Source organism: Hippopotamus amphibius, chromosome 15, assembly GCF_030028045.1.
Source record: "Hippopotamus amphibius kiboko isolate mHipAmp2 chromosome 15, mHipAmp2.hap2, whole genome shotgun sequence".
Taxonomy (NCBI): domain Eukaryota; kingdom Metazoa; phylum Chordata; class Mammalia; order Artiodactyla; family Hippopotamidae; genus Hippopotamus; species Hippopotamus amphibius.
The window spans coordinates 43,860,204-43,932,292 of NC_080200.1; the positions used below are offsets into that span (position 1 = coordinate 43,860,204).

General features: G+C 41.6%; 1 protein-coding gene and 1 pseudogene across 1 annotated transcript; one reads left to right on the plus strand and one right to left on the minus strand.

Annotated features, from left to right (window-relative positions):
• Positions 1-23,394: 23,394 nt before the first annotated feature.
• On the minus strand, positions 23,395-44,389 carry SUB1 (SUB1 regulator of transcription). Its single transcript, XM_057709233.1, has 5 exons — positions 44,309-44,389; positions 41,683-41,755; positions 39,704-39,826; positions 28,124-28,232; positions 23,395-26,452 (listed from the first exon to the last, which is right to left on the minus strand). Exons 2-5 carry the CDS (start codon positions 41,752-41,754, stop codon positions 26,373-26,375), a joined length of 384 nt encoding a protein of 127 aa, XP_057565216.1. The 5' UTR covers position 41,755; positions 44,309-44,389; the 3' UTR covers positions 23,395-26,372.
• LOC130836737 (ADP-ribosylation factor-like protein 2-binding protein) lies at positions 32,811-33,523 on the plus strand (annotated as a pseudogene).
• Positions 44,390-72,089: the final 27,700 nt, after the last annotated feature.

Consider the following 72,089-nt stretch of genomic DNA (forward strand, 5'->3'; position numbering starts at 1 on the left):
AAACAACAGGGCTATGGGATCCAGCTGTTCCTCCTCTCCAGGAAATTCTCTTTCCAGGGTTCATCTTGAATGATCTGGTTATCGGTTTTTTGTTTTTTGGTTTTTAACAAAATTGGGGGTGGAGGACAATTACTTACAGACACCATTTCCTAGGTGAAATGATCTGATATGTAAAATGAAAGAAATTGTTATAGACTGAACTGAACCCAAAACTCATACGTTGGAACCCTAACCCCCACTATGACTGTATTTGGAGATAGAGCCTTTAAACAGGTGATTAAAATCAAATGAGGTCATAAGGGTGGGGCCCTAATCCTATAGGACTGGTGTCTTTATAAGAAAGGGAAAGACACCAGAGATCTCTCTCCCGCGGGACCACAGGGAAGAGGCCATGTGAGGGGAAAGCCAGAGGGCACCTTCTACGTGCCAGGAAGAGCAGACTCACCAGAAACCAAGCCCAACGGCACCTCAGTCTCAGACTTCTAGACTCCAAAACTATAAAGAAAAGTAAATTTCTGTTGTTTAAGCCACCTGGCCTGGAGTATTTTGCCAAGGCAACCCAAGCAGACTAATCCAGAAGGCAAGGCCCCTGGCTCCTGGAACAAGTCTCGCCCTTTGCTAAGGTGCCTGTTAAAACTTGACGTCTTCACAGGATAATGTAAGTTCTCCGAGGACTGACCACCTGGGGAAAGAGGCACCTAATGAACTTGCTATTTGTTTGAACAAAATACAGTACATGCGCCAAGGCTCCCGGGGAAAGGCACTTTATGATGGAAAGATGAGAGCATTTTTGTGGTTTAACAGCATTTCCTTCTCCAGAAAACATCCGCATTTTGAGCGAGAATCAATCCGTATATCTATAAACACCTTGGTGTCTTTTTACAGTATTAGTAAGCTATGTACTCCTGTCTGCATCTTGTAGGGACTTCCAAATGCCTAGCGTGTTGCCTGGAACACACTACACTAGACCTTCAGTCATTATTTGTCAACTTCAAGTGAACTTCAGAAGAAAATATCAATGACTGCATTTCTGAATTTTGAACTTGCTGAGGGCAGGAAGGAGAGGGTTGCATTTATCCCTACGTCCCTCCCCAGGGCCCTTAATAGAGGATATGTAATTGTCACTCAAAAAATGTTGGCTTACACATTGACGAAACAAACTGATACTTGAACTATCTGGTGAAAACTGCTAGTTCTTTTCACATTTGGATGAGGTTGCTCATGTTTGCCTCAGTTTGACTCAAGTTTCTCAATCTGGGTTTTTTTTGGGGGGAGGTCGGAGGGGGTTGCAGCATTCCTGGCATTGTGTCAGGAAAACATCATACACCAGCAGTCTTAAGACAATCAGCAGAACATCTGAGTCATAACTAAGACATAACCCAGGAATTTAAAATGCAAATAAACCATTGTTTTCTTAAATGTTCTGAACCAGAAACACATAGCAAGTACAGTCTAGTAATACAGATGGTTAAAGAGACTAGAATTCTAACATACAGCTATTTTTTTTTTTTGCAGCATTGAATTCATCAAACAGACATTCTCTATATGATGCTCTTTACATTTGACAACCTGAAGACTGTCTCCAACCTTTTAAGTCAGAACAAAGGGCTGAATTGGAAATGCAGTAACTTTCACCACATAACAGCACAATGATCATGCGTTAAGATAAGTGATGTCTCTATAACCAAACGAAACTGTTCCCCTCATCCATTCCTTCTGTTGAAATGTTTGTATTGTTATTTTGAGACGCTTTCCTGTACTGTGATTTTGAAGCTGTGCAATGAAGATTTGCGGGGGGCAACTCAAACTGTCTGCACTGGGGCATGGAAAGTGTTGACACGTAAAACTTATGATCACTGGGGAAAGTCATTGCCTCTAATTCGGGCTCCTTCATGTTTGGAGGGCAACCCCCATTGTTCTTCAGCTTGTGCACACACTGGAAACTTCTCTGACTTTTGACTCTTAAAAAAAAAAGAGCAGCTTGTGTTTTTGTTTGGGGGGATTGTGCTTTTCTCCTGCCACAATCTCCTTTATTTAGTCTGCCCGTTTCTAGACGCTCACACCCAAGTTCTGGTGTCTTACAGACAACATTCCTACAACCTCCTCTCTCCACACAGAGGCTGATTCCACAGAAGCTGTTTCAGGTGCAGTGGTTTGGTCCATCTGCAGAATTTGAAATCTGGGAGCTTGTGGGCTCATCTAATGCTGAATTTTTAAACATTCATTATCAATGTCAAAAAAGAAAAGAAAAGAAAGGGAAAGATCTGGCACCCCTAGGCCTACATTTTCAAATGGCAACATCTGGCCAAAGCCAAGTAGCAGCTGCTCTTTGGACCAGGCATCCACTCTTCAATTTGACTGTCCCCACCGCTCCCCTCGCACAGCCGCCCCCCCAAGCCCATTTTCTCTCCTTCTCTGGCTCCTGAAGGCCTTTGAGTCTGTGGCCTTTTATCTGCATCCAACGTCAATTAGCAAACCAAGTGAGAACAGTAACACCCTCCCACATTCATAGCTGCTGATCTACACCTGCGCTGTCCAGGATGACAGCCAGTAGCCTCTCTGAGCACTTGAAACATGGTGAATGTGACCACAAAGAGATTTTAATTTTTATTTAATTTTTCGTAACTGTTTAAAATAATAGCATATTGGACAGTGCAGGTCTAGACCAAGAGAGATTATAAGACTGAAAGACTTTGTTACCCCCACGCGAATGTTGGTCTGTTGTCACTTCCCTCCGGATCAGAGCAGGCATCTTCATGGCAGGTGCTCATTCGTTAGTGCATCTCCATCACAAGGATATCACCTCCATTGAGCAGAGAAGTTGCTCAGGCCCAGTGATTCAGAGTCCTGAGGCTCTTGTCCTCTCTTCTATTCCCGATGGTCAGTGCACAGAAATTCACCAGGATGTCACATACGTATGGAAATTTAAGAGAAGGCAGAAGTGACCAGTCTTCAGAGCCTTCCTTCTCTACCTCTGCCATCTTGCCTTCAAATCGCTCAGGCTGTGGGAAGCATCGTTCCCAGCAGGGAACGGGGAGGCAGAGGTGTTGGCCCCTCCTCAATTGCTGTGCTGAACTGTGGGAACACATGCTCTACAAACCAGCTTAGAAAACAAAGTAAACCCTTGAGAGCAAGGGTTTCTGTGAATGGGTGACGGGTTGATCTTAGGACTTTTCCAGTGGGAGCCCACAGCCTCCTTAGGATACCAGAGGAAGACAGAGACCCTCAAGGAGCAACAGCAGTGGAGGGGAGAGCCCCCAAGGCATAGCGAGATCAAAGGCAGAACTGCTTTATGACTCCGTCTGGACAGGCTGCCACGGTTTCCTAAAGCTGGCGGTGCTTGGGCTTCTGTCAAAATGCTTGGAACAGAAGCTCTTTCGCTACTGTCCCCTTCTGCTTCTAAAACATGACCCAAACCTCTCCTCTTAAGCCCTTTTGGGTGGTAATAAAACAAATTCCAACCAATTTTGAGGTTGGCAGACAAGCTCGTGCACACTGGCACGTGAGGGCGTATGGCTGCTTTCAGCCCATAACCAGCTAGTGTGATCAGCCGCTTGCATGATTCTATTGTCCTAAGCGCCCAGAAGGAGAAAAGCAAGAATAATCCCTTATACAGTGTTTACTGTACCTGCTCACATATGGTAAGACATTCATTTCTCTTCCACAAAACTGTTACTAACTTCATTCCCTTTCCACAGATCAGAACACTGAGGCTCTGAGGGGTTAAGCAGCTTGATAAAGGCCCCACAGCTCGTGAGTGGCAGATCTAAGACTGAAATCCAGGTATCCTGGCTCCAAATTCTGTGTTGATGTCACGGTGAGGACGTTGTAAGAAGACAACACTGTATAAGCAAACAAAGTCACACGCAGCCATTTCTGAAAGCAAACACCACTGACACTCTTCGGCTGGAAGGCATTTGGTACGAGTGTGTGAGGCAGGCCTGGTCCCCACGGTGCGCTGAGGTCAACATGTGGCTTCTGCCCTCACCACGGGGCCCTGGTACCGCCTCCTCAGTCCCTAGAGATGATTTCTCCCTGCTGCAGACTTCAGGGAGGCCTGCGACTCTGAAGCAAAGCATGTGCGGCTCCCTGAGTTTTATTTTTCATATTTTCAGAGTTTTATTTTCCTCCTTCCCTTGCAACCTTCCAACCGCTGGGCTAAGAATTCACATTTAATGAGTTCCTAGACACAGAGAAGCATCCTTTCATTCTCAGTTCTCCTCACAGCCCACATCCCCACACACTGAAGAAACCACCTGTGCACACGCTCGGAAGGATGCCATGGACTATAACTTACTTTCTGAGGATTTCCACGAAGTTTCCTGACCCTAAGACTTGGGAGACATTGGAAATTGAAGCTCTGTTGCCAGAGGCGTCTGTGGAATTTTGTCCAGTGGAAATAGAAGGACAGAATTTGAAGGCTAGAAGAAACCTTCTGAGTCCTCTCCCACCGAAGACAGGCCCAAATTTAAGCCTCTACTGACAGCTCCTAACACGCTGCCCCTTCCGGATCTTTCACTCCCCAGACAGATATGTGTAAGAAGAAAATACATAAATATTTTCTTTACTTCAATTTTCTTCTTCAACTTTTCATTTTATTATTTATTTTCCTTTTGGAATCAGCAACTAGGCTGTGATAGTTTTTTTTTCTTTTTCTTTCCTTTTTTTTTTTTTGGCTGTGTTGGATCTTTGTTGTTGCACACAGGCTTTCTCTAGTTGTTGTGAGTGGGACCTACTCTTCGTTGTGGAGCACAGGCTCTAGGTGCACAGGCTTCAGTAGTTGCAGTGGTGGGCTCAGTAGTTGTGGCACACGGGCTTAGTTGCTCTGAGGCATATGGGATCTTCTGGGCCCAGGGATTGAACCTGTGTCCCCAGCATTGGCAGGCGGATTCTTCACCACTGCGCCACCAGGGAAGTCCCCTGTGATAGGATTTATAAGTAGATTTCACCTTGTCGTTGACAAATCAAGAGAAGGTGTAAAGGAAACAGCAACTGAGATATGACCAAGAAGGGTGGGCCGTGGGAGCACGGGTGAGGACTCAGCCACAGGCCTGCTGTTGGCCTCCACGCCTCCCGCTGCATCTCCCTGAACCTGGGTACTCAGAGCACCTCCCTGCCAGCCGGAGGGGAACCCACGGTCTGGGTCGACCTAACTGCCTTTGCCTTTGGGTGGACGGCTCACAGTGGGCCTCGGCCAGAAGCGGTGGGGGCGGGGGGTAGGAACAAGACAGAATTTGGAAGAGAACCGGGTCTGAAATATAATCTTTAAGCACACCCTCTTTCCTCCGCCTCCTGGGAGCAAACACAGGAGATTGTTGCCAATCTTGGTATTTACCAAAAACATACCAACAGCGGGAGGGAGTTGCTCTCGGTCTCGGCTGTACTGGGGGGACTGAGGGCCGGGGCAGGAGCACTGGCGTGTTGAGGGGGACACAGCCCCCTCGTAAGTGGGGGACAAACCCCCCACACAGCCCCTGCGGTAGCGATGCTGTAGTTAGTAAGGGGGTCTCCAGGGAGAGGTGCACGGGCAGTGGAGCCAACATCCTGGGGAGAATCACACCACACAGCCTCTGGGGACCCCTGGGTGGAATTTACCTGGGTGTTGATGGGTTTCCCCATGTCACATGAAGCATAGATTCTTCCTTTTTAGCTCTCAAAGCGTAAAACTAGGTGAGCCCATCAGGCGAGAAACGGCAGCTTGATATGTGGAGAGTTACTTAAACTTACCCACTTCCAAAAAGAGAATGATTTGTCTCATGGCATCACAGGGGCCCCCATTGCTTCAAATGTTCCAGCGCAAAGCAGATCTGACAGGCAGGTAAGAGAAGGGGCCCCTGGGCTGGGTGTGAGCTTTGGCTGGTTGGCCTGTAAGTGTCGTACATAAATTGGAGAATATTGGAGCTTGAAAAGTACATCTTGAAAAGCAATCCTTTGAGACAGACTGTTCTAAAACTTTGGCCCACTTCTTTTCTTGACAACTAGGCTTCTCTGTTTCTCTTTACAGAGCTGAAAGGCATTTCTCATCCCAGTGTCTGCCCCACAGATGCCTCTGGCAACAGAGCTTCAGTTGCCAATGTCTCACAAGTTTTAGAGTCAGGAAATTTGGTGGAAATCCTCAGAAAGCATGTTACAGTCCGTGGCACACTTCCGAGCGTGTGCACAGGGCAAGGTTTCTTCAGCATGGGGGGGTGTGGGCTGTGAGGAGAACCGAGAATGAAAGGATGCTTTTCTGAGTGACCCCGTGACTGATGGGTCAGCTCTGAAGAAAAGCCACAAAGAGAAAAGGAAAGAATGACCCCCTGCAGAACAGATTCTTGCATTCGTGTCTACAGCACAGAGGAATCCAATCATGCCTTCAAACGGAGGTTGTTTGTTGACTGACAGCAAAAAGAGACGAGATTTCACAAAATTCTAAAGGTCTACTTACACAAGGTTTTAGGTGATAGGCTTCTCCTCTGAAAATATTAGATTTACATTTTTCTGTTTTAGTCTTTGTTAAAAACTAGTAATACACTAAGATGACTATAATCAAAAAGATAGATGATTAGTGTTGGTGAGGATGTGGAAAGGTTGGAATCCACATACATTGCTAACGTGAACATAAAATGACTCAGCCACTTTGGAAAACAGCTTGGCATTTCCTGGAAATGTTCAACACTCAGTCATCATATGACCCAACGATTCCACTCCTAGGTAAATACCCAAGAGAACTGAAAATGTATTGTATGCAGAAACCTACACACAAATGTCCATAACAGCATTATTCAAATAGCCAAAAAGTGGAAACAAACCAAATGCCCATCAACTTATAAATGAATAAACAAAATGTGGCATCTATCCATACAATGGAATATTATTTGGCAATAAAAATGAGTAAAGTACTGATAAATGCTACAACATGAACGAACCTTGAAAACTTTGTTAAGTAAAAAAAGCCAGACACAAAAGTTTTACATCTTGTGGGATTCCACTTACATGAAATGCCCAAGATAAACAAACCCGGAGAGACAACCAACAAACATAAATGCTGCTGATGGCTGCGGGGGGGGGGGCGGCTCCTATTGGGCACAAGATTATCCCTCCATCCAGCACTTTTGCACCAACTACAACACTTCTTCTCTCCACTTATCTCGTGACTGGCTTCTCCATGAGGTCTCACCTCACTGGAACTAACATCGCCTTCCTCTGCACGTTTCCATCCCGTTATCCAGTTTAATTTTTTGTACTGCTTATCATTTCCCAGAATTCTCCAGTATATTTGTTCATTAGCTTGCCGTCCATCTTGCCCACTAGAACTTATCTGTCCGATACAGAGGCCACATTTCAAGCATTCGGGGCCCACATGTGACAGGGGGCTGCCGTGCTGAACGCACAGAGAACGTTCCCCGCACCTCAGGAAGCTCTCTTGGGCAGTGCTGCATGAGACCGCAAGAGCCCTCAAAGCGAGGTCCTTATTTTCTTTGTCTCTGTTACTTCTCTAGCATCTAGAACAGTGCCTACCACATAGTAGACTCAGTAAAGAATAAGCAGTGGCTGATTGATTTGAATGAATGAATGAATGAATGAATGAATGATTCATCAGATGAGCAGCAGTGGAAAAGGAGATGAGAGAACACTGAAAATGGCCTGAACAGGACAGAAAATAGGTGCAAGGAAACAACGTATTTGTTTAGGTTCTCCTCATCATTCTCTACTCCAGTATTTCATAAATTATGATTGTCTCCATAGAGGACATTTTAATTACTAGATCTTAATATTTTTCCCAACATTTTCCTGTTGCAGAACATGTTCAATATTATAATTTGACACCAAATTGTGAAAATGTATAGAATGCAGTGAATTTTATGAGTTTACTATTAATTTCATTTTCATACCCAGGCTCTTAATTCAGTGGAGAGTACTACTGACAAGGTAGAAATTTAGTTCGAGGGAATTCCCTGGCCATCCAGGGCTTAGGACTCGGTGCTTTCACTGTGGTGGCCCAGGGTTCAGTCTCTGGTTGGGGAATGAAGATGCCGAAAGCCCCATGGCATGACCGAGAAAAAAAAAAGAAACTGACTTTGATAAAGAGCCTCTGACTCTTGAAGAATATTTAAATAATTATTCCTTTCATCAAACTTACAATATAAGAATTGTATTTATTTTATAGCTTTTTCTCTTTTAATAATGCTGAGTTCTAATAACAGGATTATTAGATAAAAATCAAATATTAAATAAGTAGGTGACATTTCATTGTTTTCCCAGTTTGTTCCTGTTTTTTGTTTTCATTTGGTTTGGTTTGGTTTTTGTTGAGTGTTAACACTTTGAAAATTTTTACCCAAGGTCTGATTGTAACTTTGCTACCACCTTCTGGCAAAATAATGAACATCTTATGATCTTGGATTAGAACGAGTTTCCACAATTTTGTTTATTTCACATTGTCTGTTTCACCCACATCTATCCTAGCTAACAAAATTAAAAAGCTGTTAATAGGCAAAGGTAGAAGAGGAAAGCAAGATCTCCGATATCTAAAGAAATGAATTTTTAAAAATGCCTGTAACACCCAATATTCAACAGTGGCAATAAAAGAACAAAATGGTAGCCAAGAAAATAAGCAGAAAATCCGGGAGGAATAATTTTACGTGAGAATGTGATACCCCCTGAGGACAATGACCTTGCAGCCTTCCTCACTGATGCTGGCGTTTTCCCTCACTTGCCAGCTTGGAGGCAAGAGGCTGGGTAGAGGTCCTCCTTCCTCCTTCCAAAGTATGCTCCTTGTCACACCACATTTTCCTTCCTTCCCCCTTGAAAAACTAAACTGGCAGGATCCAGCAGACACCACCGTAACCAAGCTGTCAAATTTGGCACCAGTAACGGGACAAATAAACATGATGTACCTCCTGATAAAAGGTACCAAGAAAGCTACATCTCTACTGCAGTATCCTTGCCAAAAATGAAGAACTTGAATTTATCATCAGCATACATCAGACAACCCAAATTGAGAGACATTCTACAAAATAACTGGCCAGTACGTTTCAAAATGTTAAGGTGGTCCAGTGGGTAGGACTCCACGCTCCCAATGCAGGGGGCCCGGAGTTCGGTCCCTGGTTGGGGAACTAGATCCCATATACATGCCGCAACTAGGAGTCTGCATGCCGTGGTGAAGATTCCCCGTGCAGCAGCTGGGACCCAGTGCAGCCAAAGTGAATAAATGAATAAATTTTTTTTTTTTTTAGTGTCAAGGTCAAGAAGGACTGAGTAGGTGTTTCAAATTAGAGGAGACCAAGAAGGCATGAAGAAAAATACAATGTGTGATCATGGGTTGGATCCTGGACCAAAAATAAGGACATTGGTGGGACAATGGGGCAATTTGAATACTGTCTGTAAGATTACATAATTGTATTGTACCAGCGCTATTTTCCTGATTTTTATAGTTATATGGTTGTTATATCAGATATTAACACTGTAAGGATCTTAGTGGAGTGCTTACAGAAATCCTTAGTGCTGTTTTTGTACCTTTCTAAAGTCTGAAATTATTTCAAAAAGAATTAAAAGGTTTTTAAACTACAGATTCAAGTCTGCAGAGCCCTCACCAAGCCTCCATGTCACTGTCACTTACAGACTTCCTGGTCACTCTCTCCTCATCCGCTCAATATCCTAGTCTCTCCTTTCCCTGACCTACTCATCTAAGGCAAATTTTCTGCCTTTCCTCAGCCACCTCTGAAAGCTTGAATTCAAGTACCCAAATTATAGCTTATTTACCCAACGTCCCAGCCCAAACACTCTTTGAGTCCATTGAGACATCCAACCCACTAATATTACCATTTTTCCAGTATCTATCACCTACCCCCTCCCCACACCATATACCACCCTCCTTCTTTACCCACCTTATATTCCAGGTCCCACACTTTTGATATTCTCATGTAAACACTCAACTCCCTTGGCCATCTCACCCTCTGTTCCACTCACCTGCAAGACTCGCTTAAACCCACTACCTACATGAACAGCTAACTGTTGCTAGGGGAAAAAAAATCATACAAACATGCTCACAGGTCCCATTTAAAATCACAGACACAAACGGACATTGCTGTTCAAGTGGGCACTAACACTGCCAGGAAACCCTTCTTCAACGTCTCAAGCCCACCACTGAAGACAAGTGTTGAGGAAACCAAGTTTGGGCTGTGTCGGGATCAGGACTTTTGGAGATACTTCATTGCTGGCATTCCAATAATTGTTTGGAAAGGAAGACAGTGTGACACAGAATGTCTTTGTGATTTATTTTCTTTTTCATCTAGTTAATTATATTGTATTGTCATGATGCAAACAGAAAAAAAAAATTCATCTGGACTTTATAAAGTAAATTCCAAATCTTTCAGGTCACACTTTTTTTTATTCTCAGGCTCCAACCAGTCTTCTTAGCAATTCTCTCTAATATTGCTCTGCTCCAAGATCAAGTCCGCAATTCAGAAAGGACACTTGGAAATGATATGTGTCTGTGATATAAGAAATACATATTTGGTCTCCATCCTGTTTCCTGGTACCTGGAATCTCTGAAGTGCTAAGTGTTTTGCTGTATGCTAATGAGATGACTGGAAGCTGGGGGCTCTTGGACAGCCTCGGGGTGGGCGCTGGTTGCTAAGGGAACCAAGCTTACGATTAGAGGGTTGGAACTTTCAGCTCCACCCCCTAACCTCTGGGGAAGGGAGAGGAGCTGGAGATCAATTTAATCATGGATGGCCAAGGATTTCATCAACTGTGCCTACAGAAATGAAGTCTTCATAAAAAAAAAACCGACTAAAGGGGTTTGGAGAGCTTCTGGTTGATGAACATGTGAAGGTGCTGGGAGGCCGGCACAGCTGGAGAGGGCATGGGAGCTCCTCTCCCCATACTGCACCCTGTGCATCTCTTCCATCTGGCTGCTCCTGAGTTGTAGCCTTATACAGTGCACTGGTAATCTAGTGAGTCAACTGTTATCTTCAGTTCTGTTAGCCGCTCTAACAAATTCTGGAACCTCTAATTTATGGCGGGTCCATCAGAAGCACGGGTGTCAGTCTGGACTTGTCAGCACCTGAAGGCGGGGGAAGGCAGTCTCGCGGGAGGGAGCTCTTAACCTGTAGGATCTAAGACTAACTCCAGGTAGTGTCAGAATTGATTTAATTGTAGGACCCCTAGTTGGTATCCATAAAGAATTGGAGAATTGCTTGGTGTCGGGGGTGAAAAACACATATTTCGAGACCAGAAGTGTGAGTGTTGTGTATAGAGAAGAAAAACAGAAGCATTTTTCCACAGTGTCTTTAACACCAGTGCCAATCAAAGCGTGGGACTGGTCTAAAATGAATTAAGCACAGAAATTGAGAGTCGGTACCCAGTAACACTTACAGACACTTGACACCGGCGCAACATCCAAGCATGGGGTCTGCAGCAAAGGGAGAGACCACTCGGGTGTCACACGGGGAGCTGCATGCCTGAGCCAAGTAGAAGTCACAAACAGCAGGACCGTGTACTATTTTAACCTAAAGCATATACAATTCTAGAAAACATAAGCATTTCTTTTTATCACTTGTAATTCTACAATGTTAATTTTTAATCAAGTTAATTTTTTGCAATTTATGGGTTTACACTACCACCTAAATTGGGGAAGCAATTTACATTGTTTATTAAGTTGTTTGTTCATTTTTCCCATTTTAAAGGATTCAGGAATGTTTACAATCATGATAGCAGACAAAGAATTTTGGCAGTTTGGTTACTTTCCAATCAAATAATCATCTATTTTTACTTTAAGTTTGAAATAATTTCAAACTTTCAGAAGAGTTGCAAGAATAGTACAAATAATTCCCATAAACCCTTTAACTTAGATTCACCAATTTTTTAATATTTCACCAGTTTGCTTTATAACTTCATGTGCGTACATAAAGTCAGATGTTCTTAGTATGTTTATCGACAGAGCAAAAATTATGAATGACGTAAAAGCTGATGCTTTGACATCAAGAATATTACCTTTAGTATGTGGTAATATAGAAGCTGATCTTAAACAGCTATTACTGTTTGCTGAAGTACAGTTGTTAGTGAAATGGGAAGTTATGTTGAGAATGTTTGAATTCAGGAACGAAGTCTTAATTTTAAAAGTTGGTTTCTACTTTTTAATGATACTATTTGAACAGCCATATTTACTTATTTGCCTGATAGCTTCAGTACTTTTAATGATTTTAATAATTTCATGCAATGATTTTAAAAATTTCATGTTTTTCAATGGCAAGTAAGATCTAAGGGTTATACTTTGGAAAAACAAAATTTATATAGACTGTAATAATATTTACCATAATTTAACAATGATTATCAACCAGTACTTTGGATACTGGATAGAATGTTTTTAATTATATTTTTCATCAAAAGATGGAAATGTATCTTGAATTCACTTCTTTCATCAAATATAATTTAATTTTAACTACAACAATACAGAATAAATTGTTAGGATTGACCACTTATGAAGACTTGAAGATCAGTTTTGGAAATATAGCCTCACTTGCTTCATTATACATAAGAGTTAAAAATCAGTATCTTGGTAAAATAGATAGCTAGTGGGAAGCTGCTGCATAACACAGAGAGATCAGCTCGATCGATGATGACTTAGAGGGCTGGGATAGGGAGGGTGGGAAGGAGTCACAGGAGGGAGGAGATATGGGGATATATGTATAAATACAGCTGATTCACTTTGTTGTACAGCAAAAACTGGCACAACATTGTAAAGCAATTATATTCCAATAAAGAGCTTAAAAAAAAAAAATCAGTATCTTGAACCTGTCCCTGTGAACTGGTTTCTGCATATGTTATTAAAACAAAACATAGAAACAGTTTATATATACATTAACCCTCATCAGTATCATTGTCATCAGTTCAATATATAATAGATTAGATAAATTTTAACAGATGAGAAACAAGTTCATTTAATACATTAAAAATCTGTTATTTCTACATAACAAACATTGATACATATTTATATCAAATACTTGGTACAAAACAAACATTGGTACATATGGTGTTTGTTAAAAACTGCATTCGGCATTTAACATAGGGAAATAGCTATTTCACTCTGTTTAGTTTTATTTACACTTGCAATGAACCATGTATACAGTTTTTATTTTCTTTCCCTATGTTTTGTTTGTTCTGATTATATTAAAACATTGGTGTGTGCTGAATCTAATAAAAAGTTGCAACTTGTATTTTGTGTGTATTCTTATATAACTTTTCTAACAATTTTTCGTTGTATTTTACAAAAGTATTGGTCCACAAACTGATTGGAAATGACAAGGCTTTCACCGCAGGTAACTTTAGCAACACTGCTGTCACCCTCGACATTCCCTAGATGGCCACTAGGTGGTGACCAAGGCTCTTCTCCCTGACTGCTTGCCGTGACCTTGGGAATGGCACCTCCGATTGAGAGGTAAGAAGGCACTTCACAGGCTACATACTTTCCCAGTGTATTCTGGTAGAATTGTCAGACCTTTCCTATTTGTCAAGCCCATAGAGAAGGCAGTTGAGTCTCCCTTGTATGGGATTGATAAAAATGAAGATACAAATGTTCATATAAATGCTCTGCCAATTGTTGATAGGCTTCCCATATGCATAGACGGGAGCATATCTATACACCAAAGCGTTGAAACAACTGTCCTCACATCTCCCCATGACACTTACTGTCGCTCCCTCAGGAGCCACTCCGAATATTCCTATACTTAAAAATGAGTGTAGGAAAACAATAAATGCCAGAGAGGGTGTGGAGAAAAGGGAACCTTCTTGCACTACTGGTGGGAATGTAAATTGATACAGCCACTATGGAGAACAGATAGAGGTTCCTTAAAAAACTAAAAATAGAATTATCATGACCCAGCAACCCCACTACTGGGCATATACCCTGAGAAAACCGTAATTCAAAAAGACAGAGGCACCCCAATGTTCATTGCAGCACTATTCACAATAGCCAGGACATGGAAGCAACCTAAATGTCCATCAACGGAGGAATGGATAAAGATGTTCATATCTACAATGGAATATTACTCAGCCATAAAAAGGAACGAAATTGGGTCATTTGTAGAGACATAGATGGACCTAAACACTGTCACACAGAGTGAAGTGAGTCAGAAAGAGAAAAACAAGTATCGTATATAAATGCGTATCTGTGGAATCTAGAAAAATGGTACAGATGAACCTGTTTGCAAGGCAGAAATAGAAACACAGATGTAGAGAACAAACATATGGACACCAAGGGGGGAAGGGGAGGGTGGGATGAATTGGGAGATTAGGATTGACATATATACACTAATATGTATAAAATAGATAACTAATGAGAACCTGCTGTATAGCACAGGGAACTCTACTTAATGCTCTGTGGTGACCTAAATGGGAAGGAAATCCAAAAAAAGAAGGAATATATGTATACATATAACTGATTCACTCTGCTATACAGCAGAAACTAACACAACATTGTAAAGCAACTATACCCCAATTTTTAAAATTAAATAAAAATAAAGATAAATAAAAATAAAAAATTTAAAAAGATAAAAAACAGTATTCCACCCCCTCCCCCCCAAAAAAAGCTGTAGGAGTTCCCTGGTGGCCTAGTGGTTAGGTTTCCAGGCTTTCACTACTATGGCCCGGGTTCCATCCCTGGTCAGGGAACTGAGATCCCACAAGCTGCACAGTGCAGCCAAAAATAAATAAGTAAAATTTAGAAATTAAAATTAAAAAGCACAAATGAAATATGCCAAAGCTTCCCATTCACAGGTATGAGAACCTAACCCTAACGAGCCCTGCCATAACCTACAACCAGAGCAATTCATTCCTTCAGCCACTGGAGGGGTGATAACAAAGGCCTGCTTATCACCAACATTTTTATAAACTGCCAAAGCTTTTCGCTTTCAGTACATTCCTCCCCTGTAAAGATCTGTACCTGCACACAAGGAGAATGAAGACCTGTCTACGGCCAAAGTTGACATCATCTTATGGAATAAATTATCCAGGCTTCCAGGTCTGCCACTTCTGACTGGGATTCTGATGTCCAACTCGGATACCAACCTCAGGGACTTACTCTGGCCATTTTTCAAGGTGGCCAGCATCTCCTACCACCTTTCAAGGAAACAGAAACTTCCTCATCGCCCTAACTCTGACCATGTTTGCTTGAGTCATCTGGCAACCAACTCTGGGGGGTGAACATGCTGGGAATCTCTTCTCTGTCAAAGAAAGTGTGCAGTAAAATGGCAGCCCCTGATAATCACCCCTGCAAAGCAGCAGGCAGTCACCCTAGTGATTGCCAGTAACCTCACGTTCCCCGATGGCTGTCCCTTTGGTATTGAGATGGGACGAAAAGATTACGTAGCTTTGGAGTACCTATTCTCCAAAGTTTGCCTAATTACATTAGGGGACCAAACTTTGAAAAACTCTTCTTTCTTGGATTGCTGATTTCTAGTTGATTTTAGGAGATGTTTACAGTCATTGATATGACGATTTTTAGAAGCCACATAGCACAAGAGGAACAAACACTCTAAAAATAAGCAAACAAAGTTTTCTGCAAGGCCAAAGACAGAGATTTGAAGACACACTCAGAGGGCCAGGCTACAGAGAATCTTCATCCCCAACACAGTTCTCTCTGCTAATTCTATCTGCCAATTATCAGCTTCTCAATTTGAAAAGATATACTCAAATTAAGCTAATTCAAGGAATATGTTTATTAAAATCACTTATTTACAAAAATGTGGGTAAAAGGTCAGGAAAAATAAAAGGTAACCATGTTATAACCCCGGGCTACTAATAATGAAGGAACTGTCACCATCCCATGGCCAAAAGGTGAAGGGCAGGAGCAGTTACTGGAACCCAAGAGAAGAAACTCACATAGGAGGAGCAGTGACGTGTCAGCCTGATGTGACCCAAACTCCACCTTGCTCTCCTTTCACCATGGACCAAACCCAACCAGAAACAAGAAAGCACAGCCCACTGATGTAATCCATACATGTCATCCTCCCAGGACAGAGAACAAGTTACAATGGATCTGGATAGAGATAGAACATATCTATATATATGTATGTGTGTGTGTGTGTGTGTATACACTCCAGAAAATAGATGATAGATAGATGATAGATAGATAGATAGATAGATAGATAGATAGATAGATAGATGATAGATATAGTGAGATAGAGACAAAGCTAGAGCTAGAGATATCACCCAAGCCTTTTTGCCTTCAGCGTCCTTTCTGGCCCTTCGTCTACTGGAAAGATTGAGCCTCCATCAGAGTGGGCATGAAGTTCTATCGGTTATCATGTCACCGAAAGTTGGTATCAGTTTTCTTATACTCCCATCTAAACCTAAAACTTTGCCATGGGTCAGTGTTATCCATATAACTTATTTCAGAGAAAAGGGCAGGAGACAAGAAGCAATTAAGTTACATAAAACATTGTTACGACACTCCTGACATCAAAAGGCCTGTGTTGGTCATTGCAACTGCCTTTTCCCACGGCTCATTCCATGTGCCCCCTCACCTCTCCCAGCATCTTGGCTGGACCAAGGTTCTGTACCAGGTGGGGAGACCAATCTCTTCACTGCTACAGTGTCTGAGTCCTTGGAAGTCTTTTCTTTGTGGATCATTGCAGTTTTTCACTCACCAGGAGAATCGGTCAAGGGAGAGTAAAAGCTCAATAAATCCCCTGGTTTTCAAACATAGTTCTCCACAGCCTAGTTTCCTCAAGACAATCAAGATCAATCAATTCAATCCATACAAAACGTGTCTTCTCTGCCTGTTATTGCTCAGTGGCATGAGAAGCCCAAGATGGCCAGAGGGCAATCTCCACTGCCAATTCATTGTAACCATCCCTCCCTTCTACACGAGGTCCCCAAAACGCACATGCTCTTCAAAGAATTGAATAAAAAGGATGAAAGAAGAAAGTATCCTAATTTAAAATGGAGAGATCTGGCAATCCCCACCTTAACTAGCCTAGTGATCAAACAGAGTGAAGCAACCTGGCCTGATGTACCTTCCATTGTGAGGCAAGAAGTGCAGAACCTCATCTACATAGTGTTCTTGCAAAAGACATTTAATCTGAATTGAGCCATGAGGAAATAAACAAATCCAGAACGTGGGATAGCCTACAAGACACTTGGCTTGGACTCTTTTTAAAAAGTCAATGTTACAGTAATTTACTTTGGAAAGCATAAGTAGGTAATTATTCTAGATTAAAAGAGACTAATAACCAAATGAAAGGCAGGAACCTTGATTAGATACTGCATCAGGGGATGAAATAACACCTGGGTGAACAACTGGCGAAATTTAAATATAAACTGATTATCAGATAAAATTACTGATTTTTTTTTAAGTTGTGATAACAGTGAGATTGGGTAGAAGAATGTCTTTATTCTTGGGAAAGACACTGGTTCAAGGGCTGCCTCCAACAAGAGCATACACACAGCTGTCTAGATCATGAACTGAACTACTGTTTCTTTTCAGGGAGAACCACTTTTATTTGCAAGAACCACTGACAAACTATGATTACTCTGACTTGTGCAGCTAGCAGACATTTCTCAAAAATGAACAAACAGAACCCATCACCTCAAGGAAAACAAAGGACAGCATTTGTTGTCAATCGTGTAATTTAAGCTTTCAGGTAAAAATTATAGTGCAACTGACCTTTAAGAAACTACCACTTGTCAAGTTCTGTGGTTGTTACCAAAGAGTATCCACAAGTATCTGAAAAGTCTATTAAAATACTGCTGCCTTTCCAACTACACATTTCTGGGAGGCAGAATTCTTTTTTCTTCACATACTTCAACCCAAGCAACATATCACAAACAGTGTAGCAAAAAAGAGAGACAGAATGTTGCAAATTGAATCAGTGAAGGATATAAAGGCTGTTCCTTTTACTATTTGTTCAACTTTTCTGTAGGTTCAAAAAGTTTCAAAATAAAATTTGCAGAGGGAGAAAATCAAGTCCAGGGTCACTGGAATGGAACACAAACATTCTTCAAGTGGCTACTACATGTACAGGCCACTCCCCTCTATGACCTCCCTGGTCTAAGACACTTAGCAGCTACTCCCACAAACTCTAAGCTACTCCAGTAGCCTGGAGGAATCTTCAAATGTCTTCCTCTGTTTATAGGCTCTCCTCCGGGAGAAGCCCTGTAACTCTAACAGGGAAATGTTGGGATCTAATGCTGGTTACACGACTGGAGGCAGTAGCTGGTGGTGTGGCCTGCCTCCGCAGCCAATACAGGTTCAGGGATTTGGAGCCCAAATGCCATCTCCTTTCCCAGATAGCACCCTTAGAGGTCTCACAGGACTGAGCATTTAATTGGTGCTACAACTATGCAGCCTTTACAACCAGTCCTGGGCTTGTCCCAGAACTGCTGTGACCACAGATGAAGGACCCCTTCAAAGCTGCCAGAGGCTCTCTAGCTCCTCATGTGTCTTACTTCTATGTTCACAGCGTTCGCTTTTTCTTTCCCTAGGTGCCTTATCAGGACTGTCAAGCGAAGTGTCTGCAAAATCTTTATAGTCACAACTAGCCACAGTGACAAGGTGCCACAGCCATTTAGTCTATCAAAGTCTTGCCCTCCAACTGGAAGCCATCCGTGCTACCGCACTGATTAGCTCAGTGGTTGTGGCCCCACCATCTACCACAGTTTACTCATGTCCCATTGCCCCTACACTGACATTTCCTGGGGCCATTTCTGGTGCCTTTTACTGAAGCAGTCACAGTGCCAACAGGAAGCAGATGGCACTCAATCACAACTGGAGTTTAATAGAGACCATTTACAAATATGAGTAGAGGAAAACCACAGGGATCGTTAGGACATTAGGTTCAAAGGGACAGGCAAGGGAGTGACTATTGGAAATCAAAAGAGAAGGGATCTTTAGTTGAGGGACACAGCCAGCCCAAGGTGACCCTGAAGGGAGAGAGCCTGAAGAATAAATATCTGACCTCTGTTCCTCCATCTCCAATTTCCTAGTGGGGCTCTGCACTGGCCAAAGCCAGCCAAGAGCCAGGAAGCAGGGGAGCTTGTTGCCATGTCTATCCAGGCCAGCCAACTAGGGTGGGAGGGTGGAGAGTGGACCTGCAGGTGCCCAGAAGACAGCCCACATACTGTGTAGAGAGCCTCTAGGCTCCAATGTCATTATATCCATTAAAGAGTTGAGAGGAGGAAAGAGAATCAAGTGTGATTTTACATAAATCTCTTTCCCAGGATCTTCATTCTCATTCCTGGTTAAGTTTTTCCTACACAATCACAAGGCCTATGGTACCCCAAGTTGCTGGCCAAAAGGAAATCCTAGTCACAATACTCAAGAATAACTCAACCTACCTATTTCAGTTGTGACTAGTGGCAAAATCTAACTGGAGCAAATCAACACTGAGTTTAGCCTTGATTATTTGTAGCGAGGTGGATGGACCTAGAGTCTGTCATACAGAGTGAAGTAAGCCAGAAAGGGAAAAACAAATACCGTATGCTAACTCATACATATGGAATCTAAAAAAATGGTACTGATGAACCCAGTGACAGGGCAAGAATAAAGATGCAGATGTAGAGAACAGACTTGAGGACATGGGGTGGGGGGTGAAGGGGAACCTGGGACGAAGTAAGAGAGTAGCACTGACAGATATAGACTACCAAATGTAAAATAGCTAGCTAGTGGGAAGCTGCTGCATAAAACAGGGAGATCAACTGATGATGGGTGAGGACTTAGAGGGGTGGGATAGGGAGGGTGGGAGGGAGTGGCAGGAGGGAGGGCATATGGGGATATACGTATAAATATAGCTGATTCACTCTGGTGTACAGCAAAAACTGGCACAACAGTGTAAAGCTATTATATTCCAATCAAGAGCTTAAGAGAAAGGGGTGGGGGGAGGTTCAGCAAAGTCACCTCCCCTGACATGCTACCAGGTGCTGAGGATGCAAGTGTGGACAACGGCCCCTTCTGCTTCTGCTGGGAATGTGGGGAAATGGTTTTAAGACACTCTGATCAAGACGTGCTGGGTGAGGAGCTAATTCTAGCTTGTGAGGACAATGAAGATCACAGGGAGGGTTACTCCTATAGGATCCATTGCTGAATCAATAAACCACAAGAGAATTTTGCCATTATCCAAGGTCTATACCACAGGAACACAGTGAGGTAAACACAGCCTCAGGTTTTGGAATCAGCCAGATGTGAATTCCAATCCTGCTTCTTCAAGTTACTGTGTCGCTTTGACGAAATCCACTGTTCTCTGAAAACCTCAATTTCCACCTGTATTATGTGAGTAATAAGAATACCTCCCTCATGGAATGATGAATATTAAATGGAAAAATGAACAAAATTCCCAGCATATGCCACTGTCCACACTTTTCCACCTTGGCACTCAACAAATGGGAGTTATTATTCCACTGGGTAGTTTACAATAGGGATGGTTTAAATTTACAGCACAGTAAGTTAAAAAAGATGGGTCTAGGACTTCCTAGGTGGCGCAGTGGGTAAGAATCCGCCTGCCAATGCAGGGGACATGGGTTCGATCCCTGCCCCGGGAAGATACCACATGCCGGGGAGCAACTAAGCCCGTGCGCCACAACTACTGAGCCTGCACTCTAGAGCCCGTGAGCCACAACTACGGAGCCCATGTGCCGCAACTACTGAAGCCCACACGCCTGGAGCCCGTGCTCTGCAACAAGAGAGGCCACCACAATGAGAAGCCCGTGCACCACAATGAGTAGCCCCCGCTCACTGCAACTAGAGAAAGCCCATGTGCAGCAACGAAGACCCAACACAGCCAATAAAATAAATAAATAAATAATTTAAAAAAAAAAAAAAGATGGGTCTAACCCAAATTCTTTCCAATACTTTGGAAAGAGTTGTAAGCACTCCTAGTTATCCCCACTTGGAGAGTGTTAAGAGTTGAAAAGGTTGCAAAACTCAGACTCTAATATATTTTTTAATTTCTTTTAAAGTTATCACATCCATTAACCTTCTGGAGGCAGTTTTCTAACGGAAGCGGCTTGCTGACAACACTGCTTTGAATACTTCTTTACAGCAAGTAATAGTTTTCTCTCTACTTAAAAATTCAAGAACCATTGTTACAGGACTCCAATGTGTTGAAAATGTTCTCAATTGTTTTTAAGAGCTTTCTCTACCTACCAGTTAATGATTCTGTAGTGACCAAGAAGCATTTCTCCATATTCAGGGAGAAAAAAGTTACAGATCAAAAAAGAACGTATTTATGAGTGTTTGGATATCAAAAGACCTTTGTTTTTGAACCAAGAATTTTAAGGAAAATCATAGGGCTTCTGACATTACTTTTCAATTAATAATTTAAAAAGTTAGTCTTCAAACCTCACCACCAGAAGGTACTTTTGATCCTACATGAAAGGCTGAAATTCTTAAATTCCTCAAAATCCTCAGATTTCTGCTATACATCTTCTTACTATCCTTTCTGCTTTCGGATCACTCAAATGTGAATAAATGAAAATTTTTCTTTTCATCTTCCAAGGCCAATGGTGAATAGAGGCAACAGGGCTCGTGCTTCAAAAAACAATAAAAGGGGAAGGCTCATGACTGGCTCATGCACCAAGCATGACTGTACAGCTGCCCAAACATGGTTTTGGACAAGTCCACGGTCTAAACTTGAGCAGCACAGAGGTGGGGGGGTGTGTGTGTTGGGGAGTAGTGGGGAGTGGTTTGACAACCAAAATGATCAGATTCCTGATGTTAAAACTATCCTAAGTAGGTAATAAATTTTTTCTTTACACTTATCAAAAATACTCACAGTTCAGGTGGCACTTAGGAAAAAGTCACTAGCACACAAAAGCGGGAAGTGATTGAAATTGTAACTGACACCAAAGGTCAATTTGAACATGTACTGAACGCAGCCAACTCTGCACATGTCACGGATGTTGCACGCACTGTTTCTTTCAGTCGCACGCCCGCCGTTGGTCTCACACGCTTCCACAGCTGCCATCCCATTTTCCATTCACAAGCAAGCTAAGTTTCCAACTCCTCAGTCAATCAGCTTCTAGGCTTTGTCCACCCTTGTCAACATCACTCATGACCTACGAACCTCCAAATCACCAGAAATGTCAATGTTGTTGAAAGCAAAGGAAAAAGTGAAGAACTGTGTCAGAGTGAAGACTAACAACCAAATGGGCTGGAAGCTTTTGCTATAAAGACATCATGAAAACAACTGGCAAAATCTGAATGGAATCTCTGGGTGAAGGGATATATGGGAATTCTCTGTTCTCACTCTTGCAGTAACTTCTTGTTTGGGAAACAAAGCCGGAGTAGGAGCCACAAGCACACCCGACTGAATCAGAAGAAGGCCAGGCTGGAACTTCACATCACTTTCCAAGATACGTGAGTTACAACACACACGCTTTAGTCATGTTGCGGCTTGTATGGTAGGAGAAGCCCCTCTACAGCATCCTGCTACCAAGGTGGGTTATAGTATCTAGCTGTTGAGGTTCAGGATAAAGTGCTTTTTTTCCCTAGCAGAGTTTAGAGAAGGAAGCAGCCTAAATCACTTTCAGGCTAAAATAAGTTACCTGACAGAAAGATAAATATTTAAACTCTATCAAGAGCCAAAGAGTAAAATAAGAAGAGAGAAACGCTTCACTTTAGGCAGAAACAGTAGGTAGGTCATTGTTAGTCCAGGACTAAACGGCTGTTAAAGGAGGTCTGGGAAGGCCTGAACTCTGTGATGAACTTACACGAGGTGAGTGGGGGAAGAGGAGGGATGTCTTGTGTAGCAAAATCTTTGACACAGATGGCCATAAGTTTTGAATAAACTGTTATACAGTAACTAATTCCACATAATTTTTTTAATATTTCACGTTTTTCAAACTGCTTTTCTATCCCATAACTCTGTTGAACCATACCACAAAATTGGAAAGTCAGTGATTAACTGTATAAATTCCAAGTACTGTTTTCTTCTTGACTGAATTTTTGAGCCAGTGTGTTTTACTAAAATTCAGTTGATTAAGTGGAACAAAACAAGAGTTACAAGTAATCTTCTGCAGATCTCTCTATCACTGTGTAAGTTTCCCTAAATGGAAATTTAAACAATGAGAGATCTCAATATATAACTAGGCAAAACTACTAACCAAGAAGGGAAAAATAGACACTTCATAAATGAATTTTAACAAGGAATAATCAGACCTCAAAGCACTCATACAAGTAAAGGAAAAAAGAGGGCACATACACCTTAATATTTGCCTTTTTCCACCTGGATCAAGTAGATGAAAAATAATGAGGCCACACCACCCAGTCCCAGAGGTCCTCAGAAGGTTTAACACTTGAAGGCGAATTCACATTCCAAAGCATTCACACAGAAAAGTATCCTATTTGTTAATAAAACCCATTCAACAGATAACTTAGCCATTTACCTCCGGGTTTGTGAAACTGGGATGACACATAGGGCACTTTTCTTGTTTTTATTTCAACATTTAAAATATTCACAGATGCAGTATTATATTCATTGACATCTCCATGGAAGATGTACCAAACAAAGCAGACAGGTATTCCACAATTACAGAATTACATATTTGTTACTATGTGAATGTTTACCTCTAGAGTTTATCTGGAAAAACACCACTTTAAAAAAAAAAAAAAAAAAAGCAAAAACTTTGAGTATTTCACTGAATTAATTTCCATAAAAGTGAGACGCAAAGAATTTCAGGAGTGATACTTAAATATTAGCACTTTTTTAAAATTTCAAACTTTCATAGTACTCTTCTAACATACCCCCAACAGGAAAACTTAATTAATACTCAATTCTTTCTCTTTTCTCCTCAATAGCCAAGCCAGGGTATACATACTTTTTTTCCCTGTCTTTTTTTCCTAAACACATTATGTAGAATAGGCTGACCATCACAGCACCTTGACCAGCTCATGAGGTAAGAGTATTCTTCTTTCAAAATAAGTTCTTAAGCATTTTGAAGCAAAACAAAAAAGAAAAAAATTATAAGAGTTTTTAGTGGTTATTCTTTAAATACAATGCCAGGAGCATTATTGGAAACTGGTCAAATGCTGCTTGTACTTTAAAAAGACAAAGAGGAAAAACCCATTAGAAAAGCCCTGCTACTGCACACATTCAAGGGCTGGCGTGAATTAAGTTCATTTGGCATTACCAGGTAAGAAACCACTGCCTCAAAACGCCACACTCTTCCTGGAAGAAATCTTACCAAGAAGGTAAAGTTTAAACAGAAAACAGTACCCTATCTTTTGTTTCCAGCACAAGCTATTTTGTCTCTTCTGTTAACCCAGTTCTCATCCTTTTCTACACACAAGAGAGATTAATAACGTCTGCATATTACATACCCAGTAATGTACTGAAATGAATTTACCAAGAACCTTACCGTAATCTGCCAGAGAAACACTCCTTATGTGAAGGTTTTAATGACAAGGCTAAACAGCTAGAAAATACCTAGGTAGCAGATTCCAGCACCATCTCTGTATCAGCAGATTGTTTCAAAATGCATACACCTCCTGACTTCACATAAACTTAGGAAATTTACCCCTTATTCCCTCAATCTACACCAAAATCAAGAGTTCTGTGTTCTAACTACCCTTTTCTGTATATATAATAAGGAAATACTTTACAAACCCACCCAATTCAGTTAATACGTTCCCAAACAAGGGGAAAGTTTTCAAAGAAGTATGATTTGTCTAAAATACATATTCTGAACACTTTGCTACCTATTAGGTGATGAAGGCTAAAATACCAGAAAAAAGGATTTATTTCCTCGATTATGCACATATTAGGGTTACTGCTAAAAAACACTTTTAAAAATTCTTAAAAATGTAAAAGAAACACTTAGAACAGCTGCCAGAAAAAAAAATGATAACTATGTGACCAGGCAGATGGTTTTGAAATCAAGTCCTTGACAATTCTATTATAAAATGTTTTAGACACAGTAATCAAACTTGGTATAATAGTGCAACTCTCTGCTATGGCAGTAACCATTTGAGATTAGCTACCAAATGTCAGCAAGAATTTTTTCATGTCTTCAAATCTTTTTACTATTCTATCTAGAATTGTATCCTATCAATGTGATCAAAATATCATGTTATTATTTAGTGTGAAGAGAATTCCTTCTCCTTCACTGCCACTTTCTTTAATTTCAGATATAGTTCCTTTACATTCTTTTCCTAAGGCACACCATGCCCTATTTATTGCTACAAAGCCCCCGAAATCTGTGCCTCAACCTATGTCTGCTTCATCATTATGGTTCAATGAAAATCACTTCAGAGTACCTGCTAAAACTTAATAACATTAAGTCTAGAATGACACTGCCCAGTAGAAGAACTACAAAAGAATCAATTCTACTGAAGCAAAAGCCAAAAAAACAAAAGTATGCACTCTATATGCTCTTTCTCCTAAAAACTGACCACCATTATCTACTATGACAGTTAAGCTCAGTGATACCTCTGGCTATATATATATAATCCATAATCAATGTTATAAAATAAAATGTTAGGCCAGTAAGCTTTCACAATTTTTATTAAATCCTAGTCTAATTTAACAATATCTGATTTTATAGACATCATCCCATGGTGAGCATGTTTAATAAGTGAAAGCAAATCAGACATCTAAGTCATTATTTTCTGTAGACTAAGCAGTAAGATAACAACTACACAGAACACTATAGGTAATGACATACATTTACTTGCTCAGAGTTTTCATACAAGCCATGTTGTTTATCAAACTATATCTCCTAATATTTAATACAGTAGAATTAGTGATTGTAGTTCTCATATAATATTTTACTTACAAGTACCTTATGGAGATAACTAACATTCTGACAGTTTCAGACTTTCCAAATTAGCATAACATATTCAAGAAAAAGAGCAAAAAGTGAAATGAAAACAACATGACAAGGTAAGTTACTAAAAAGAAAACAAAGTGAAGAAAAAAAGGGGAAAGTGAAATATGATGGGGGTGGGGGGAAAAATCAATCAAGTCCAGACATTTACTTAGAAGAAAACAGATCAATGATAAATTTCATAAATCAAAAGTTTATAAATTCAATGCAATGCAAACCCTTTTGAAAGGAAAAGCTGAGTTGAAACTAGAAGGTCAATAAACTGTTACTTTTGGCCTTAAACAGTACCAACTCTTCTGATCAAAGAAGGCCACAAGAGTTAAGACTGTGTTACTTGATTTTATTTTACACTAGGTGGTGGGCACAAAAGCAATCCTCCTTAATAAAATTGACAATTAGCTTCACTCAGAACATTTTTAATAATGCACATTTAAAAAAAAGCATTCATCTTACAAATTGTTCTGCAATCCAAATATACAATAGCTTGGAAAACAATGTTTAGAAAACAAAAGCCAATGTAAAAAGACAGATTAAAACAACTAGAACAGTACAGATTTTATATGGCTCTGATTTTACAGTTTTCTTACTGCATCATCAATGTCGGAAATCTGTTCCTTCAGCTGGCTCCACTGCTCAGGATTTAAAGAGATACCTAAAAAAAAAGTTGAAAAATCAAAAACTGAAAATCTACTTAAGTTCTCTTGAGGATTTTCATACTTCCAAATAAAATATTGTTTTATTGAAGCTGCCATTTTGAACCAAATCTCTTACATTTGGTAACTACACATTCATCACAACTACCTTAGCAGGTCAATCTTATGCCCACTTTTACTTTCAACACTGCATCCTGCATAATGCCTATTATACTCAGTGAGAACAAATGATTTTAAGATTTATCTCACAAATGTTTGCAAATTAGCAGGCTAAGTGGCCAAGCTTAGATTCAGTATGTGACACCCCATTTACACAGCCAGTTGTTTCCAACATTTGCTCAAAATTTCCACAGGAACTCAGCGTGAATGACTTTGTGCTGAGTTCTTCCAGAAGTATTCATTTCACTTTGGAAAAATCCCTGAGACGTGATCCAAACAGGACTTCTTAGACTGTGCATACTGGTTAAAAGTACAATATGGAGTCATGCTGCCAGGGTTCAAATCCCAGCCTCACTGTCACTAACTCCATGGTCTTTAAAAAATTAATTACCTCTAAACCTCAGTTTCCTCACCAGTAAAATGGTGATTACAACTCGAAGGGTTGTAGTGAAAAATTAAATTGGCAAACGAATAAAATCTCAGCATATCACCTGACAAACATTTAAAACATTAGCTAATGGCATGTCATTCCTATTTAAGATACGAAAGTATGAGCAGAAAGTATTGTGCTTTGTACTTTATAAACTTCTAGTGTACTACTCCTTGACACATATAAACAGAGAAACAAACCAGAACTGGAAGAATTAAAAAATTTCTCAGAAAACTGTGCTGGGAGGTCATGAAATTGAGAGGGAGGAGAATGTATTGAGACAACACTTAGCAAGGGCTAATCAAATCATTTTGGTAAATGTTTATAGGAACAAGAAAAGAAATCTGGCATTGGCTACACCAGGGCAACTTGAACAATCAATCCAGAAGTAGCCTGAAGAAAAGGGTATGAAAATATATAAAGGTTAAGTTTAATAAAGTCAAAAATTACATGAAGCAAACAAGTGGTACTTTTCAAAATGACATGCAGGCAGAGTAGAAGAAAATAAGGAGGCATTTTTTTCATTAGCTAAGGGTCAACTTAAAGCAGCTAACTAGCCAAATATATGAATTTCTGTGATACACAAATGTTCTCTTGCTATTTGGTGAGCGAATAAAGCATGCTTCTGTAACATGCTTGGGACTAGATGAAGCACAAATGGAAGCACAAAGTGGTTAAAGGATACCACCCTAAAGAATATTCTTTTGGAGATGAACCAAAAGGAAGCACTGTAAATCAGGATTTTCCATTCCTGATTTTACACCTTCCCAGTGCTCCCACTGTACTTCAGAATTGATGTAATCTTTTCAAAGGTAAATTAGCAGCCAACTGAAGTGATATTAGGGGTATTGAGCGGGGAGGGATTTCAACAGCTATATTTAAGACATCTCATTAAAATAAGTTAAGTGTCATGTCCAAAAAGGCTAAAGAAGACAAAGAGAATCAACTCAAGGAGGATCTTGCACACCCTATGCACTGCCAACATTATTTCAATTCCAAATAAAGTCCAAACAATTTCAAGCTTAGATAATTTTACATTTAGTCCCAATATTAGGACCAAATTCAGGAAATTAAATCTTACCTTTTCTTCCTGGTTTCATTTCACCTTCTGGATCCATCCAATATTCTCTAATATCAATTAAGACTTTCCCTTTGAAGTCCCGAACACTGACATACCTCATTTTCCCAATCTGCAAAAGAAACAAAAATATGAAAAGCTGTTCAACAACGATGTCCATTTTTATATTCACACTTGTTGCACACTCAACTTTTTAATTACAAAAATATTTTCAATATCAAAACTACACCAAAGGAACTATCACTGTTAAACAGAAATCTTACTAAAAAGGTGAAACAAAAGACATCTCATGTTTCCAATCATTTTTACATTAAATGTGGGACATACATGCAATGAAGTATTATTCAGTTTTAAAAAAGAAGGAAATATTGTCACATAGCTACAACATAGATGAACCTTGAGGACATTATGCCAAGTGAAATAAGCTACTCATAAAAAGATACATACTGGATGATTTCACTTAATATCAGGTACCTAGAGCAGTCAGAGTCAGAGAGAAAGTAGAATGGTGATTACCAGGGGCTGGGGGGAGGGAGAAAAGGGGAGTTGTTACAGAACAGTTTTACAAGGTAAAAATGTTCTCGAGATCTATTTCACAACAGTGTGACTATACTTAACATTATTGAATGTTTAAAACGGTTAAGATGGGACGTCCTAGGTGGCGCAGTGGCAAAGAATCCACCTGCCAATGGAGGGGACACGGGTTCGAGCCCTGCTCTGGGAAGATTCCACATGCCACAGAGCAACTAAGCCCATGAGCCACAACTACTGAGCCTGTGCTCTAGAGCCTGTGAGCCACAACTACTGAGCCCATGTGCTGCAACTACTGAAGCCCACATGCCCAGGGCCCGTGCTCCACAATAAGAGAAGCCACTACAATGAGGAGCCTGTGCACCACAATGAAGAGTAGCCCCTGCTCGCAGCAACTAGAGAAAGCCAGTGTGCAGCAATGAAGACCCAACACAGCCAATAAATAAATAAAATAAATAAATTTATTTAAAAAAATGGTTAAGATGGTAAGTTCTATGTTAACTATTTTTTTTTAATTTATTTAATTTATTTATTGGCTGTGTTGAGTCTTCATTGCGGCATACAGGCTTTCTCCAGTTGCTTCGAGCAGGGGCTACTCTCCATTGTAGTGCGCAGGCTCCTCATTGCAGTCGCTTCTCTTGTTGCAGAGCACAGGCTCTAGGCGTGTGGGCTTCAACAGCTGTGGCACACGGGTTCAACAGTTGTGGCTCACAGGCTCTAGAGCACAGGCTCAATAGTTGTGGCGCATGGGCTTAGTTGCTCCGTGGCATGTGGAATCTTCCCAGAGCAGGGCTCGAACCCGTGTCCCCTGCATTGACAGGTGGATTGTTAGCCACTGCACCACCTAGGAAGCCCAAGTTTTTTTTTTTTTTACCATAATAAAAATCATTAGAAAGCAAAATCTAGTACAAACTACAACCGCAGGAATCCACAGACTACACTGGCTTAGCAACCACTCTGAATATAAGAATCCAGAATTCTAGTCAATAATAATAAGAAAGCTTTTCCTTTTAGACATTCATTTCAAATAACATCTTTAATACACTTCCACTTACAGTCTCAAACTGAGAACTTAAAACTGTGCACAGAAAAGTATTTTTCAAAAACCTACTGCTGCTCAACACAAACTACAGATTGCACAGGGAAGGAAAAGGCTTTACTCAACAAAGTGCCTGTAAACACTTTCCAGGATGTCTTATGCTGCTGTAATGTGCTGTCTAGCACTTAAACTAAGAAATTACTCTTTTTGATCAAGGCCTCTACTACCTCTACCTACTGCTTACTCACTTTAAACCTACTCTTCAATCTTACTGACTTAAATACAATACTAGTTATGACTTTGTGTTCAAAACACATCATGTAAAATTTCCTTTCCCTACAAACCTGGGCCCCTTAATTAGTAAATAATCCCTGCTATGGGGATATCAGGTATTGCTATAATAGAATCACAACTGTGCTGACACAAGTACACATTTATGGCTTCCATCTTGCCTATGTCCTCTGAAGCTGCTTTTTCTTGTCTCAGGTCTTGTTCATTTTCCTTTAGTTTTTCATTCTCAAATAAGTTTCTTGTCCTGCTGGTGTGCCCCTCACCTGCAGGGTATGCCTCATGCTTTATGGAGAAAGTGCAGCCCATCAGGTGTGATTAAGTGCCTTCAGATCTCTCTTGTCTGTACTTCCCCACATCATCATGAATTCTTAAGCTCTTTACCTTTGTATTCCATTTCCTGCATATAGAGTTGACCCCTAAACAACTCAGGGATTAATCGAAGCATAACGTATAGCTGGGCCCTCCACATCCAAGGATTAAACTGACCACAAACCATGAAGTATTTAGTACTGAAAAACATCCACGTATAAGTGGACCCAAGCAGTTCAAACCTGCATTACTCAAGGGTCAACTGTACATTCTTTCCCTTTCCACTGGTTTTGCATCTACCATTTACAAACAAGCTCATTCTCCTCTTTCTACAAAGCATTTTTCCTAATCTGCATTGTCTAACTTTCCCCATGTTTCCTTCCTCCCTTTATTGCTAACCTTTGAAAGGAGAGAACTGCTGTTTCTACTAATTAAACTCCCACTGCCAAATCTAAAGTCACCAGTTATCTGTTACTTTCGATGGCTTATTTTTTACAGTCCTTTTTGTATCCCCTAGTGTCTGTTATATTGGGTTCCCAACAAACTATTTTAATGGATGAACTAAATAAATAAGACCAAAATAATCATCACAGTGAAACTCCTGATAGTAATTTATAATACTGATTTAATAATTAATTTGTAAGTATCTTTGGCACCTACCGCACTGAAGAGAAACTTGCTTCCTTCTGGTTTTTATGGTAAGCCCCTGTGACAGCTGAATAGATAAAATTAAAACACACTGAAAACCTACTAAATTTATATTGATTAGGTAAGTCAAGGAAGCATTCAGTGTGGGCTTGAGCAGTGGAAGAGACTTTGAGTGGCAGAATTTGACCCTGAAAAATGGTAGGCCGTTAACTAAGTAAAAGGGAGAAAAGAAATGATGAGGACACAGACGAAGGAAAGCAGAAAGATACAATACTGATGTCTATTCAAGACAGGCTGAATAGATGCAGCTATACTGAAAAGGACCTGAAAAGCCAGTAAGAGAATTCAGAAGCCTTTATATAGGTTCTTGGGACTAAGGACAAAAAAAGAAAAACAGAAGCAGAATTACAACACCGCTTCTGCAATGCTCGCTTATATTCCTAAGAAATCTGATGTAGAAAAACACGGTTACAACTTTAAAATCTCACTAGAAAAAAAAAGTTGAAGATCAAGACTGAAAGCAACCTATTTTTAAAAAGAGACAATACATTATAAGTATATGAATGGCATTTTACCAGCCTTCAATTAGTAATAACAAATACTCAGTTATTTTATGTAAAGAGCATGGTACAGTGCAGTTAACACAACACATTGTTAGCTAGCTACTTTAATTTCTACTCGATCCCTAGAAACTTCTCCCAAACTTCCTCATCCAATTTCAATGAGGAGTATATAAATGTTCTTGTTTGCTACATATGAACTTAAAAAGAAGCATTTTCTTTCTCCCCAACATGGCTGACCATCCACATATTTAAAACTTTGTGAATTTACAATTTGAAGTCCCTAATCACTTTTCAAATAACTTGTGTTTCATTACACTAAACAAATTATTCAAAGTAGGGAAAAGGTCTAGGTCAATAAACTGACGCTCTAAATTTGGCAACAATGCTTCAGAGAACATCAGCACCAGAGAACTGTGCACCAGAGAACTGTGCAGGTGTAATGAAGGGAAAACCTGAGGACACAGAATGATACTCTATCAAAATCTGAACCTCTTATAGTAACTGAAACTTACTGTGCATTTGGTACACTACCCCTTAATGTATCCAGTGCTCACTTTGGTATAAAAACCTTTAACACAAAATCTCCAAATAAAGATGTAGAAAGAATTAGCTTTCACTGAGATATGCTACAGTAACAAATGATCCCCCAAATCTCAGTACCTTACAGCAACAGATTTATTTCTCACTCATGTTTTATATTAGCAGTGAGTCAGCAGGCTCTGTTCTATGTGTCTACACTCCAACGCAGGCCAAAGGATCAGCCCGATGAGGACAAGCTGTTCTCATAGCAAGGAAAACAGAACTGGCCAAACCACCGGTGGCTTTTAAAGTTTCTTTTCTGACACTGTACATGTTACTTGTGCCCACTCACTCAACAGTGATTCTTAAATTTTTTGGATTTCCTGTCCCCTTTGGAGATCTGATGGTTATAAATAACCCCTTCCAATACAAAAAAATTTCAAATAAAATAATAATTTCATGGACTGCCAAAATAAGCCACCCCTCCCCCACCAAGGTTAGGAACACCTGACTCCATAATAACATAATTTAAAAGTAACAGAATGGATGCCAGGACCCCACGGTTGCGGTGGTGATCTTCATGAGGCCTGGCCGGGCTTGGAGGCCCAGCCGGCAAGCCTGCTGCCGGGGTGTTGCACTCAGGCGCTACCCAGCCGGGCCGTGAGCCGACCGTGGCCCCGGTAGCAAGGCCTCCCCGATGCCGGTTGGGGCTCTGCTCCGCAGAGCAGAGTCTGTGCCAGGGCCGCGGGCCGGGTAGAAGGCCGGCGGGCCCGCTCCCCGCCGCGCGGTGCAGGCGGCGGCAATGGACGCCCTAGAGGAAGAGAGCTTCACGCTGTCCATCTCTTCCGCCTCTGATGCAGAATTTGATGCTGTGGTTGGATATTTAGAGGACATTATCATGGATGATGAGTTCCAGCTATTACAGAGGAATTTCATGGACAAGTACTACCAGGAGTTTGAAGATACAGAAGAGAATAAGCTCACCTACACACTTATTTTTAACGAATTTATTTCTCTGGTAGAAAGGTATATAGAAGAACAGCTGTTGGAGCGGATTCCTGATTTAACATGGCGGCTTTCACTACAACTTTACAGCAACATAAAGATGAAGTGGCTGGGGACATTTTCAACATGCTGCTCACCTGTACGGATTTGCTGGCTTTTAAAGAAATGTTTCTGAACTATCGAGCAGAAAAAGAAGACCGGGGACTGGACTTAAGCAGCGGTTTAGTGGTGACTTCATTGTACAAATCATCTTCTATGCCAGCTTCCCAGAACAATCTGCGGCCCTAGGTCCCACCTCCAGGTAATGGAATCTTCCTAGACATCACCAGCCCAATAGACTGGGAGAGGCTTTGGCTAATGATGTCAGAAGAATACATCTTGGAAAGACTGACTTGATTCTGCAACTCTTCATTAATGTTAAGTATTGATGGGTCAGAAGAAAATCACCTGACCTTCCTGGGACACATTCTTGCCTTCAATAACCCTAGTACTCCTCCCCAAGTAGACACCTCTCAGGAGCTTCTGAGTCTGGCTTCTGCAGCAAGCCCAAGTCCAGCATTCCACCTGGGGGCACTTCCCCAGCATACGTGTTGGGGTGCCCTTGTTGGAAGAACCCACCATCGCCAACTCTCCTGGCCCAGCAGGCCTTGCATGTTCCACCAGGCTTTTTATGCACTCACAGCTTTTTATATGGCTCAGAGTTTCAGTCCTGCAGCTTCAATGGGGTTCTTGACTGGGAGTATTTATCTAGGGTTTAACTCAAGCTAGCTGCCCATCTCAAGATTTCCGAAAATCCTCTAATCACAGCTAGTCCTGGCTGTAGGAATCACCTTTGATCTCCTTTACCTAAAACGTACTTGTGAAAATCAGTTCCTAGTCTTACATGTGCAGTCCTTGTTAGCACTGTCATCTGATGTAGTCCCACTGTTTCTACAACTCTCGTTTACATGTTTTTGAAAAAATATTTTTATAGACAAACACTCAGGCTAACTTAGTGGATATAATCTTGGAACTTCCATGATTACCCACTTCAAGATCAAAGTATTATATGCTGTGTGCTTTTTAGCTGTTAGTGCTAAGAAAGCAAAAATGCTTTCTATGTTGGTACTCCTATTTTACTGGGCATCAATGAATGTATGCTGGAAGTAGTATAAAAGGTATCCTTTTCTTAGAGCATGTTAGTGTTTATGCAGGTTTGCTTAAAACCCTTTCTGTGTAAATCAGCTCCTTAGGTTTTCTGTTGGGGTAGGGGCTCTGCCCTTCCTTCTTGCTGTCAAAATAATCCTACCAAGATAGAATTGCACTGGTCTAGCTCAATAGGAGCTAGCAAACAGCTTTACTGGTCATCTGTCTGCTTGGATTTAGTACACTGGTTTATTACAATGTTTGATAGAACATTACTAACCAGAAAACATGGATGTCACATCTCTAGAAAGAAAAGCCATAGTAGTTCAGTTCCCAGTGTGTACCTGTTTTTGTTTGTTTTTTGTTTTTATTTTTCAAGTAAAAATAAGAATCTCTAGTGACTTAAAAAAATAAATAAATAAATAAAAGTAACAGGTTTATCCTTTAAACCATCAACTCTACTAAAGTAGTATTACTGATCCTTTGTGCCTACTACCTTTGAAGAAAAATAGGGATCAAAGTCCCCTGCCTCAATCATTCTGACCTTTTAAGTAATTACAAAATAGTTCTCCAATCCATCTTCAACACCATATAAGTCATGTCAGGTAAATAATATCCCTACGGAACCAAATTCTTAAAATTCAGAGCAGAAGAAACCAGACAAAAGCAAGCATCTAATAGTATTTCTTCTCTAGTCAGGATTCTGCCCAAATCATTCTAGAGCTTAAAAGACTAGTGTAATGACTTTCCTTAGGCCCAATTCTCTTCAAATATTACATTTAGAGAGCTGCTTATGTTTGACGTACATTGCTTTACCAAAATTTAAGATCATTTCCTCCAGTTCTGGTCTCAAGAGATGGATATTTAGATTTAAAAAAAAAAAAAAAATCCTGTCTTATGGCTACTAACAAATACCCAAACAATTGTAATTTAGATTTTAGATTTGTCTTTGGTAAGGTGTACCTGATACCCAAGGTCCTTAAAAATTCCAGCAATGTCTAAAAAAGTTCCACTCTGGGAGCTGTCTTCAAGGCATTTTATTGGTAAATAAAAAATACGTGGCCCTATTTTTGAAATTAAACAAATAGAATTTTTTAAAACTTTTACAAAACACAACAAGAGTAACTGATTTTCTTTCCAAATACCCCATCCTTCACCTGGCTTTCTAATAAAATTATCAAAACACTATTACTAATAAAAATGAAGTTCTCGTTTTATATTATATAACCAAGGTACTCACTCTAACGTGCTCTTAAGCCAATTAAAAGTCAATATTACCACCAAAATATTTTTCTATGGTCAAAATATCATTTCAAGGAAAAGGCTCTAATGGTATGAAATTAAATATCATATTATCTCTTAGAATGTCTACACAGACTACTTTCACAGACTAGGTCTATGAAAAGTCACTCTGGAAATAAGGCCTATGTTCCTCCCAGAGGAACTTTCAAAAGGGTGAGGAGTCTAAATAGCCTGTCAGGCTTGGGACGCTTTCAAATGAGGGTTTAAGAACTGAACTCATGTTTTTTGGCAAGACAACCTCCCCATAATAAAAGAACTGGTTTCCCAAAACTGCTCTAAGAATAAAATCTCTAAATGGGAGTCCTGGTTTCTTTACCTGTACAATCAGGGGTAAGGTAGACAAGATAAAATCCATTAATAGGCTACAGAGGCTCTGTTATTATCCAAGTACAGGTAGGCAAGCAGTGACCAGAACTGACCAAAGAAAAGCTCAAGATAGTTGCCAAGCAAATACCTGAAAGTTTTTACCTTTAGTATAAACATTAAGTTGAAATATTCCAAAGTAGTCCTTCATTCTACACATGAGGAAAGTCTACGAAACGAAGGGATACTCTCTTGCAGATTTTATATTTCATTCTGCCCCTTAAAATAGCTGCTCACTGTACTTAGAATAAAATTCAAACTCTTGAAAAAAATGGCCTCCCAACACAAAAGCCCTGCGAGATCTGGCCCTTCACCTTCCTTACCAACTAGACCACCTACCTACACTCTCAGCCAACTTCCTAGGCTCCAGCCACAAGGGCTTCATAATTCCTGCACAATCGAAGCTCTTCCCCACTTCAAGGCATCTGCACAATGCCTTCTACTTTGAAAATGCTTCCCTCTCCCATACACTTGACATATCTGGCTGCTTCTTTATGTCTTAAGCTTCAAATGTCACTTCCTCAGAAAAGACTGCATCTTCTCTCATTATCATCTGCCCTTTTACTTCTCAGCCCTTATCATAACTTTAATCATATTATCTACTCAAAGAAATGAGGGCTCTTTCATAATTCTTCCCTAGATACAAAGAGCAATTTATGTTCTATATCAAATTAATTTAGTCCGTTCCCAGTTCCTCTAAAATACACGGAAGTCTGAAGACTAAAATCCGTAAGTAAATAATAGATCTGCATTTTGTCACTTTTTTTACATAATATTTAATTAAAAAATGGGTATGTATTTAAGGTGTACAACATGATTTAGTATACATGTTCAGAGTGAAAAGATTACTACACTCAAGCAACCTAGTATATCATCTCCTTAGTTATTTTTTCTGTGATCAGTGCACCTGAAAATCTACTTAGTACAGCTCCAGTGTTCATATAGTATTAAGTAGTTATCATGTGTCTATTTCTTTTTCCAGAAACATAACAAGGAAAAATTGAGTAAAAATATACAACTTCTATTTTCCCATTCTCACCATAATCCTGCTACTGTCTTTCAAGGACATCAGTAAGTTTTAAAAAAAAGGAAAAGAAAAAGTGCAAAGTGCACACACAGCCTCACTTTCTATTCAAATGTTTGCAGCTTTATTTTCTCCAACCTTCTGGCTTCAACTAATACTAATGCCTCCTTCTTGAAATGCTTATCTTTTTTATGCTCCCACAAAGCACTTTTTTTTTTCTTGCTCCCATTACTGCTGTCCTCCTATTTTCCTTCACCTTCTCTGACCTATATCCTCTTTTTTCCTTCCATCCTGAGTACCACCAAGACATGGCCTCAGTCACCTCCTCCTCTCCCTCTGGTTTATACTTACTTCAGGGGAAGGTGCCAGCCAACCATACTAACCATCCCACATGAACATTTCCTAACTAAGCCCTCCAGGTGCTAAATAAAGGAGAGATACTTTATTTTATCACACTTACAACGAGGTCCAAAAAGCCAAAGTTAACCACCTTGGCCATTAAAACTAATTTATTTTCCTTGTATCTATCAATGAAACCTTCATCTTTATTGTCTCTTAAATTTAAAACCAGTCTTCACTGACTGCTTCATTCCTCTAGTACATTCTTTCTCACCAGTGACCTTAATCACCACTATTTCATCTTCTGGAAAAACCATCTAAACTCTTATCACCTCACATAATTTATCCCCACTGCCTCTCCCATAAATCCTTCTTGTACCATGAAGCCAATAACAAGTCTCTCTAAAACAAGAAACCCAAGGAAGGAAGCTGTACCAGTCCTGAGTAATTTCATCAAAGCCCTCTAATGAACTTCCCTCACTTTACCTCGCTACTCAACCTTATTCCCCACAATATATAAGCAGAGAGCCCATTTTAGTAAACCAATTCACCTTTCCTGTCATCAAGCCAAAAGTAGGCAGGTCAATATACAGTGGAAAAAAGACAGCCTCTTCAATAAGTGGTGCTGGGAAAATTGGACAGTTACATGCAAAAGAATGAAATTAGAACACTTCCTAAGACCATACACAAAAATAAACTCAAAATGGATTAAAGACCTAAATGTAAGGCCAGACACTATAAAATTCCTAGAGGAAAACATAGGCAGAACACTCTATGACATTCATCAAAGCAAGATGCTTTTTGACCCACCTCCTAGAATAATGGAAATAAAATAAAAAATAAACAAATGGAACCTAATGAAACTTAAAAGCTTTTACACAGCGAAAGAAACCAAAGACAAGACAAGAAGACAGCCCTCAGAATGGGAGAAAATATTTGCCAATGAAGCAACTGATAATCTCTAAAATATACTAGCAGCTCATGCAGCTTAATACCAAAAAAGCAAATAACCCAATCCAAAAATGGGCAGAAGACCTAAATAGACATTTCTCCAAAGAAGACATGCAGATGGCTAACAAACACATGAAAAGATGCTCAACATCACTAATCACTAGAGAACTGCAAGTCAAAGCCACAATGAGGTACCACCTCACTCCAGTCAGAATGGCCATCAACAAAAAATCTAGAAACAATAAATGTTGGACAGGGTGGGGAGAAAAGGGAACCCTCCTGCACTGTTGGTGGGAATGCAAATTGGTACAGCCACTATAGAAAACATAATGGAGGTTCCTTAAAAAACTAAAAATAGAGTTACCATATGACCCAGCAATCCCACTACTGGGCATATACCCTGAGAAAACCATAATCCAAAAAGAAACATGTACCACAATGTTCACTGCAGCACTGTTTACAATAGCCAGGACATGGAAGCAACCTAAATGCCCATCAACAGATGAATGGATAAAGAAGATGTGGCACATACATACAATGGAATATTATGCAGCCATAAAAAGGAATGAAATTGAGCTCTATGTAGTGAGGTGGATGGACCTAGAGACTGTCATACACAGCGAAGTAAGCCAGAAAGAGAAAAACAAATACCGTAGGCTAACTCATACATATGGAATCTAAAAAAATGGTACTGATGAACCCAGTGACAGGGCAAGAATAAAGATGCAGTTGTAGAGAACGGACTTGAGGACATGGGGTGGGGGGGTGAAGGGGAAGCTGGGACGAAGCGAGAGAATAGCATTGACATATATACACTACCAAATGTGAAACAGATGGCTAGTAGGAAACTGCTGCATAACACAGGGAGATCAACTAGATGATGGGCGATGACTTAGAGGGATGGGAAAGGGAGGGTGAGGGAGTTGCGGGAGGGAGTGGATGTGGGGGTATGTGTATAAATACAGCTGATTCACTCTGTTGTACAGCAAACACTGGCATAACAATGTAAAGCAATTATATTCCAACAAAGAGCTTTAAAATGAAAAGAAAACAAACAAAAAGAAACACAAAAGTAAGCAGGTCATATTGCTGTTTCCCCTCCAGCAACATCCTAGCCATACTTCACAGCCCAATACTAGACCTACCTCCTCCAAACAGCTCTCTAAATGTGCAGTTCTCAATCTTTTTTTGGAATTTTTCTAACTTTTAAATTCCCATTGTCTTATTTTTTAAAAGATTTTATTGAGATATAATTGACATACAATAAACTGCATATATTTAAAGTGTACAATTCGATATTTTTTTCTTATTAGTAATGTATATATGGCAATCCCAACCCATTGTTTAAAATACAGCAAAACTACAGAATTCTAGATTTTAACAATAATCTAGCATCATACAAATTACTTTCATTTCTACCAACTTGTTCTTCTATTTCAAGGAATGTCCTTAGTCAAGAGGATTATAACATACATAAAAGATTACTATGCATTATCAGATTAAGGTGCTTTTAACATTCTTCAGATCAAGCCAAGTAATACTTCCTCTGGATCTAAGGAAATAACCAATTTTACCTGAAACATGTTATCATCTCTGCTGCTGCTGCTCTGCTTGGAGGATGACAGGGCTCTTGAAGTTTCCCCAGTCTTTTGCTTCTTTACAGGTTTTTCTGGAGCAACTTGCTTTTTCCTCTTTAACTTCAAAGAAAAACAAGAATATGCTTAAAATTTGCATAAGAACAAAACACATCTCAGGTTCAAAACATTCCATTACTTTTCAAGACTTAAAGGATCAAAAGACATTTATTAATAAAAAAAAATCACAAACATATACACAGGCAAGTTTCACTAGACAACAGAAACTAACCTAGCACCGCTCTCTAGTACAGTATTTTCAAACTGTTCTCAGAAACCCAAAAGATACTTTAGGCATTAGAGTGGTATTCACCAGAGAAACAGTTTATTTTATAGACTGGGATCCCACATAAGATTTCTTTGGGAGAAAAAAAGATGGGGGCTGCTGCTTTTGACTAAACAAACTTTTGGAAACCACAAGTCTACTAAACCAGTCACTTACTTATTTTTACAAAGAAAACACACTAATTAGGAAGATTACAACCTACTTATGATTATTTATGCCTGCCTATTTCAAAAGGGACTTAAATTGGCTCAGCAAGTTTATGAGTAGGCAAGCTAAGAAAGCTATTTCGTACTGCACACTAGAGGTCAACAACTCATCACAAAATTTCATCACACAAAAAAAAAATCACTGAAGATAGACAGCAATGTGTTACACTAGCATTCAAAATCAAAACAATGTTTTAAAAGCAGCATTACTGTAAAAGCTTGTCATACGGCCGCATTTTCAAAATGAGCTAGCAGTCCATGAAATCCAGTAGAGTTCCCAATCCAAACATTAGAGGGCAGTCAAGTTCCTTAGTGAAAGGTATAAACTATTAATGTTTTACCACATTATGAGATGCTAGGTAAAATATTGATATAATGTATATATTTATGTATACAAACTGAAAAAATGGATTCATTTAGTGTGATTTTAACAGTATTATTTGGATAAACAGCAAAAATTACCTCAGCTCAATAAGCAAAAAGTAATTATTCTTTTTATCAGGGTCTATACAGTCCCTATGGATTGGCGCATACCTGGCACATAAAATCTCAACAAAAAATTTGTTAAATGAATGTATTCAAATGCTATACTGTGTGCAAGTTAAAAAACTAAGGGACATTTCCTTCTCGAATATAGATATGCATGCTCTTTGAAGCTTTTTTCCAACCTTCCAGGTGATATTATATTATGTTTTCCCTATAAAAGTCCATCTCCTCCCAAGATTCTCACATAAGCTCTCTTCTAACACTGCTAACTGAGCTCAGTGACACAAAGCTTCTAGGACATAAAGGACAGTTCTGCATGGAAGAAGTCCTGACTACAGTGTGAAATGCTCAGTTAAGCAGAATGCACAGTTAAGCTTATAGCACAATTATCATCTAATGCAGAAAAAGCCTATTCTATCAAAATGGGTAATTTCATGTTAGCTTTGCTGGGTGCTGACTTAACTAATAGGAGGCACCAGAGTTCCTCCTGGGAGGCTGGATAAACATCAAGGCTGAGAAGACTGTCAAACTGACATCTGCTTTCAAGGAATTCAGATAATTTGGCTCAACTACTACACTGAACACCTACAGATTAGGAAGATTACTAAATAATGGCAAATAATGGCTTTGGCCTAAATCTAGTGCTATTCCCCTAGGGTCTAAGACAGTGGTTCCACAGCTTTAGGTCTCCTAAAAAGCCTCAACCAGAAACTTGTTAATGTCAGAAGACTTGCTCAAGTCTAACTTTGGGGCTTGGCGTGTGCACTTACAACAAGCACCCTAGGCCATTTTAGTCACGTGGTTCAGGGGCCATCTGCATTTTCAGAAACAACCATTTGGGCTCTCATTTTAGGATTCTGATATGCTTTGCAGTTCTTCAGAACTGGATGTGGGCAATACTGTTGACTTAAGTATAAAAAAAATAACGTGTGTATAGTCACCTTTTTGTCAACTTCACTGTCAGAATCACTGCCAGAAGAGCTTGAAGAAACAAGTTCCTTTGACTTAGGCATTCTGAAAGAAAAATACATTATGTAAATAATTTATAAATTGCTCTATTACCCTCAACTTAACTCTCCCCCAATCAAAGATTCAAGAAGTTCCACAGTTCATTCTACCATTTTGTGGTACAGGAGTTGTTACACTGAGCACAGTGCTACAGAAGTTATGCTCTTAATCTATGCTCTTCCAAGTTGAAAATAACATGCAAACTGAAGAGTTCTGAATCCAGCAAGAAGAACTAAATGTCATACACATCTCATACTCCTACACCTCTCTCCTTCTCAAAGTCAGTGGGTCTTTTTACATTTCATTTTAGCAGGATTAGATGTTTATGTTTAGGGTAAACTGCAAGAAGGCAGTTGACAGCAATCACTGTTAAAACCAGGAAGAAATATGAATAATTCTCAGCACTGCTTTATACTTCCCACTGATGAGGCTTATGTACAATTATTCCCTGCAGAAACTGATCCCCACATACACACAGCATGGTGAACAACGGTACTATACAGATGTCAATATCCAATTAATTTTACCATCAAAATCCTATTTTTCATATTTTGTAGGTTCTCAATTTTTTTGGCTTTTTGACTATGCCAATCAAAAGAGCAAGTACTGATTCAAAGCTATACATAATTCACAGTTCATTTACATTTTACACTTATTTCCTACTCTGGAATACAACTAAAATTTGAAGAATCTCCTTAGGAGAGGGACAAAACCTTTCCTCCAATTCCTACTATGACCCTAGTTCCCCAGATCCCCTCAAAGAGGTGCACAGGCCTGTGCTCTGCTTTCCCGTGGATTTTTATGGAGTGCCTGAGCACAAGGCAGAGTCTTGTCCCTCCTTGTTTCCCAAATTTCAAGGAATTTCATGCTGTACCTCTTCAAAGCACTTACAATACTAAGTGGTAAGCTGCTTTTTTTCAAAACAAGAATCTTTTGCTCTCTCCATCTCCATCTCAGAAGAGACTGAGTCCTATTAATTTCTGTAGGCCCTAAAGGGCCCAATATACACAATACACATTGTAAATGTTTGCTGAATAAAAGGGAGGAAAAAAGACTTCAAAAAACCATAAATAATCCAGCTCTCAACTAAACTTGCATTAGCGAGGGCAATGAACGTATCCCACAACAGGAGGTCAAGGTAAAAGAAATGGGCCATCCCTAGCCTGGTGGCCACTAAATTCAAAAAGCTCAAACCATACCCAACCCAGCCATGTTAACTGGCAATTTCTTGATGACAAAAGTAAATTCAGAGGGAAGACAGCAACGTTTATAACCATGTTTTATACAGTAATCCTGTTACTGCTCCACTTTACAACCTAATCCCCAAAATCAATTTAGTTGTTTTTTATGCTAGCTGCTAATAACGCCAAGCATTTTTTTTAAAGGTAATTAAATTGAACATAACCTATTTTTCACTTTGAAACGGTCAAGCATAACTATACCATCTGTCCATTAAAGGTGCCTGGAGATCTAAGATCATTTCAAAGAATCACCTCGTGTTTAACCCAAATAAGTCTATCCGACAGGGAAACAAGGTAACGGTAACTAAAGCCAACCTCTTTGAACTTCTAACAAAATGTATTTTCACTTTTACTTAATGAGCCTCTACTGTTCAAGGGGGGACGGGGGGGGGACGGGGGGGGGGGGGGGACACACACCAGGCTCGTAGTTCGGGAAAAGTGATACTAAAAGCGTTGCTGTGGAATATATACAAAACACAATGTAAAAAATGAAACCTTCGATCTTTGATGAAGGCCTGGGGGAGGAAGGATTAGAAAAGAGGTGAAAAGAAACCGGGACTAAAGGGTACGCGAATTCGGTACAACACCGGGGTGATAAGCACCAAGACGCAGGAAGGGGGTCGCGCGATGCCAGGAAGCCCCCCGGAACCCCGGGACCGGCCACGGCTTGGGCGGTGGGGGACAGGTTGGTCGGCGGGGGCGTGGGAAGCGGCGACAGGCGGAGGAGACGGTGTGGGAAGAGGAGGGACTTGCACCCAGCGCCATTTTCTTCTCTCGAGGAGCTCACTGCCCCCAGCAAACCAGCCGTTCGCTCCCCCGCCCCCGGTCTCCCCCGCCGCGGCCCCCGCCCGCCTCCGACCCGGCCCGCTCTCGCCCGCCCCCAGGGCGTCCCCGCTCCCGGCGGGCGGGGATGAGGGCTCCGGAGGGACCTGGGGGAGGCGCAGGCCCCGCACGCGCCCCCGCTCGGGCCGCCGCCGCATCGTGCCGGGGGCGCCCCGGCCCCCTTCCCGCGGCTCCTCGCCCCCGCCCGGCCGCGCCCCGCCGGCCCGGGCCGCCTCCCCCGCCGCCCCCGGGGCCGTTCCCGGAGCCAGCTTCAGGCGCCGAGGGGCCCGAAGCGCATGGGACGCGGGGTCGGGGACGAAAGAGCGGGTCCGGGGAGGCCGAGGAAGGGACGGGGGAGATCAGGCAGCGCCGCCATTTCCCGCGGTCGTCGCCGGTCTGAGGGACCGGGGCTGCGGGCGGGTAGCGGCCGGGCTGGGAAGGTGGGAGCCGGCCGAGTGGGGCTTCGAGGGGTGGGGGCGGGGTCCCGAACACTCACGCTCCGCTCCTGCAGACCAACAGCCTCCTGCTCGCTCGCTCGCGACTGACAGAGAAACGGAAGTGACGGCAGCAAAGAGACGCCGGCCCCGCCCCGTTGAGATTACGCACACTTGATGGGGCGTGGCCTCCCCGCCGAAACCAACACCGAGACCCTTTCCAGGGCCTTAAAGGGACCGCCCCTCATCCTGAACCGATGCCGCGAAAGTGACATGCAGCAAAGATTCGATTTGACTTGTAAGTGAATGAAGGAAAGAGTAAAACATGAATGACAAGCACCGAGCTCTGCACTTGTTCCATAAATGTTTCTTGTATTAAAGTGAAATGTCTGAAAAAGATCTGAAAAAGCTCACTTCTGGCCCATTTTCCGAGAAATGGTCCTTGCGAGCCACCCCGTACTCCGTTATTTGAACCTGGCTGGTAAAATCCAAAGGAAGAAAGTCAAAGTCATAACGTTTAATTCCAGAAAGTGCAGAAACTCTTTGCAGAAGTCCTTGGCCACACAGCCACACTTATTCCTAAACTGAAGTCCTGGGGAATTGCCTGGAGGTCCAGTGGTTAGGACTCAACTCTTTCACTGCTGGGGTCTGGGTTCAGTCCCTGGTCAGGCAACTAAGGTCCCGCAAGCCGCGCCCCCCCCGCCGCCCTCCAAAAAAAGCAGAAAAAGAAAGAAAGAAAAAAAACCTAAACAGAAAGCAAGACAAATCCATACCACAAGCAGGAATATGGCTAATGGAGTCTTTGAATCTGTATTTAATGAATGCCTACTATAAACAAGCATATGCATTCATCACATATTTATCAGGCACCCACTATGTTCCAGGCACTGCAATGAGGCACTTTACATATAATACTCATCCTTTACATATCATACTCTTTTCCAACAGAGGAATGATTATTCTCTCCATTTTATAGATGAAGAAACCAAGGGTCAAGAAAGTTTAAATAAGCTCTGCTGTAGGTTATACAGGGAGTGAATCATGATTCAAACCCTGCACTGAGTCACTGCCGCAGACTGAGGGAAAGTGCAGACGCTCTAGCCCACTTCTATTCATGCAGCCTCAGGCTAGATGACCACCTTTTAAAAATGAAACAATTAAAAAAAAAAAAAACCAAAAAAAGCAAAAAAAAAAGAAACAATTGCTGTGTGATTCTTTTTATATGATGTTCCAAAAAAGGCAAAAGTAATCTATGGGGATCTAGGTCAGGTTACCCTTGGGGGAAATCACCTGGAGTGAGTATGAACGAATCTCCCAGGTTGCTGAATACATCTTGGTCTGGGTGGTGGTTAAATGGGTATGTACAGATATAGAAATTTCATTTAATATGTGTGCATTTTACAATATACAAGATATGCTTCAATGAGAAAGATGAAAAGTCAAAAATAAAAATATGAAAATTAAACTGTAAAAAGGTGAACCTCACTCAGGAAGCACTGTTCCAGCACAGTAGCTTGCCAGCCTGGAGTTTACACACCCAAAGGCAGTTAGGAAGCACCCTCGCTGACTATGGCCAGCTGACCCAAGTTCCCTTGGGGCCAACAGTGTCCTGGGGGCTTCGTAGCGGGTGTCTGATCCATCAGATGAGCTCATACAGTGGGATAGCTAGAGAATCAGCAGTGGCCTGGGCCCTGGGAGACATGGACATGGTTCTCTCTGGAAATCTGGATGCTGGCTGAGAAAGGACATCACCTGGAGTGAGTATGAAGTTCAGGGCACTGGTTGGACTCACTTGACTCACAATATCTTCTCCCTCTCCTCCAAGACAGAATGAGCTACAACTCTTCACTCAAGTGCAGGAAACTGCCCAAAGGTCCTTCCCCAGTTTATTCACTCATTTCATAAACAATGAATTGAGCACCTACCATATGCCAGTACTGATCTAAGTGCTGGGAGTTCAGAAATGAACAAGACTGACAGAGTCACTGTAAACTCATGGAGCAGGCAATGTGCAAGTAAAGAATTAAATAGAGATGGTAATTTCAGATAAGTGCTATAAAAATTTTTTAAAAATAGAATGATGCAGTAAAGAGTGTTGGGGTAAAGTTAATTTAGATCTGAAAGTGATGAAATGGGAGTATTTGGGCAGGGACTCTCATAAAAAGGGACAGCCAGGCTAAAATTTGGGTGCCGAGGGTTCTAAGCAGAGAAAGCAGCATGTGCAAAGCCCCTAAGGTCAAGATGAGTCTGAAGAACAGAAAATTCTCTTGATGTAGAACCCCACTGGAGACCATGGGCTATACAGAAGTGGGGCCCACACAGCAGCTCCCTAGTCTCAATGTCAGGGCTGCCCAAGCCCCAGGATGCCCTGGCTCTGCAGAGTTACAGGCACCCAGTTCTGGCCTTTCTCTAAACCCAAGACAGCACCACTGCCTCTTCCTCCTCACCCATCACTACTACTAATTAGCACCAAGGAATCCCACAGCTTCCCTCCAGCAGCTTCTGCACCCAGAGAAATAGATCCATGTTAGCCGAGAGTTTTTTGAGGCATTACTATACATGAAACAGTGCAAGATGCCGTATCACTGTCAAATGAAAAGTACAGCTACAAATACTTTAAAATTTCACACAGACCCGGGCCTCTGAACTGGAATAGACTGAGAGCACTTTGAAGAAGAAAACAGCCTTAAGCTTGACCCAGGTGAGAGAGAACATTTGGAATGGGAAAAAAGGAGGACTCTGAGCTAGGTATGACCACAGCGTGAGTGAGGTACATTGAGAGGCTATGAGTAGTCGATCCTATTTGTGTAGAGAGTTGGCATAGGGAGTGGACTTCCCTGGTGGCACAGTGGTTAAGAATCTGCCTGCCAAAACAGGGGACAGAGGTTTGAGCCCTGATCGGGGGCGGGGAGCCCACATGCCTCAGAGCAACTAAGCCAGTGCACCACAACTACTGAGCCTGCACTCTAGAGCCCTCAATGACTGAAGCCCGTGCACCTACAGTGGATGCTCTGCAACAAGAGAAGCCACTGCACTGAGAAGCTGGCGCACCACAGCAAAGAGTAGCCCCCACTCACCACAAATAGAGAAAGCCAGCAGGCAGCAATGAAGACCCAACACAGCTAAAAATATAAATCAATCAATCAATCAATATTTTTAAAATTAAAAAAAAAAAAGAGCTGCATAGAGAAAGAGTAGGAGATTCATCTGGAAAAGTAGCATGAAGCCAGATAGCAAAGGGCCCTAAATGAAGTCCAAGGAGTCTGGATTTTATCCCACATGAAAAAGAAGAGAGTGAGGTGTGGAATGTCTGGGATGACATAAAGATTGAGTTTGTGGGGTCCAGGGCAGGCAGCCCCAAAATATGCCACTTTGGCACATTGATTTCTTTGAATTAAAATTACTTAAGAAACATCTGATGCAAGAAGGACATTCTGACCTTCCTTTGTTCCCTTGAAAGCAAATAAATCTCCCACGTGAAAGGTACCCTCCCTGTTCCAGGAGATAGAGAGACATCCTCATCACCAGACACAGGGACTTCAAGGCCAAGAAAGCTGTATAAACAAAACTTGTTACTTTTTTACTAATTCACTACCCCAAGTCCAAACATTTTTGTCTTGTCAATTCTTCACAAATTAAGTGCTCCTTTGTCTTTAGTACAAAAAACGGCCTGCTTTGGTCACTTCTTTGAGTCTCATATTCTATGAGCTCCCGTACATACAAATTAAATTTGTTTTTCTCCTGTTAATCTGTCTTGTGTCAATTGAATTATTAGATCAGCCAAAAGAACCAAGAGGGGCAGGTGGAAATTTTCCCCTCCCCGACAGGTTGAAAAAAGAAGAAGGAAGAGCTGGAAGCTAGAAACACTGCAGAGGAGGTTGCTCTAATGGCCATGGTAAGACGTGATGAATTCCTAGAATATCAAAGTGACTTTCGTTTGGACTTGGCCCCAGCTGAGCTGTCGGTGCACGTGTCTGGGTCCAACACAGGGAGCACTAGAAGTAATAAGAGAAAGATCGGTTCTTCTAAACTTCAGCCACTGGGTCCAAGTAACTCTGCTTTGAGACCCGTTTGCCTGAATGCAGAGAGGAGAGAGGCAACCTTCCTCCTCTGCCACTGATTATTGTACGGTTGTGGAATTGTGCGGGCTCAAGGCGGCCACCAAAAACAAACTCCGAGGCCCCAATGTGCAGCAAGAGAGGACACGTACCCAGCAGAGAGAGGAGGCCATGGATCCCAGCAGCACAACACTTCGTAAAAACAGTGCTCAGTGGTGACCACCAGGCCCCGGATCAACCTCACGCCCTGCAGTGAGAGATCCAAGAAGAGCCTTCTCACGGTTGCTATAGCAGAGAATGCGTGTGGTGCAGAATCGCAAAATATGAAGGGGAAGGGCAGGTGGGGGGATGGTTAGGGATTTGGCACAGTAGAAGCAGAATCCTGAGAGGCTGGGAATACAAACCCGAGATTTGTAATTTTGGGGGTGCAGGGGTGGGGGTGAAAAAAAAAGATGAACAATTGAGTCTACATATGGAGCAATTAGATCCACGGTGCCCGTCCACCCCACCCTCACAGGAGCAGGGAGTTGTGTGTTCTCTGGGAAAACTGGAGAGGGGACGGTATGTGTGAAGGGGTGGAGGGGCAAATGCGCTACAGGAGACTGAGTCAAAGTCTGAACATTAATATGAACATGTCCCTCCCCAGACTCTTTCCCCTTCTAGTGCTCTTTGACTTTTAAAAGAATAAATGAGGGCAAAAATACAAAGTCATTCCTTAAGACACATATTTTGTGAAACTGAATCATAATGAAATAAAGTAACCATGAAGCAGATGTAAACTATCATATACAGGATGGATAAGCAAAAAGGTTTCCCTGTGCTATCCTAATGTATAGCATAGGGAACTATGTTCAATATCCTGTGATAAGCCATAATGGAAAAGAATATGAAAAAAAAAAAAGAACATCTATATGTGTATAACTGAGTCCCTTTGCTATACAGCAAAGATTGGCAGACCAGAGCTGGTCTGCTGGCTTTGGCCCCTGCACACCTTCACTCCCCTCTCTCACATGCATCTACCTATAGAAATTATAGAAGAGGCAAAATTTACCTCCACCCTCTTAGGGTCTTCGCTGGGCCTGAGAATTAAGTAAAGATACATAAACTGAAAGGATGGATACATGCTTATTTAGCATGTGATTTACATGATACACAAACCCTCAAAAGGAAACAAAGACCCAAAGAAGTAGCAAAATCTAGATGTTTTTATACTAGGTTGAATTAGAGGTAATTGTAGCAAAGTAACTAAATTATGTGGAAAGGCTAAAGGAAGATAAGAATCATTTGAACAAGGTCTATTTGTATGTATTTTCTCAGTCTCAACTTCCAGGCTTGATGATCGGTATGTTACCTTCCTTCTTGTATGGGAAAGATATCTTCTATGTGGGCGTGTTATCCCCTGCTTTTAGAAAGAAAAAGAAGAGGGAGGGTCAGAGCCACCTTCTTGTACCTGCTGGTTTTTAAAGTGCCTTTAGCTCAAAATAATGTTGGTATCAATTTTAAGGCATATTTTGGGGTGATATATCTGGCCTACTTCAAAATCATGCTTAACTTTCCGGGTAAACCAAGCACACGTAAAGGAATACAGTGTGCTCTGCACCTCCATCCCTTGCTCCTTTAACAGCAGTTTTCATTCAGTTTCTGTGTCACTGAAGGAACCGGGCAGTGTGCCTGCGGTAGGTTTGGGTTTCAATTCTCTGAGCCTCAGGAGGTGGAGACCGGTTAAGGAAGTATGAATTTTTAGAAGCAGGGAGATGCGATGCTTTGCATGCAAATTTAGTTGGCTCTGTTTTCCTGGGTTGTGGTTCCTGATGAAAATTAGCAAATCTTTGTTCAGGAGTGATTTCCATTATTTCTAAGTAAATATAATTTAAAGAATAAACAAAAATAAATTTTTATATTTGAGTGAAAGAGAAGGGGGAAATTTTATTGACAGCAAAATAGGACTGCAGTTGCTTTCAAATAAGAGGGAGGAGTAATTCGCGTGCTTTTGCACAGGATGGGGATGGGGAGTTGCTCCTTTTACAGAAAATTCCTAGAGGGAAACTTTGGATGCAAAAGGACTCCACCCCCTGGTCCAGGCCTGGGTCTGGAAGCAGTGGATAATACAAAAAAGGAGGCTAAGAAAAAGAATTGAACTTGGAGTATCTGTAGGTAGACCAGAAAGGGAGGTGGTTTGGGGAGCTGGGAGGAGAAGAAAAAGACTGAGGGAAACAGCTCAGTAACTGTGCAAGACCAGAACTTGAGGAAGAGACATCTATCGAGAAATTCCTGGAGACCTGGAGGAATTGGGGGGACTTTTAAATGGTTCCCTGCACTTCAGTGTACTGTTAACACCCTCCATTCCTCATTTCTCCCAAAAGTTCAGAAAAAGATTTATACAAGCAGCAGGATATTATTTTGAAACGTTACCCAATGTGGCTCCATTTCCAGCACTTCTTGCTTTCTTTCTTAGCTCTGGCATTCTGCAGAGAAGGATGTCAGAGCAGAGTAAAGGGGTCAGATTCTTGGCTTTTGGCATTTAAAATTTTAGGATTCCAGGCATAAATTATAGATTTAAAATCATATATGTAATTCATCAAATTCTTCTTTCTGCCCCTACTCCCACCGGCCTCAAGATTTTCCCTAGTCTCTGGGCTAGGGAAAGGGAAAGTTGGAGGGAAGAGCGATGAAACTTCTCTCCAGTGCCTTCGAGAAGCAGCTAGGGGAAGATCCCCAGAGAGTTTGGGGATTGGTAGCAAAGGAAACCAGTGCCTTGCTTTCCAGATGAGCACACTCTCAGGAAACCCTCTGCACCCCCAGGGTGTGGGTGGAGAGGTCTATGCAACACAGCAAGGATGGCAGGCCTAAGGCAGCCTCTCTGAATCCTGGGACTCCTCAGGTGCTGCAGAACTCAGCAGAGTATCCTCATCATTGCCCAAGAGTAGCAAAGATGTGGCACCGACAACCAGCAGATCCAGAGGCCTTGCAGTCAGCACAGGGAGATCTCACCAGCCTTGATCTGAATAGAGTGAACAGAACAAAGCACATCTCAACAAATGCCAGGGTGGAGAGGTAAGAAGGACAACAACCAGAAAAGATGAACTCTTAACTGAAGACCAGTATGAACAGATGGCAGAAAAAAGGCTACACCCCAGCACCACCCTCGAAGTCTGACACCATCTAAGACTACCCCACCCCTCCCTGCCCAGAATTTAAAGGGGAGAAAGATGGAAGGAGACAAATCAGAAATTTAACCTGAAATGGGCTAAGACGAAACTTCCGACTAGATAGAACGGTGATCACTAGACAAAATCATAGAAAAATGAAGAAGGTCACCTTTCTCTTCAGCCTGAGTTTGTAGCATGAGAGCCACACCTGAAGCATATAAAAAGGAGAGAACAAGAAATAAAGGAAGAGGGACAGTGCTGTGTGCGAGGGATGGGGTGGGCACAGGGAGGGGACAGTGGCCCCTCGCTTAGGCTAAAAGAGGGAAGCAGACCACAGCACCAAATGACCAGATGTTAACTCTCTCCAAAATATTTTTGGGAAACTAAGGGAGAATGCTGGAGGTCCCGCAGCACATGAGATGGAAACAGCAACACTTCCACTTGAATATTAAAGGATTGGTGGCTCCAGAAGTCTAGAGGTCTTGGGATCACCTAAGTTGGGGCCAACTACATCTTACATGCAAATGGGAAAACAAATGACAGAGAGCCCTGGGCATCCCTCTGGTGTAGTGATTCTAGAGAGTTGGGAAGGGAGAGGTGAGATGTAAAGGAGGTGGTAAAAAAGGAAGCATCTGTCTGCAGGGTATGAGTTACATTCCCCAGACACAGTGAAGTAAGCAAAGGCTAAGGGAAAAAAAGTCATGCTTCACAGGTTTTGAAGGAGATGGGGAAAGTAGTTCCTTAGCTCTCTTTCCTAGCCTGCTAAAAGTCTGGAGAGTTAGGCCTAGAGACAGAATGGGAAGAAACCAGCAAGAATATTCACCTGGTGTTGTGTGGACCTGGCTTCAATGGGACATAACGATTCAACTTAAAAGCAAAGAGAGCAAAATTCCTTGTCAGCAGCTGCAGGCAGGACCGGTCACCTGCAGACCAAAGTGAACAAGGTGACGTGAATGAGGTGAGAGAAGGAAGGGCTGTATTTGCTCCTGAATGGGCAGGGCTACCACCTACTTACTAAAATGTCCTTCTTATCAAACAAGCTGCTGCTGAAATTAACTTTCATAATACACCATTAAAAGTTAATAAGTTGTAATTCCAAAAGTTCAACCCTCCTTCTCATTCAAGTAATTATAAATAAACATGAATTATGTGTAAGGTCGTATGCAATGAGTAACAGGAATATATTGAAGGAAGCTATTTAAATACAAACTGCTAAGCATTTTTCCCCTAGGGTGACTTTTCTGAACTTGGTAGTAGAGCTATTCTTAGATCCAGCTTTCATTGGAAATGTGATGTCACCTTGTATGGTAGAATGCATTTTACAACGGCAAAAATATACATACCATTTCTACTAGGTGAATAGCATAACTCATCTTACTATCTGTACCTGACTTATTTAATGTTCTATGAAACAGTGTAATTAGTTTCTAGTAAATATGCCATAACTTACATCCAATTGCATGTTTTCCCCCTTCAAAAGTCATCTTTTTGGAAGTGATATAATCATTGCAAGGACTCTGACATTGGTAAAAGGTAACTTTTAGAACTCTGTTTTGAGAATAGCTGTCAGAGTTTGAGGCATGGTTCTTTATATGTCATCTGTGACAGGAAATCCTTAGTTTTTGAGGTCAATTTATATTTGTAAAAAGCAAAAAGCTTTCTCAGATCCATGATCAGTAATATGAGTAATTGACATTCATAAAATGATATTCTTATACGGATCCCTAATTGGCCCTGGTGGCAATTCAGAAAAAAGGTGAGTGTAAATATGTTATCACTATTTGAACAAGTACATAACGTCCCAAGGAGATGACCATGGCAGACAGTCCATTTAGGTGTCATCTTGCTCAGGTAAAATTTTGGGAGTGCTCAGTACTTAACAGGAGTCCTATGTTGCTATGCCTGTGACAGCCAAAGAAACCAATAAGAAAATCTAATCCAAGCATTCTCCCCCGCTTTTTTTTTTTTTTGGGGGGGGGTACACCAGGTTCAATCAACTGTTTTTATACACATATCCCCGTATTCCCTCCCTTCCTTGACGCCCCCCCCCCCCGAGTCCCCCCCACCCTCCCTGCCCCAGTCCTCTAAGGCATCTTCCATCCTCGAGTTGGACTCCCTTTGTTATACAACTTCCCATTGACTATTTTACAGTTGGTAGTATATATATGTCTGTGCTACTCTCTCGCTTCTTCTCAGTTTCCCCTTCACCCCCCGCCCCCTCCCATACCTCGAGTTCTCCAGTCCATTCTCTGTATCTGCTTCCTTGTTCTTGTCACTGAGTTCATCAGTACCATTTTTAGATTCCGTATATGTGAGTTAGCATACAATATTTGTCCTTCTCTTTCTGACTTACTTCACTCTGTATGACAGATTGTAGTTCTATCCACCTCATTACATATAGCTCCATCTCATCCCTTTTTATAGCTGAGTAATATTCCATTGTATATATATGCCACATCTTCTTTATCCATTCATTTGTTGATGGGCATTTAGGTTGCTTCCATGTCCTGGCTATTGTAAAGAGTGCTGCAATAAACATTATGGTACAAGTTTCTTTTGGGATTATGGTTTTCTTTGGGTATATGCCCAGGAGTGGGATTACTGGATCATATGGTAGTTCTATTTGTAGTTTTTTAAGGAACCTCCAAACTGTTTTCCATAGTGGCTGTACCAACTTACAGTCCCACCAACAGTGCAGGAGAGTTCCTTTTTCTCCACACCCTCTCCAACATTCGTGGTTTCCAGACTTTGTGATGATGGCCATTCTGACTGGTGTGAGGTGATACCTCATTGTGGCTTTGACTTGCATTTCTCTGATGATTAGTGATGTTGAGCATCTTTTCATGTGTTTGTTAGCCATCTGTATGTCTTCTTTGGAGAAATGTCTATTTAGGTCTTCTGCCCATTTGTGGATTGGGTTATTTGCTTTTTTGGTATTAAGCTTCATGAGCTGAAAGCATTCTCCCCTTTAGCTGGGGGCCAGTGCTAGGGTTTACCTGACTGGGTAACCATCACATCCCTAGGGAGACTGTCCAGAAGCACAGCATGAGCTATATCAGCCAACAGGTTAGGCAAAGTGATTAAAAAGACAATCAAATACTATCATGGTCTCTGCTGAAACAAGAATTCAACCCACCAATAGCCCTGCAAAGCCACTTAACCTGAGACCTCAGGGCTGAATGATGCCTGTGTTGCAAAAACTCAAAAAAACTTAAACTGGCAACATCTTAGAATACTGGAGCTCAGGATGGCTAGGTAGGATATCTGACTCTGGACCATCACAGAAACCAAAGCCCAAGGGCAAGATGACAATACCACATTATCTCATTTAGAACTGTGGTCTTTCCATATCACTGTCTCTTTAGTAAACATGTGTTGACTGAGAAAATCAGCTTATTACTTTCAGTTTCAAAAATTTAACTGTGATTAACCAAGCAAGACAAGTATATAGCTTCTGGTGTCTCTGTTTTTAAAAATGTCTACTTTTTAGTAACACCATATGTGGACCTCCTTATCCCTCAGTGACTTCTGATAGATTATCAGGCCTAGACTGCAAGAACTAAACAGTTTTGTTCTTCCTCAGTAGGGTCTAGGCTATTGTTGGCTTTATATCCCCGGTAATGCTGAATTTGGAAAGTCACGTATAAGTATGTCTAAGTTAGACTGGGGTATAGAACCAATGAGGAAAACATGGACTTACATACAGAGGGACATAGCACGGTGAAGAAATCAGCACCATCATCTCTGTTTTAATTATTTTTGATGAAAAGCATGGATGAGTAATTTTTCTTACCCTATTTAAAAGGCTATTTTAGAAATAATGGCATTTGCAGCAACATGGATGGACCTAGAGATTATCATACTAAGTGAATTAAGTCAGAAAGGGAAAGACAAATACTATACAATATCACTTACATGTGGAATCCAAAATGTGACACAAATCAACTTATCTACAAAAGACAAACAGACTCACAGACATAGAGAACAGACTTCTGGTTGCTAAGAGGGAGGAGGAGTGTGGGAGGGATGGACTGGGAGTTTAGAATTAGCAGATGCCAACTATTATCTATAAAACGGATGAACAACAAGGTCCTACTGTATAGCGCAAGGAACTATATTCAGTATCCTTGAATAAACCATAATGGAAAAGAATATGAAAAAGAATATACAAGTATAACAATCACTTTACTGTATAGTAGAAATTAACACACTGTAAATCAACTATACTTCAATAAACTAAATTTTAGAATTTTTTAAGACTTTAAATAAATAATAATAAATAAAAGTCTATTTTAAATTGTTTAAAAAACATTGGTAAATAATTTCTCCCCAGATAATTTTTAAACGTATTCTCTAAGAGAACTTCCAACTGTTATAATTATGAAAGAAATTTCCCAATAATTCTTTCTAATACTGCTTCTCCTTGTTTTTAGTTGTTGCTTAAAATTTGCCTCTAAACAAAATTCTAGAGACACCTTACCATATTAGATTCTGCTACAATATTAGCAGATTACTCATTACTCAGATTACTAATTTCTTTGCTCTGAAGATCCAGATCATTCTTTTTTAATGAGATATTTCTTCTATGAATTTGAACAGTTCTTCTCCAGGACAGTTTTCTGGTAAAATTTGCCCACGTTCAATACTACACTAATTCACATTTCTTTAGGTCATTTATAGGCTCACCTATGAAGCCAGATTAGGAACCCTAACTCAATAATGCAACTGTCTTTGTGTCAACTCCACATAGAAAGTGGAGATTTCTTCCTCATAATATAATATCAAAGAGTTGCTGGTAAATCCAAGCCGAACCTTAGGTTTGCAAAAAGGATCATATTCCATTGTGATCTGATGTAGAAAAGAGGTAGAACCAGAAAACGTGTCTCAACAGCAATTCTCCAAGAGGGACTGGGACAGCCATGCTCTGTGAAGAGACACTTAAGAGGATGAATAGCTGGTCCTTCTTCAGGCCCTCTGATGCCAAGTCTACCAGGAATTAACTGTTCTGATCTGAAAAACCAATCACCAGTAAATTTATTGAATTCCTCCTATGTACAAGTCATGGAGCTTGACTCTAGGAACAAAGAGGCCTGATAGGAAGTTGGTGTCATTGATAAAGCACCTACTATGTGCAAGGCACATTACACGTTATCCCACTGAGTGTTCACATCAACCCCAGGAGGGTGGTATTTTATCCTCTTTATACAAAGAAAGGAACTGCAGCCAGGTCAGCAAAAGGAGTTACCCAAGTTCGTGAGTAGAGTTGTGTCCCCCCAAAAAACACATGTCCAAGTCCTAACTGCCACTACCTGTGAATGTGCCCTCATCTGGAAATAGGGTCTTTGCACATGAAATCAAGTTAAGATGAGATCATCCTAAATTAGGTAAGTCCAATAACTGGTTCCTTTGTAAGAAAAAGAAGAAAGAGATTTGGATACAAAGACATGGAGAAGAAAGCCTTGTGACAACCAAGGCAGAGATTGGAATAAAGCATCTACAAGTCAAGGAACACCAAGGATTGCTAGAAGTAAGCAGAAGCTGGAAGAGGCAAGGAACCTGTCTTCCCTGAAGTCTTCAGAGGTAGCATGGCCCTGCCGACACCTTGATTTTGGCTTTCGGCCTTCTAGCCTCCAGAACTGTGAGAGAATAAATGTCTGTTGTTTTAAGACACGCAGTTTGTGTAATTTGTTTTGGGCAACTCACGTTTGCCAAACAAAGAACAAAGGTGCTGGAGTTAGACCTCAATTGCCTCCGCCCACATATCAAACATAACCCAGAGTCCATGATACCACGGAGGGTTTTCATTGCCACCTGATTCCCAAACCTATTCGCAGGCCTGCTCCAGACTTCAGCGGCTGAATACAAGTGCTAAGCTGGCCCAGTTCAAGATAAGAAGAGTTACAGGTGCCCAAACGCTGTGTTAGTGTCACTCAGAAGTAATACGTGGGGAGCTGTACAGAGTGACAGAAAAACGCTAAAGAGCCAAGCCCAGAGACCAAAAGTGATATTGACTGGAAAAGGTATAGGGCAAGTCATTTCACCCCTTTGAGCCTCAATTTCCTGTTCTGTCAACAGTCAGACTGAATATTCCATGTGATTCCAGGCAACTGTGTAACCAGTTGGCTGGACCTACCATGGGCTGTTTTTATTTTCACTTTTACTTCTTTGTTCAGTCTGTAAGTTTTATTTTCATTGTCCCTTTTCTTTCAAATGTTTTGTCATTGGATTGGTCACATCCACAATTACAGCTTTCTTTCTTGTATCTGTTCATTCTCAGGCATCAGGTGTTAAAATAATGGAACTACAGGCGTAACCTGTTTAATTGTACTTCGCTTTATTGTGCTTTGCACATACTGCGTTTCTTACAAATTGAAGGTATGTGGTAACCCTGCATTGAGCAAGTCTATTGGTGCCATTTTCTAACAGCATTTGCTCACTTTATGTCTCTGTGTCACATTTTGGTAATTCTCACAATATTTCACACCCTGCACCAGCAAAAATGATTACCACTTGTTGAAGGTTCAGATGGTTAGCATTGTTTTAGCAATAAAGTATTTTAAATTAAGGTATGTACATTTTTTTTTAGACATAATGCTATAGCACACTTAATAGACTACAGTATAGTATAAACATAGCTTTTCTATGCACTGGAAACCAAAATAGTCACATGACTTGCTTTATTGCAATATGCACTTTATTGTGGTGGTCTGGGACTGAACCCCAAATCTCTCTGAGGTATGCCTATATTTCTGTTTCGATGCAGTGCACAGTATTTCTTGCTCCTTCTAAGGTGACAGCAGCTCACACTTTTAAGGAAGGACCCAAGCCGGAACGATGCCCCGGTAGCCACAGCAGATGCAAAAGAGAACTGTGCTGTTTCAAATTAAGAGCAATGAACCGTCTCCAAAATAAGTATAGTACAGTGATTAACCTTTTGAAACCATCAACCTAGCAGAGTAACATAAATACTAAATTGGGCTATATTCCAGGATGACCTTTCTTTGAGAATGTAACGTAGGCAAAAATGCATCTGCTTCTGCAGCTGTCACTCTGAACATAATCAGGCAAACTCTTTTTTCCCCAGTGACACATCCTGTCCCATCTGACAGGTGTGGAAAGTAGGCATTCTTAGCTAAGAAGAAGAAGTAGGCTATTTTCACTTTGACTTGCCCTTCGTTGTGTGTGCCCAAAACAGAGCTATTTATAAAATGCTCTGAAGTAAAAGATTAATACAATTGAGGAGCTTTCGAGGCACCCTCCTGAATACCGGTTCCGTTTCTTCTCTTGCAGACACAAGGGCTGCAGTGGCTGCCAGCAGGAGAGTAAGAAGGAGGTCAGTGCAGGTGGGAAGAACCTGGAAACCTGAGCTCTTCCTTCCAACCTCCCTGGGGAATTCTCTCCCAGACGTGGAGGAGGAGGGCCCTGCAGCCTCACAACATCGCAACATCTTCCTAGTGTCGTCTTCAACACACAGCCGGGATTACTGTCAACATGATTATGGTGGTTTTGGTTACTATTTTGCCTTTTTATTATTCCGGTGTGGGAGAATCTGATTTCCTGAGCTTAAATGTGGGATGCCTGTGATTATACACACATACACATACTAAATTAGGTCATCAAATCTTTGAATAAACAAGGACTGTTTCTTTAACTCTATAATAGGTGCCAATAAAATCAATAAATATTGAGTGAATCCTATGAGCCAGATATTCTCAGCCATTTTGAGACAAAGGTTATTCACTCAAAAGATAATTAAAGGGCTTCCTAGGTGGCGCAGTGGTTAAGAATCCGCCTGCCAATGCAGGGGACACAGGTTCGATCCCTGCTCCAGGAAGATCCCACATGCCGTGGAGCAACTAAGCCTGTGTGTCACAACTATTGAGCCTGCGCTTTAGAGCCCGTGAGCCACAACTATTGAGCCCATGAGCTGCAACTACTGAAGCCCACGCGCCTAGAGCCCGTGCTCCGCAACAAGAGAAGCCACAGCAATAAGGAGCCCACGCACCACAATGAAGAGTAGCCCCCACTCACTGCAACTAAAAGAAAGCCCACGCACAGCAAAAAAGACCCAACACAGCCAATTAAATAAGTAAATAAATAAATTTATTTTAAAAAAAAGATAATTAAAATGACTGCTAATTGGCTATAAGATTTCTTTGGGAGATGTTGAAAATGTCCTGGAGTCAGTGGTGATTTCTGTACGACTGACTTTATATATACTTTAAAAGGGTAAATTTTATGGTAGGTGAATTATATCTCAATTTTTTAAAAGGTAATTAAGGAGTGGCTAGTATGTGCCAGAGAGCCTATGCTAGGCACTGGGTAAAAAAATAACTAACCCTTTGAGCCTCCTTCTGTGTGTCACACCCTATGGAAAGTCCTTTGCATTCACCCTCTTAATTAATCTCCCACCCTTAGAGGAAGGGAGAATTAGTGCCCCACTTGACAGTGAAAGAAATGGATGTAGAGTAGCTTTTGCTTAAAATCACGCGTGTAAAATTAGGTAAAATTATATGAAACTGCCATTTTGTAGGCTACTTTTGTGTTCAAATGTCAGTTTCTTACAGCTCAATCTGATAAGTAGCTCTGTCTGTCCAAGTTCTTAACTGCACACATCAGAAAACCACCCTAACGAGATTAGGCATTTACAAAGCGCTGCAAGCCGGTAAGGGTCTGGTTCCCTGAGTGACAGTGGGCACCACAAAGGGCTTCATAGGACCAAGAATTAAGCTTCCATTGTTGAGGCCACAAAGACGTTGAGTGTCATCTGCTGTGGACCTAGCACCACTCATCCTAACCAACACGCCAGCTTTACTGGAGCCCAGAGCCTGTGTTCCTACCTGCCGGTAATTTGCCTCCTTCAAGTTGTTTAGAACCTGGTGACAGCCCCATGCACAATGCACTAGAATACTAGAATCAAAGATGGAAATGAACAAGTTCCACAAGAGTGGAACAAATAATGAATCATAGGGTGAATGAAACAGAGAGCACAAAAAAACAGGGGCTTCACCAAAGAAGGGGCTTATTCGTCTCACACAGCAAGAAGCCTGGAGGTAAGCAGACAGGGGCTGGAACACTGTCTCCGTGATTCCATTAGGGACCCAAGGTATGTCTACCTCTTGCCTCCACCATCCTCAGCATGTGGCATTCTGAGAAGGATAAGTCCAAGTACAAAAGAGCATGCCAGATAAATCAACCCCCAAACCACTTTTAAAGAGCTTTCTCTGAAGGCTCTCCCAGATATGACCATTTGCAAGACATATCAGTGGCTGCTTGTAGCCCGAAGGGTGACTGTGAAGTGTGATTATTTTTAAGATAGTCACATTTACCACCGTGTACAAAGTTAGAGCTCTGTTTGTAATGGAAAGTGGAAATTGAACAACGAACACTGTCTGCCTTATATAAGGAGAAAGTTCAAAAGCCCAGTAGACAAGATATTGGCAAAAGCCTGCTACAGGGGTCAGCCAGAATTTAAACCCAGGTTTGATTGCCTCAAAACCAGTACTTTTAACCTTGGGCTATGCTGATTCCTTCACAAAGTGCATGGTCTAGAAAACCATGTGCACTATTTGCTAAAATACAAGGATAGTGTATTAGTTTCCTGCTGCTGCTATAACAAATTACCATAAACTTGGTGGCTTAAAACCTCACAGATTTATTCTCTTCCAGCTCTGGAGTCCAGAAGTCTGAAATCACTCTCACTGAGCTTCAGTCAAGGTGTTGGTAGGGCAGTTTCGTTCTGGGGGCTCTGAGGAGAGAATCTGTTTCCTTGTTTTCCTCACTTCTAGCTTCTGGAAGCTGCCCACATTCCTTGGCTAAACCCCTTCCTCAAGTCACTCCAACCTCTGGCTTCTATCATCACATCTCTTACTTCTGTAGCTAAGTTTCCCTCTGCCTCCCTTTTATAAGGACACCTCTGGTCATATTTAGAGCCCCTCCAGGTAATCCAGGATAACCTCCCATCTCAAGATCCATAACGTAATCACACCCACAAAGCCAAGGTAAAATGCGCAGGTTCAAGGGATTAGGACATCGATATTTCTAGTGGCCATTATTTAGCCTACCACAAATAGTAAGTTAGAAATTAATGAGTGCAAGAAAAAAAAAAGGATGACAGCATTGGCAAGTGCCTTGAATGAGAAACAAACTGAGAACCACAGGGATTCAGAAGATCAAAAGAGAGACACTGCTTGGACAGTCAGAAAGAGGAGTATAAACAATTTGGAAATGGTAAGATAATACGGACATCTCAGGGAACCAAGTAAAATGATCCGGGACTAAGAATAGGCTGTGTCTGAGCTGCAAAGAAGAATTTGAGATCAAGAGACCTTGTTAGGGTTTATCTCCAAAGCTGGACAAAAGGAGGTTTGAGATCACTCACAATCCTGCGGAAATCTGCTTACAGGCATTTTGTATCCTCGTATGTCCTACCAAGGGCATAAGGCAGCTCCAGCCCCTTGTGAAGTTTGGGGAACCTCAGGGTCAGCATTAGAACAAGACAAGAGAGGTGCCTGGGGCACTCCCTGGTTGGTGCTGCCCTGAACCTGAACTTGCAGGACTCTACGAGTGAGTGCCTCCGTGAATTTTGTGCCCTAGACACCTCACTTTCTCTTACCCTAAGTCCCAGCCCTGGGAACTTCTAGATAAGCAAGGCTTGTTTAGGCTTTGAGAAGCATACCAAGGCCTGAGCAATGTCAGGAAAGGGATTTAAGCTGTATACTTTATCAACCTTCCCCCATCATGACTTCTGACAGACACCTTTATTTCTGAGTCTAGACAATTTTGATGAGGGGAGACATCCCCTCACCCAGCTGAGCCCTCAAACAAAAGCTGGTTGTTTCCTGCCATTTGGTTTTTGGTTTTTCGTTTTTTTTAATAAATTTATTTATTTATTTATGGGCTGTGTTGGGTCTTCATTGCTGCACGCGGGCTTTTTCTCTAGTTGTAGAGAGCGGGGGCTGCTCTTGGTTGAAGAGCAGGAATTTCTCATTGCGGTGGCTTCTTTTGTTGCAGAGCATGGGCTTTAGGTGCGCAGGCTTCAGTAGTTGTGACACTTGGGCTCAGTAGTTGTGGCTCAGAGGCTCTAGAGCACAGGCTCAGTAGTTGTGGCACACGGGCTTAGTTGCTCCACGGCATGTGGGGTCTTCCCAGACCAGGGATGGAAGCCGTGTCTCCTGCATTGGCAGGCAGATTCTTAACCACTGCGCCACCAGGGAAGTCCCTTGCTATTTGCTTTAAGTTAACTTTCCTTAAAGTTCAAGTGCCTTCAAAAAACGTAAAAAGGAGCCCCAGTCTGATGGATTCCTCCCGGCACTAGGGTCTGTGGGACCCTTGCACACTTCTCTTTGAGGACTAAGGGAAGCACGTAGGAAGCCTGGCTGCTCACAGCATGATGTGACCTTGATCCCGTGGACTGCCTATGTGCGGCTCATTTGTTGATTCAGTGGCAAAACAAAGCAAGTGGAAAAACACATAAGGGTTAATGGTATCGAAGTCTAAATAGGAGTATTTTTTTGTATTCCTTTTAAAAACGTGCAGTTTCTCCTGAGGAGGCTGTCCTGGACGGAGAAAGGAGAAGAGGGGCCAAAAATGCAGGAGAAAGAGAGAAGCCAAGGATGTTTGCAATTACATTTTCAGTTCATGTTTCCCACAAGGATGAGGAAGAGGGGCCACTGCGAAGGATTGCTGATTTGTACTTGGGAAGGTTTTCTCAGCCCCGACAGTGTTGCACATGGGGTCGGACCATTCTCTGCTGTGGGGGCTGTCCCCTGCATCGGAGGGTGTCTAGCAGCATCCCTGGCCTCTACCCACTGGACACCAGGCTCACTCCTCCCCAGGTTACGACAACCAAAAAATGTCTCCAAACATTGCCAAATATCCTTCTGGAGTCCGGAAAGGGGACAAAATAGTCCCCGCTTGAGAATTCCAGTTTTAGGGGGTTGTCGGGGCTTCAGTTGACTTAAGCAAACTGACTTTCCCATTATAGGACATTCCTATGAATTCTGTATGAGAGGAAAGGAGATAGCATTCTTTATGATGACATATCGCAGAATAGTAACTCATCATTCTAGTCATCCTAAAATGATATCCAAAAGGATATTACAGCTGTTTATTGCATATATTATATAAGATCTCTAACTTAGTGGAGGAGGAAAGAGGAAGGGGCCCTGCTATACCCCCACAGAGACTTCCAAACATCAGTACTGTTCTATCCACAGAAACTCACCACAAACGTTCCCTTATCCTACCCTTCTTGTCTGAAAAACAATGTCAACAGCTAAAACTAATAATCTTTTAAAATTTATAATTCAGAGAATTTCAGTGGAAATCATCAGATAGGAGGTAATTTTTTAAAGTGCTGAACTATATATATATATCGTGTTAAATAGATAGTACTGTTTGTATGTTGCCATAGCAACCCGGCTTTAGGAGTTAGTTTTCTCTGGGTACTAAAGGTAATAGTAAAATGGATGATGTTGGAATAGCTTCAGGTACTTCGACACAGTCATTTTACTGGATGCTCACAATAAGGCAGGAGAGTGATTAGTGTCATTTCTTGTGCATCTGGCGTCCATGATGGTACAGGGGTAATGGTTCCTTAACTGCCTCCTCACCAGCAAGGATTGCAGGGGCAGAAATTGCCTGTCAGACCGTCTCTCTCTGCAGCCCCTATGTCCTGTCTCACGGCTTCCCAGGTAATCACATTGCTGAAAAGGAAGCCCAGACTTGCCAAGCCCACCTTCTCCCCTGCCCCTTGTTCTAAGCCCAGTCCCCTCCCTACTGATTCTGCCTGCAGCTGCCGCCCCACAGCTCTCTCCTCTCAGGAGCATCAATTTAAATTGCTTTAAGCCAGGCCTCTGAGCATCCTTAAAGCACTTCCGCTGCTGCCTCCTATACGGCTGGCCTGGTGATGAGCTGTGGTATAGAACAGAGATGGACCGTTGTTGCCTTGACTCTCTACCCCATGAATAAGCCTGGGAGGGGGGCTGCTATCTGGCAGATTCCCCACAAGAGTGGGAAAAACAAACAGCATCAGAAGGATGAATAGACAGAAAGCTATAATGGGGAAAAAAGAACAGGATTTAAAAAAAAAAAAAAGATTCTTTCAAAGCAGGCTGCTGTATAGATTCCTGGTTCTGTTTAAATTGGGCTGTCAATGTGCATCGTATTTCCTTCCATGCCTCCTGTTGGTTTTTCCCGCAGGCTCGTCCCCAGTGAGACCAGGCCTGAGAGCTAAGCCACCCGCACCAGCTGTAAATATCCTCCCCAACACCGAATTACAGGGAGCCCGAAGGCCATATATCTTTGGACTTTAGAGGGGTTGTGTCCGTCAGGGTTCTCCAAAGGAAACAGAATCAGTAGTGTGTGTGTGTGTGTGTGTGTGTGTGTGTGTGTGTGTGTGTAGGGAGCAGGAGGGAGGAAGGAAGGGAGGGAGTAGTGAGAGAGAGCCAGAGAGAGAGAGATTGATTTATTTTAAGGAATTGGCGCACACCATTGTGGGGGCTGGCAAGTCTGAAATCCGCAAGGCAGGCTGGAGCCCCAACGAAGAGCTGCTGCGGCAGCCTGGAGCACAAAGGCGGGCTGAAGGCAGACCCCCCCCTTCCTTGGGGAATTGTTGTCTTTGCCCTCCAGGCCTTCAATTGATCAGATGAGGCCCACCCACATTATGGAGCGTAATCTGATGTACGCACAGCCTACCGATTCTTTAATCACATCTGAAAAATGCCTTCACAGCAACATCTAGACGGGTGTTTGACCTAGACACGGCCTAGCCAGGTTGACACTTAAAACTGACCATCACGGCAGTCCTAACATCCTACCCAGTGGGATGGGACTAGATTCAATAGGACTTGAATGAGAGCTGAGGTACAGGCACCTGCCTCTCGGGAGCCTCTCTGCAATGGTCTGAATTTGGGGAACCTGTGGGTAAACGGGAGGCTCTGCCCTCCACGCGCCTTCTCCACTGCCACATGGTTCAAGCCTGTTCTACAGCTACGGCTCCCGCCGGAGCCCCCCATTTCCCTCTCCAGGGTTCGCAAGGCCTGCACGGACCCCCTCCCGCATGAGGGCTTGCTGGCCTTTGCCACTCGTTCAAAGTCAGGAGGGTCAGCTACAGCCTTCAAGTGGGTCTAGGCCAAAAGTTACTGCAGGGCCCCCGTGGGGCGCCTGGAGCTCTTCTGGGATGAAGGGGCCTGGCTTGCGCTCAGCAGCCAAGATAAGCAAGTACAATGTCACAGAAAGACCACTATTCTGGGAGCAGGGCAACCTAGCCCCATATTTGTCACGGACAAACCTCAACTAAGCATTTTACAGTTTTAGGCCTCAGTTTCCTTGTTTGTAAAATGATCTGTACGTACAGTGGTCTGTACGTACGGTCTATTCCGGCTCTAAGATTCTTGGAATCCATTAGCCCATTAGCATGTAGGCTCTGACCGCAGGATGCCCCACCCAATCCACAGCCAATCCGACCTGTATTTTAGGAGAGAGCATTTTGGATGGCTAGTATTTATTCTTCTATTTATCCATATATTTATTCAATACATTTGTGCCTACCCTATGGATGAAAACCTTCTATAGTATTATAACAGATACAAAGACATTTACTACAGGACCCCTGCTTCAAGGGACTTAAAACCCAGGTGGGGAATGATTCAGCTAGGATGCAATTGGCAGCAAGTAACAGGATTCCTGACCAACGGTGGCTTAAGCCTTGTAGACCTTGGTTTACCTGTAGTAACGGGAAGTCTGCAGGTCTGCAGTACTGGAACTGGTTCTGGGGCTCGGTGATACCTGCTGTCATCAAGACACAGCCTCTTTCTGACATCCTTTCAGCTTCTTACCCTTAGGTTTGTCACCTCATGGTCCTGTGGTGGCTGCTATAACCCCAAGCTCTCTGTCTTCACACTAGTGCTTGAAGAAGGAAAGTAGAAGGCATAAGGGAAAAAAGATTTTTGCAAGATGGGCTCCAATTTTTTTCTTAAAGGATAAAAGTTTTTTCCAGATGTCCATCAACAGACTTCCCCTTTATCTTCTCAGCTAGAATTGGGTCACACGCCCAACCCTCGTCTGATCCTGAGGAAGGGAAATGAGTTCCGTCATGATTCACTTCTGGGTACCTCTGTGGTAGCTGACCAGAGAAGGAAGGAAATGGCTCACAGGGTGAATACATAGATGTCAGTATAAACATGAATCGACAACACAATCCTAGATCAAGCAAGAAACAGCCTTGTCAATAGGCCAACGTTTAGGTCCTGGTCCCCCACTTCTCTGTATCTATATGACACTGATTAAGACACAAGCTAGAGGCCTAGGGTCTTTTTCCCTCCTCTGGAAAAATAGCAATGGAGAGGATGGAGGGCATCTGGGTGAATTCTCCACCCCTTCCTACTTACAAACACATTCTGCTCTAGTTCTAGATAGTGGGTTTAAAGTGTATTACAGCAGTTAATTAATGTGTCAAATGTGGGCCCTGGCACTGTCTGTTACCTCTAAAGCCCAGGCCGCTCCCTTTAGCCCCGCAAGATCAGGCTAACCTCATCGTCTGATTAACAAAGAGGCTTCAGAGCAAGAGGTAGCTCACCTAGGCTTTGAACTCTGGCCTGGAGACATTTGGCAAACCCCTGGGGTGTCCCAGTTTCCTGCCCTCTCAGGTGGCAGCAATCATACCTACCTCACAGGGCTCTTGAAAGGACTAAATGAGAGAAAACATATTAAGAACTTAGCACAGTGTCTGGCACATAACAATTAATTTCAAATTGTTGAAGTTAGAAGTATGATCTTACTTCCCTAAATAGATTCTAAGATTGATGTAAGGACTATGTTTACTCTCTTGTTTACATGTTTACTGAAGCCCTCCTCCCCACCCACCTTGCATGGTACGTCCGATGTCCATTAAGAGTGAATAAATGCCACCTCACACCCATGAGGATGGCTACTATCAAGAAAATAATAAGTGCTGGAGACATATGAGAGAAATTAGAACCCTTGTGCACTATTGGCACAAGAAAGTAAAATGGTGGAGCAGGTAAAGAAAACAGTATGGTGGTCCCTCAAAAAATTAAAAATAGGTTACCATCTGATTCAGCAGTTCCATTTCTGAGTATATACTCAAAATAATTGAAAGCAGGGACTCGAACAGATACTTGTACACCCGTATCCATAGCAACATCATTCACAATAGCCAAAAGATGGAAGCAACCCAAGTGTCCATCAACACGGATGAATGTATAAACAAAATGCGTTATGTGCATACCATGAAACATTACTCAGCCCTAAAAAAGGAATGAAATTCTGACACATGCTACAACATGGATGAACCTGGAGGACACTATGCGAAGTGAAATAAGCTAGTCACAAAAAGATACCTACCAGATGATTCTACACATATAAGGTACCTAGAGTAGTCATTTTCATAGAGACAGAAAGCAGGATGGTTTCTCGTAGTTGGCTTCTCCTGGTGGTTGCAGGGACCTGGGAGGAGGGAAGAATGAAGAGCTGTTTTTTAACGGGTGTAGATTTTCAGTTTTGCAAGATGAAAAGGGTTCTGGAGATTGGTTGCACAACAATGTGAATGTACTTAACAGTACTGAACTACACACTCAGAAATGGTTACGATGGTAAATTTCATGCTAAATGTATTTTACCACCATTGTTTTAAATGTTTAATGAATAAATATATTGGTACATGCTTCAGCATGAACAAACCTGCGAACATTAGACCAAGTGAAAGAAGCCAGTAATGGAAGACCCCTTATTGTATGATTCTGTTTATCTAAAATGTCCAGAAGAGACAAATCCATAGAGACAGAGAATAGATTCGTGGTTTCCAGGGGTTAGGAAAACTACTAAAACTAAAACCTGCAACTACTAAAAACTACTGAACTGTTCTCTTTAAAAGGGTGACTTTTATGGTATGTGAATTATATCTTAATAAAGCTGTTTTTAAAAAAATGAATGAACGAATGAGATTCTAATTATACCCAGAGAACTGGGATCATTTTAATTCAGTGCCAATTCCAGAAGGGAGGTTTACCTTGAATAATTTGGGTCAGAAATATGGATAGGAAAAGATTCAAGTGGGTCCCCTTGGCAAACCTCAATCTGGCGGTCCCATCAGCCTTTGAGATTTGTTGCCTAATGGCCTGGTGAGGGTTGCTGGAATCCCCGGGCTTTAGCAATTGACCACAGGGCCCTCCTCTCCCTGGGGTCACTGGGTTGCCTAACTGTGGAGTCTCCTCAGGGCACTTGGACTAGAGAGAGAGTACCTCACTTTCCTGAGAAATGCCCTGCTGGGAATTCAGTTTACAGCTTGCCATTATAATGATGTAATTGCATGCTACTCATTGATAATGTGCAAAACAATCACTAGAGAGTATAAACAAACAGATGGTGAGCAACCTCCTTGCAAAACGCTAAAGGCGAACTTCAAAAGATTTTTTTGTTTAATCGATTTTGCAAACCTGATGCAGTAATCCCAGATGTGCAGCAGAGCATATGCAGCAGCTCGCAAGTGACAGCGACACATCTAGAAAAATGGCATATTGTCAGAACCATTCACGGGAGAAAACCCAAAGGCAATCAGGAGCCAGAAAGTGGAATTACGATTCACTGGCAGGCCTTTATTCCCATCAATGAGCCAAACGTTTCATGCTTAAAAACACCTTCTGTCCCCCTAATGCATTTTCATACAGCATGTAAATTTCGTGTTGCTTCTCCCGAAAATACTTTCCTCACCCACCCAATAGGAGCCTGTAAGACTTGTTCAAGGAACTCTATACCATCAAGGCCTGTGTGCTGTTTGGTGGGCTAGCATAAAATTTATGTCTAGTCCCCAAGACCATCAATCTGCACTGCACAGACCCAGCATTAAATTTCTCTAACAACCTGAAACGGGCTTCTAGAACTGGGTGTTTGGAAAATTAAGTACTTGAAAATTAACAAACCATTCCGACAGCTGGAATATAAACATATATAAACAAGCGATGCAGGCCCAGGAAAAAAATTATAACAGACATAGTTTTGTTAATCACTGATCCCTTTTTTCTGAGAGATTGATAAATTCTTCAAACCCCAGCAAAGAAAGGCAATCTTGGGCTGACTGGGTTTGTCATCTGAAGCCTGGGTCCCTTTCTGCAGCCTCTTGTGAGTTCTAGCAGTGGTGCAAAAGATATTTTTAGTTCTTAGCCACAGAATAGGGGTTGCCTTTGTTCTCTGTAGTTGCTCTTTTCTTTTTTTAAATTGAGATATAATTTACACACCATAAAATTCGCACTTTTAAAGTGTACAGTTCAGCGGGGTTGAGTATATTCACAAGATTTTGCAGCCATCACCACAACTAATTTCAGAATGTTTTCATTACCCCAAAAGAAAGCCCATGCCCAGTAGCCATCATTCCCCATTCCTTCTTCCCCCCAGCCCCTGAACAACACTCATCTACTTTCTGTTTCTTTCGATTTTTTTATTCTGAGCATTTCATACAAATGGAATCATACAACATGTGCTCTTTAGTGAACGGCTTCTTTCAGTCCCTGTAATGTTTTCAAGATTCATCCATGCTGTTGCAAATGTTAGTATTTCATTCCTTTTATGGCTGAGTAATATTCCACTATATGATATGTCATAGGTCTCATCCATTCATCACTTGATGGACATTTAGGTTTCTACTTTGGGGTTATTGTGAACACAACTGCTGTGAACTTTGGCGAAAGGGTTTTGGTGTGGGCATGTGTCTTCCTGCTTCTTGGATATAGAACTAGGAGTGGATTTGATGCATTATATGGTGACGCTATGTTTCATTTTTTTGAAGAACTGGCAGGCTGTTTCCCACAGCAGCTGCACCATTTGGCATGGCAGCGCAGGTGCTCCTTGCTGCGGCAGCACCTGGGCCCTTTCTTGGCCTCTGCATTTCGTGCTCCTCCTCATCTCACCAGATGTGCAGATCTCTCTCATAACATACTTCCAGGTAATATATTCTTGTTTCCTCCTCCTATGTTCCCTCTAGATCAGGTAAACTGCATCCAAACAAAGAAAGGGAAAGAGAACAAAAATGCCACGAGGGCCCTCTGGAGGCTGTGCACTGTACCCCATGTGTCATGTCCACAGAATAAGACTACGAGGGGTCCCCACCTAATCAGCCAGGAAACTGAAGCCTGGGCCAGTGTTCTTGCTCCAATCTGCTCCCCAGGCCTCCAAGGCAATGGTTCTCAAACTATGTGCCACAGAATTGGATGGTGCTTCAGAGGCTCAGCAAAAAACAGCATTTTCTGCCCAACAATGAATATTTCAAATTCCTGCAAAATCCACTCCTCATTCTCATCTGGCTCATGTTTTGAAGCTCTAAGAACCTGTCATTCACAGCTTGCCCAGGACTTAGAACAATACATGGCTTACAATACATGAGTTATTCAATAAGTATCTAGTAAATGAATTTTTCTACTAAAAATTTGTCAAATCATGTGCTTAGGCATTGACTGACTACATGTCAAAAGTTGCCCAAGGGAGGAAGAAAGATGGTGGCGAAGTAGAAAGACGTGGAATGCATCCCTCTCCACAAATGCATCAGGAATACACCAAAAGATGCAATAATTCCCACAGAGAACCAGCTGAACACCAGGAAATGACCTCGGACACCAGAAAGGACTGCAAACATCCCGACACAACTGGGACAAGCAACCTCTGAAATTTGGACTACTATGAGAAAACAAAGAAACACCATGCAGGCAAAGGAGCAAGAAAAAAACCCACAAAACCAAATAAATGAAGAGGAAATAGGAAAATTGCCTGGAAAAGAATTCAGAGTAATGAGAGTAAAGATGATCCAAAATCTCGATAACAAAATACAGAAAATACAAGAAACAGTTAATAAGGACTCGGAAGAACTAAAGAGCAAACAAACAGTAATAGACAACAAAATAACTGAAATTAAAAATACTCTAGATGGTATAAACAGCAGAATAACTGAGGCAGGAGAATGAATAAGTGAGTTGGAAGATAGAATGGGGGAAATAACTGCCACAGAGCAGGAAAGAGAAAAAAGAATAAAAAGAATGGAAGATAGTCTCAGAGACCTCGGTGACAACATTAAGCACACCAACATTCGAATCATCAGCATCTCAGAAGAAGAAAAAAAGACAGGGTCTGAGAAAATATTTGAAGAGGTTATAGTGGAAAACTTCCCCAACATAGGAAAGGAAATAATTAACCAAGTCCAAGAAGCACAGAGTCCCATACAGAATAAACCCAAGGAGAAATACACCAAGGCACATATTAATCAAACTAATGACAATTAAACACAAAGAAAAAATATTAAGAGCAGCAAGAGAAAAGCAACAAATAACAGGTAAGGGAAAACCCGTAAGGATAACAGCTGACCTTTCTGCAGAAACTCAGTAGGCTAGAAGGGAATAGCAGGATATCCTGAAAATCCTGAAAGAGAAAAACCTACAGCCAAGAATACCCAGCAAGGATCTCATTCAGATTCAATGAAGAAATCAAAAGCTTTCCAGACAAGCAAAAGTTAAGAAAATTCAGCACCACAAAAACAGCCTTACAACAATTGCTAAAGGAACTTTTCTAAGTAGGAAACACAAGAGAAGGAAAAGACCTACAAAAATAAACCCAAAACAATTAAGAAAATG

Coding starts and splice junctions, on each gene's coding strand:
- SUB1 (XM_057709233.1), bottom strand. CDS start 41,754: ATGCCTAAGTCAAAGGAACTTGTTTCTTCAAGCTCTTCTGGCAGTGAT. Junction 39,827..41,682: donor ACAGTGAAGTTGACAAAAAG/GTGACTATACAC, acceptor TTTTCTTTGAAG/TTAAAGAGGAAAAAGCAAGT. Junction 26,453..28,123: donor AATGAAACCAGGAAGAAAAG/GTAAGATTTAAT, acceptor CTTTTTTTTTAG/GTATCTCTTTAAATCCTGAG.